This window comes from Colias philodice, chromosome 25, assembly GCF_061535455.1.
Source record: "Colias philodice isolate Cphi_HAF_F1 chromosome 25, ilColPhil1 Martin Lab GWU primary, whole genome shotgun sequence".
In the NCBI taxonomy this organism is placed as follows: domain Eukaryota; kingdom Metazoa; phylum Arthropoda; class Insecta; order Lepidoptera; family Pieridae; genus Colias; species Colias philodice.
Window position 1 is genome coordinate 2,436,932 of NC_143110.1, and position 67,044 is coordinate 2,503,975.

Consider the following 67,044-nt stretch of genomic DNA (forward strand, 5'->3'; position numbering starts at 1 on the left):
ACTGTTAAATCTATAACAATACAATTTTTAACTACAAGACACTATTTAAATATGTACTTATATAATATTTTTTAATAATGATGCTAAAAATCATTCATCATCATCAATATTGATAAGTAATTAATAATCAAAACAATGATAACTTTGGTAATAAATATTATGTAGAGCATAATACATAAGTATATATTACTAGCGGTCCGCCCCGGCTTCGCCCGTGGTACATATTTCGCAATAAAAGGTAGCCTATGTTCTTTCTCAGGGTCTAAAGATTATCTGTGCCAAACTTCATCAAAATCGGTCCAGTAGTTTATGCGTGAAAACCATACATACATACATACATACAAACATTTCCTCTTTATAATATTAGTATAGATTTAGATATCAATAATATTAAGTTCCTAAACGAAAGTTTATTTCCTAAAAATGACAACATATTTCACAAAAAAAAAAACAAATTTTACATTCAAGTCATCTTTTACCTGCGTCGCAATATTTTTTTTATATATTTGTAATTTTGATCATTCCTTTTTTTTATAATTATTATTTTAGACTCTTATCGGCTAAAGCACTGAAGTTACGTTTATTGAACCTTAGAAATGAATCACAGATATTTTTCTATATACTTTTTTCTTGTTATCATGAGATAATCAGATATTTGCTGTATTAAATGTAACTTAATAGACAGTTAATTCAATGAACTTTACTTTAATAATGTGTTTAAAAATAATCAGTCATATTTATTAGTTTAAGTACCTAAGTACATATAAATATTATTTTATACGAAGTATTTTAACGCATGACCGATTTATTTTTTCTTAAAAACTAATTACATTTATAAGCTAATGCTTAACTACTAAAATAAACACTAATTATAATTTAAATTCCATTTTTAAGGCATATAAATATTTAAAAATATATTTATAGAGAGAGTAATTTATACAAATTGCACATTCTATTTTTAATTTATTAATCAAAAGGCAAGTAATAGTAATAGTAAGCTCAGTAAATAATAATGAAACAAACTCTAAACTTGCATTATTAGATAGCAATGATGATAAAGTAATAGGCGTCATGTTACAAAACATTATATAAAATTAATTTTCAAACGTATCAAATATAATTATACCGACTATCATTATGCTTAGCAAAAAGCCTTTTAGAGCACATCGTCAAATCATAAATTAAGGTAACATCATAATTTGTGAACGAAAAATCATTACGCTCGCAAACGCTCTATGAAAATCATGAATCAACCGCACAGTGAGCGCGTCGCTTAAACTTTTACTTGTGAACTTTCAGCTACAGCTTCCTTCCGGGCAACCTTGCTCGCGCGGGCAGTCAGCGCCCGACCGCCGGAGCGACAACACGTATACGTGATAATCGCGAGTGCAACGCCACGCGACCCGCATGTGCTCTAGTGATTCTTAGTGCTCTGAAGTGGATACTCGAAACGGAACCGCTGGGCCGATCGGCCCCGGCGGTATGGAATCTCCGCAAATGTACGACGCAGCCGCGGCGCCGCCGCCGCCGCCGCAACCAGACCTCAAGAAAGCGAATGATGACAAACGCACCCCTTTCCCGCCGCCCGATCTGGACGAGCTTAATGGCCAGGAGATCAGCCTGGACCTGCAGCACCTCATCGAGGACCAATTCCGAGGCGAGGAAACGATGGCTCTGTTCCAGGAAATTTTGCCGGGAGGACGATCCCCGCAACAGAGGCCGTTCGCGCGCACCACCCTAGCGTACATGCCGCAGCCGGTGCACTCTGGCGCATCGTACGCGGCCCCAGTGCAGCCCAATTCACACGAACAAGCTCCACCGATTAAAGAAGAGCCCCCGGAGCCGCATGACTTCAGACGATCGGTGACTTGTGCGCAATATACAGGACAGTATAACCCACAACCACCTGTCGGTGTCAGCGGCCCGTACGGGGGAGGTTTCACCCCATTACCACCCTTGGGTGCACCACTCTTACCACCCCTGTTAAAACACAAGCCAGCGCCACCCAGACGCTCATCATCAGGGAAGGTGATAGACAAAGGCACGGATGAGTACAGAAGGCGAAGGGAACGCAACAACATAGCAGTGCGAAAATCGCGCGAAAAAGCAAAAGTGCGATCCAGGGAGGTGGAGGAAAAAGTGAAAACGTTGTTGCGGGAAAAAGAGGCTTTACTGAAGCGGCTCGAAGCCGTGACCGGCGAGCTGAGCTTGCACAAGCAGATGTACGTCCATCTGATAAACTTGAACCATCCAGAGATCACGGAACTGTGCCGGTCGATGTTGCAGCTAGGAGCGCCGCATGCGCCCGATCACACACTCTGACCATAGGTGAGTGTGTGCGTTGTTGTGTATGTGTGCGTGTGGACACATGTGTGAAAGTCGTAAATGTTAGAAAAGGATTAGATTTTATGGGACGTTATGCAACGTTATAGCGCGACATATTTATTTGTATGTAATTCGTGAGATTTGTGGTAAATTGAATTTGGTGCATGATTGTTATTGTGTGTTTGGTGAATGTTTGAATTATATTTACATGTTTGGAGTTATAAAAATCGTATATTTATTATTTGTGTTGTCTACGTTAACTTTCCTATTTTTATAGGTTTTTAAACAAATTAGTTAATCTTGCTGTATTTAACAGAATTCTATTTATATCAGTACTATTTTGATATATTAATTAAATTAGATAAATATATAATATAATTAATAATTATATTCGGAAAAGAAAACAGTGTAATGCATGTACCATTAACTCTAGTCATTAACTTTCAACAATTTGGATAATAAATGACAAATCCTAATACTAAATGACACGTAATAATTAATTAATGCCCATTAATTATCATTAATAAATAATTTATTTAAATCGCTATCGGAAGTAGTTTCTATCTAAATTAGGACACATTTAAATTTTTAATTAGATGTATAGCTTTTTTTTTAAATATTTAAAATTGATAGGCACAATGATACGATTTTGGAAAAAAATGATTGGTTGCGTTTGCGCATCAAGATTTTATTTCATTATAAAATATGAATGATCATACCTACCTATTATTCTTGTGTGATTCAAACTGAAACACACCTATACTATCTTATAATACAACGAAGTAGGTACATATTGAAATGAAACTAATAAAAAAGCGAACCACAACATATAGGTACTAGGTAGGTATACTAGAATAAATTTTATACTTAATACAAAATTTTCAAAACCATATCCTACAATATTAAATCAATTTGTATACTCTTAAAATTGACAAACAAACAGACTCCATTGATTTTTACCCTAGACATAACGTATGTATTAAAATTTAACTCAATCGGTTGTAATTCGCAATTTATATTTTATAGCGCCCGTAAGAGTAAAATAACAATAAACATGAATCTTTCAAGATAAATTCAACAAATCTAAATATTCCTCTATAATAAAGACTAACATGTAACCGGTAACTAGTAACTACAGAAGTACAGACTAGTGTAACGTAGCTTACTGCTACAGACATTAACTTTTAAACCGTGTAAGTCCGCATGCTATGGTGATAAGTAATAATAAAATAATAAAATAATAAAAATAAACAAGAAAATGTATTAATATTATATCTTTCTATTTTATTTTTATAATAACAACAGATGTACACAAAACACATGCCATACCACATATAAACCTAATTATACATAATTAATATAAGACTATAATACGCAAGAAAAATATACAAAAAACTTTGTACATACTGACATATGTAGTTGGTAACTTAAATTATGAGTAAAATTGTGAATCTGTACAAATTTATTCTGAAATCTCTAATTTTCCTCACATTATGCCTTTACTGATTATCCCGCAAACCGCATGACAAAATTCAACCAAATTCGTTGAGTATTTTTTTCATAAAAGTGCGACAAAGTTGAAATCTATCAAAATATTTCGATTTAATCTAAATTAATATTGTAAAGAAGAGATTTACTTTGTTGATTACAAAACTATTTGCATACAATTTATTTCCCTTTACAGGTTGATTACAACTAATACTTGCCCAATTAATTTTTAATTTATTTAATTCACTATACATCATATTTGAACATCCAACTCTCCACAAATTAGGTGCTATGGTTAAGTAATATATAATATGTACATATAATAATATACAGACAGACTTTTTAATTAATATATTAGTATTTTTAATTCTACTTTTTTCTATTTTCTTCTGACTCATTTGTCACGTTTCAATGTTTTTATCACGTGCTCCTATCGGATGTTTAAAATATGATTGTATTATTGCGTAATAGAAAGGTAACGCTATTGTTTTAAGTAGAGCCGTTCTTGATATAACGATGGATAGATGAAATAAAATGTAAAGAATGGTTCTCGGTAGAAGCGATTCTTTACTAAAAGGTTTAAAAAAATTGTAATCAAAAACGTAAAAAAATAGATAACATGATAAAAAAAGATAAAAAAACTCTGAGTTTAAGTTTCAAAATATGTACTTCTTAATTGAAACAAAATAAATGTATGTACTGGTATAAATGATTAATGCTTTTTAATTTTTATTTAATACATATTTCCAAAAAAAATATATATCGCTCTATATTCATTGAAAAATAGTAAAGTTGAAGCTTCTTTACATCTAGGTTTTCTTCGTTTATTAGTTATTACATAAATCTAGTGTTTAAATTAATTTTATTAGTAGCAAATATCTTTAAGTGTCCTAACTTGTAAATCCGCATGCCAATGATCGTATTATTAGGTTCTATTATTTACATATAGTAAACTAGCGGTCCGCGCCGGCTTCGCCCGTGGTACCTACATGTTTAAACTATCCTATCTCCCAAGTTGGATCGAACTGCACAATTGTGGTGTGCGAATTTTATTATAATCGGTTAAGTGGTTCAGGAGTCCATTGAGGACAAACATTGTGACACGAGATTTATATATATTAAGATGGGTACATACAATAAATATATAGTTTCACGAAAAGTTACTTATTTACTAATTATTTACTTTACAATATGGAGGTCTTCAAGAAAAGAGTAAACAGGTACCTTCTAGGGAAGCGCGATCCATCTTAGGCCACATCTCAGCTTACCATCAGGCGAGATTGTGGTCAAGCACTTCCCTATCATACAATAAAAAAAAAATCGTATCTTTTAAAATGAAAATTCTTGTATTTTCAAGGTAAGAAAATTCACTATTATTCCATATATCTTGAACTGAAAATTCCTGTATTTTCAAGTTATTTTGAAAATATTGTTTAAAATAACAACGTGACTACACTCACGTGGTGAACATCAGTCGTAGTTCCTTATTGCTATTACTATAAGGTTCAATTTCGCACTTAAAAATTATCTGTTTATGTTTGGGTCACTGTTTTGTCTGCTTAGTTCCTAGCATTTCAATAAATTTAAATAATCGGGTAAACACCTAAATAACTGAGGAAAATATTGAATTGATTAGAATCCCTATAAAATTGTGCGCAGTATTTTTGCAAAAACAATTTTTCTTTAATTTTTTAGTTGAAAAATCTGTCAAAAACGAGTGAAATTTTTCCGTTAGTCCTTTGCCTGATTACTCAAAGGTTTTATTTTAATTGTTCTTTCAAATTGTTTTACATTTCACACGTGATATGTGAAAATTGTACAAAAATCTTGTTCAAAATTTTCAGTCATGGCGGCAGTGCCATTACTATCTACTATTACCTTATTGAAAAGTGAAGTTTCCCAATTAGGACAATTAAAAATACCTATATACTATTTGTACCAATTAGGACAATAATTAAAAATATATGTACTAAGTACTTCTTTATTACTATAATTTTTCATGAATGAGTGACAAAAGCGGAATCATAAATTATTTTTATCACATCGTTAAGGTCAGCCCGTATCCTAAATGATAATATTTTGTCCCATAATAATTATATGTTACGTATATTTTATAACAGTCGAATTTTATATTCATTCATACTTATTTAAACCATACTAATAAGTTTAATAACTAACTCTACCTCTTAATGCTTAATAATAAAGAGTTTTTTTTTGTATGTTACAAACATACAAAAAACACTGGGGTAATCTTCGGAAGTACTGAAGCGATTTTGAAAATTCTTTGACTAACATAAAGCTACAATATACAGGAGGGACTTAAGGCCTTAATAGGGGCTAGCGACCTTGCTAGGTGATTTACAAGGCGGGATCGGGACCCGGCGCGAATCTACGTAGTAAAAGTACGTATAAAAATTATTAAAAAGATATTTGGATATGGAATCAAAATTTAAAATAACCATGCCCTGTGTTTCAATTTCATAAACACACTGTAAAAACACTACACTAATTGACGTTATATTGACTTAGCGTTTTGGTTTAAAGTCCAAAAATCGACCTCAGTTCATGATTTTTTTCCAAAAAAACCTGATTTTAAAATAAACAAATTAAAACAACCATGCCCTTTATCATATTCGAAATTTTAATATACATTTTTTTTTAGATATGTATATTAGGAATCTAAGAAGAAAAACGGTTATAACTAGAGTTAATTTTCGGTATTAAAAGGGAATTCTACCCGATTCAGGCCTTAAGCTTCACTAAAAAGATATAATTTTTTTAAGGGTCGGGAAGGATAAGGATATAGCACCACATTGCACGATAAATATATAAAAAATTGTTTATTTGTTTATTACCTATTCATATTTTTTCCTAAAAACATTAAAGATACTTTGGAAAATCACCAAACATTCATAGCGTAGGTACGAACCAGAACTAGTCAGACAATAAAAACATGATTTTATTCTTCTGGTAAAATAAAAATCTAGAGCACGTAGCACGTTAATAATGTAGAAAATGTATATTGAAGATGTATCGACCAAATTATAAGTGAAAGTTAGTCGCATCCCACGGTTTAAAAGTCAAATGTATTTAACTAACAAAACCAATAAAACAACTATTTAACGGTTAAAAAACAAAAATATAGAATCTAAAATGAAAAATATCCTCTAATTCGTAATAAATAAATTAAGAATTACGATTTTTTACGTAAACACAGAGAACAAATTTTTTGTCAAAGATGAACGTTACAAAAGAAAAAAGAATCGAAAAACCAAAAATAGAATTTTCAAAAAATATTTTTTAATAAGATTATAATGTATTTCATATGAAACTGGTTCACAGTTAGTAACCGACCTACCGCACAAAGCTTGAAGAATCGTGAATTTTGTATTCAAAATTGTGTTCGCAAATCGGCATATAACTTTCATTTTCGTTTCTTTACACTGAGCGAGAATGGACTCTAATGAATCGTAATAAGAGTTATAATAGTGTGCTAAGTGTGGAGATTTTCGCTGTGTGTCCTAGTTTCTGTGTCGATAGTTCGCTCACAATACTTTACGAATATCCTGGGTTTTATTCATTTTAAAGCGAAAATACTTTTTTGGCTTTTTCGTGATATATAATCGCAAAGAACTGTAAAGTAATTTTTATTTTTTATAATCTTTGCCTTTTAATATCCTAGGTAATGAAAGGGTACTCTTTGTTGTCCTAAAAATCAGAACAATTTATTATGAATATTCAACAAATCATGACTTTACATAGTAAACAGTATTTATTTATTTAACCGGACACATTGCGAGCAAAACCACAGGATTCAATTAGTATAATAAATTGTTAGGTTCACTATAGTAGAGCCATTTTAATAGGCAACATTTGACAGTTCAACAAAATTCAAGAACGTAACCTAGTAACGACGACATAGAATAACATGATATTTCGTTTTGTTAGAACTGCACATTTGCTTAACTTTTTTCAATTACGACTACATATTTATAATAATAATGACCGATACAAGTAATTTTAAGATTTCATTTTACTGATAAACCATTCTAAACATAATGAACAATTTCTGAATTGAAGAACTGACGTCACTACAATTTTGTCAATAACTAAACCTTTTTTCTTTTTAAATACCAGAGACGTTACTCTAAAAATCGAAATCTGACATCTAGAATCTAATGCATTAATTAATTACTTGTGAATAAAAATCATCATAAATTAATTAATTCGATTGACAAATGTTTCAAATCCGTATCGATTAATTCACTTTAATCGATGTTTTTAAGCAGGTTACCTCTCTTCGAAGATAAAATTGATAGACGTCAAATGTTGCCTATTAAATTGACTCGACAATAATTTTGGTTACCAGAGCGACATGAATTGTAAGAGGTGTTCAAAAGAGGTCCTAGTTATTCCAAATTAAGAAAAATAAACACAATAATTTACTAATAAGGTTTTAGGTGAAAGTGTTATTTTACGTTTTCGTTTTAATGGGAAACGAAAACATACATAAAAATCAAACTTAAAAGGTTTTAGTGATATCTTGCTGGTTATATAAATTTAGCCGTGTTAAATTTTATTTATATAGAAAAAGAAACAAAGGCTATTCGAGAAATATGTGTGATACGCGAATTCAATTAGGTACTATGGTATTAATCATATAATTCTCGTATCACAAAATAAAAAATTATATTTATTTAATTTATTAATTTAGAAAAAAAATTACCTAGTCAAAGTAAAAAAAACTTTGGTTATCTAAAGTCTATATATTAAGCCATTCAACGGCTCTATCGAAGCGAATAAAACTTTAAACCAATATTTCATCTATGAATTTAGATTGAGTCATTATTGCGAACTTGTTAAATTATGAATAGTCCGATTGTCACATAAACAATCATATTTGAATAATTAATGAATAATACGACAAATCTATTTACATTTTGATTCAGTGCGTTTTCGTCTAGCTTTTTTTATACTAGCTTTCCGCCAGCGGCTTCGCTCGCCTTTTCAAAGAACCCGCATAGTTCCCGTTCCCGTGGGATTTCCGGGATAAAACCTATCCTATGTGTTAATCCAAGTTACCCTCTATAAGTGTGCTAAATTTCACTGTAATCGGTTCAATAGTATTTGCGTAAAAGAGTTACAAACATGTGTATGTAACACATCCATCCTCACAAACTTTCAGATTTTTTATATTAGTATGATAATACGTAGGATAGGTTAACTTCATTTGTAAAGTAAATTATTGTTTGTTAAAAAATGAACGAGCTTTTTCTTTTTTTTTTGTATCTGTCTGTCAGTACTAGTAGTACACATAATAATATTATTAGGAACTAAGTAGTACAGAAATTAGTATGTGCATTTTTGTGTAGTTTACTCATTTTTTAATAGTATTGCAACTAAAAGGTAGACTTGCTGGTACTGCAGTCTGCAATAGGTATATGGGTGTTATATTATCTCATAATATAGCGAAGATATAACGTGAACGAAGTCGCGTTATACCCTGTATTATATAGGTACAATAATATGTACTAAAATGTTCGAATATGCTTCATATACAATTGTCAATCAATCAAATCATCAACTCGAATTCAAATCAACATTCCGGTAACAACACTAATTTATAACAGCAAAGGATTTTGCTAATTATACAAATAAGTTCCTACGTTATACAAACGATGATTCAGAGTTGTGTATGTGTGCGTTATTTGTGTGGGTGTGCGTGCCGGCTTTCACTTTTTTTCGTTAATATGCCTTTTGTGTTTTGGACGGCGGTATGCGAAAGCGAATTTAATTTATACCATGTGGGTTTTATTATTAAGTTTTAAAAATAATTAAAATGACGAATTTTTCTATATCTTATACGTACGGTCTACTGTTTTTATTTAAAAAATTCTTACGTAAAATCTAAGATAAAGATGAAAAAGCGACATTATGCCTTTTAAAGTTTGAATATTTTAATTTTATCGATTGGATTTTTGATTACACAATTTTATGTGGAAATTGATTTGCAATCGGTAATTGAGTCGACTAAATAATAAATGTGCCGCATCCTACTAATAATAAAGAATATATTTTCTCGTTCTATATCGCGTCTCAACTCGGGCAGAGCCAAAGCGAGCGACTAGTTAAGTTTACCTTCTAGAGCTTTTGCCATACGGTTTTTCTTTTCTTTCCAATACATTGCGACAGTGGATTTGCGTACAATTTATGTATTAATTACTGAAGCAGTTAATTAAAAAACGTTAGGAAATGAACCTTCACAGGGCATTGATCTGTGACTAGTTCAAACGATGAACGTAAAAAGTGCTAGAATATATATTTTCCAACAATTAAACAAACAAACCAAGCAATAATTATAGACAACACATCGCTAGAAGCGCTTTAAAAATTTGCAAAGACTGTTTTGAGGTAATTGTGAATCGATTTTTGCGCTGTTTGATTTAAATTTGCGGATGTGTGATTACTCGTTATGCAGATTCAACAATTTGAATATGGACGTTGAATGATATAATAAATTCAATGAATTCGAAAATTATAATGCAAACAATGTAAATAGTATATTCTGAATAAGATGTAATTGAACTAAAAAGTAACTTAGCAGAATTTAATTAGATCGCACTATTTATACAACGATATGTTTGGTTAAATTTGTAAATTTAACAATTTTTTGTAAATAAAAGTAAAAATAAATTAACCCTAATATTATAATCATTTTCATTACTGTCTTCTTTTATGAATGCGTATTTTATAGAAAAAACATAAAATACGCAGCACTTTTTTTGCTACAACTTCTCATGTCTGACTAATTTGATTGATAATTAAGAAATAGGCTCCTGTTTGGGTAATTTAAATAGCGAGTCAAAGTTTAAATGCAGCTTATTTCTGTACAAATATCGTGCATTAATTTAAAATTGTACGTTATCCGTTCTCTATTTCCTTATTTCCTATTCATACTATTTATAAACAGTGAATAACGAAAAAGCGCATACCTAAAAAGCAAATGCTTAAGTTTAAAGTATATTAAAATTGAGTCTTAAGGAGCCAGTGAAACAAACAGGTGAAGATAAGTGTGTTAAAAAACGCAGCACTTCAATTGCTACAAGCGCTATTAAAAGTGAAACATTAAAAGTGCATACGATATTAAAAAAATAAAAATAAAAAATCTAGCGCTTCACCGCTGCTAGGGTCAATTCATCAAAAGTGCAATACAATATCAAAAAATGCAAAAATCCAGCGCTTCATCGCTGCACGCGGCAACAACTGACCGCGGTGCCAGACTGCGCCCGCGCCGTTTCGCAACCCGCCGCTATGTGTGTCAAACGATCGACTTATATCACGCAAGACAGAACCAGCTAGAAGCTGTCACGTGTTTTGTTTATTTTCGTTTTCACTTTCCTTTGTTGGAAGGATTGTATCGATAGTGTTGATAGTATTGGTAGATAGAATTTTCTACGAAAATGGGTACAAATATTATGTAGATGGTCTGTGCGGTTTATAAATTGACAACATCAAAATATAATAGTCAAAATTAACGGAGGACTAGAAATTTATATAATTTGCAAATTTGATAGAAGTGTCTACATGTATATAATTGGGTAATTAATTAGAACAATGTCCTTAAAAATCACTATTAATTATTATTGATTGTCTTGAAGCAATAATATAAACAGTAAGAATTTTCATTCGAAGCATCAGCCTTCTATTTAGTAATCTTGAAGACACTTAAAGCTATAATTAATTATTTAATTGATCGTTCAAGCGAAATATAAAAATTCTAAACAAAAAAAAAATAAAAGACAAAATTAAATATAAAAAATAGCGCCATATTGCATAAAGCATGCGCAGGAGTACGCCCGTTCGAAAGTTTGGCAGTACCGGGGGAAATCGGACATGTTTCATTTAACTTCAACGAACCTATATTGGTTTTAAATATTTACGGATTTTTAAAGTGACCTTTTTTTGGACAATAAAAGCTGATTTGTGAAAATTAAAAATTAATAGCACATTTTTATGTAATCACCTAATTTTTATAATTACAACAAAATATGAAATATATATATGCATATTCAATGCAATTATGCATATTTCGTACCATACTCAATGAATACGTAATAATAATAATTACTTGAATTTCTATGAAATCGGTGTCTACTGTGTAGTATTAAAATAGAATATTTTGTAAGTAATATTGATCCGGTACATTTATTTTTTTGTATAACACTTTATAATACGAATTACGATATTGAGAAAGTTGGTCGTCTAAAACAATTATTTTAATATAAAAACTGGTTGACATCCGCAAATTTATTTACAAACTAGATTTCCGCCCGCGGCTTCGCCCGCGTTTTCAAAGGAAAACCCGCATAGTTCCCGTTCCCGTGGGATTTCCGGGATAAAACCTATCCTATGTGTTAATCCAAGTTACCCTCTATATGTGTGCTAAATTTCATTGTAATCGGTTCAGTAGTTTTTACGTGAAAGAGTAACAAACATCCATACATCCATACATCCATCCATACATCCATACATCCATACATCCATAAAAACTTTCGCCTTTATAATAGTATTAAGATATCAAAAATTCATTATAAATGTTTCCTTTATTTTTGAATTTTTATATTGTACTAGCTCTGCTTCGCGGTTATATTCGAACCCAAAACAACGAGAAAGACTTTCATCCTGTATTTGAAGCTTTTAATTTCATTAAAACAAATTTCATCCAAATATATGCTAAGGTTATCTATGCCGTAAAAATGTAACAGACAATGAAACTGACGCCACTTAATTACCAAAAAAGTGGTACAATCCTGCTTATATTAAAAATGTGAAAGAATAGTCAGACGTACATCATTTGTGAAAATTTCAGCTTTCTAGCTATCACGGTTTATGAGATACAGTCTGGAGACAGATAGACAGGCAGACACAGACAATGAAGTCACAGTAATAGGGTCCCGTTTTATCGTTTCGGTACGGAACCCTAAAAATGTACAGCTTTAAAGTTTCGATATGAAAATACGTAGAACCTTTAATGTGCTAATAGTAGACAGCACAAAACGTGTTCCAAATTAACGTGACTGAAAAAACTGGAAAATTATGGAAATGGTTGAGGAAAACATTTTCGTCACGCGGTCCGTCACGTTGTTGGACCTTTGTAACGAGAATAGTTGAAGTTTATTTTATTTTTAAGAAAAACTTTTTCGTAGGGAAACTCTTGTTTGGGTTCTCCTCAGTGATTATAGGTAATGTTATGTAATTTTAATTTGAATGGCAAATGTCTCCGTTATATTTTTTTCTCATATAGAGGGCCTGATGTTATTTTTTATTTATACTATCAAACGAATAATTTTTACGGTCATCTCTTTAACTATGAACTACCGTACATCGTTTTTCAACTCTATCAAATCTCGATACATATTTATACAATTGAAATAAACTTTAACACACACACTTATACTGTCGCGGTCGTCGATATTTTTTAGCTCTTCGACATGCTGTTTATATTGATTCGCTCCTTCGCGAATCTTGAAGTCTATGCACAACTGCTTTAATGCACTAACTTTGACATAATCACTACCTTAATATTATAAAGCTGAAGAGTTTGTTTGTTTGAACGCGCTAATCTCAGGAACTACTGATCCGATTTGAAAAAATGTTTCGGTGTCAGATAGCCCATTTATCGAGGAAGGCTATAAGCTATACAATATCATCACGTTAAGACCAAGAGGATCTGAGCACTGCGGGTAAAACCGCAGAGCACAGCTAGTATTTAATATTTGCCATAGGCCCATAGATCTCTAATTAAACATACAAGTTATATTAATATGAAACCAATTAATGACAAGCACGATTTAATTTACTTTCCTATTATAATCTTATATATAAAATTCTCGTGTCACAATGTTAGTCTGCATACTCCTCCGAAACGGGTGGACCGATTCTCATGAAATTTTCTGTGCATATCGGGTAAGTCTGAGAATCGGCCAACATCTATTTTTCATATGTACCACGGGCGAAGCCGGGGCGGGCCGCTAGTAATTTATATAAATTAAAAAATAGTGTTGGTTCTATTTTAAAATATTATGTAATTTTGGTATTATATTTACAACTGCCTTGTAATGTTTTGGATATACATATATATATATATATACTTATGCTGTAAAAAAGAATAAATAATATGGAGATTGGAGAAATTTTAATCTAATTATAAAATTATGAAAATATCCTTTTCCAATATAAATACCTTATCCCAACTAAATAGTTAACTGCGTGTAATTATTAATAATATTATCACTATTTACAAGACTTATATCAGCCCTTCCTGTTAATTTATCAATTCGTTATTCATTTAAATAAAATCATTTATATTCGCAAATGGAATATTTTCTTAAAAACTTTATTAAAGTATGTAAGAACATAATTTCGCAAACTTCAAGAATCAAATTATTCAATCTGTTTTCAGGAATATATCTATGATCAGTTATAAATCATAAAGCAAACTAAATCACTAAAAAAATTAACCCAATATCCAATTATTAATTACTAGCTTTCCTCCCGCGGCTTCGCCTGCTTTGGCTAAATCCTAATAAATTATATACTAAAACCTTCATCTTGAATCACTCGTTCTATTAAAAAAAAACCGCATCGGAATCCGTTGCGTAGTTTTAAAGATTTAAGCATACATAGGGACTTAGGGACAGAGAAAGCGACTTTGTTTTATACTATGTAGTGATATAACATCTTTGCTATATTACTTGCTTTGTATATAAAAGAGAAGTGTACTATGCAGTAAACTTTATATTCGCTGGTCTTTCTTATATGTTTAGGAGTCATATACAGAGAAACTTAAACTTTTATAAAATAACAAAGGTCTTGCCGTCGTGGGCTCTTGCTCTATTATAATAAAATGTTCTATGGACTATGACATCGTCGCTCTAAAATAAATATAATTGAGTGAACCTAAGTATATTCCACAGCCTGGTACATATTATTGAATCCATACTAATATTATAAATGCGAAAGTAACTCTGTCTGTCTGTCTGTTACTCAATCACGCCTTAACTACTGAACCAATTTGCATGAAATTTGGTATAGAGATATTTTGATACCCGAGAAAGGACATAGGCTACTTTTTATCCCGGGAAAATGACGCAATCCCGGAAATCCCACCGGAACGGGAACTATGCGGGTTTTTCTTGGACTGCGCGGGCGATTCCGCGGGCGGAAACCTAGTTGGTTATAAAAGTTAAGTTTAGTAAAAATATGTTACTCGTTTGAATGAAGACTAAGTTGTAGTTGAACTAGAGCCTATATTTATAACTTTTTAATACATCTTCGTTAAAAACTATTATTGTACCCATACAAATTATATCGATACCAAATTATTTCACATTATTTCATACCAATTTGTTTTATTTACACACAAACAATACGCAAGTTAATTTTAAAATAACGCTGGATAACTGGAAACTTATTATGAAATCGAAATTTCGAGTAAAAAGGTTAATTTGTTGGAAATTTCTCGATTTTGTATGGCTTCTTCGAGTTTGTGAGACATCACGTGGCCCCCATCGTGGTTCGGCACGTTTGTTTATTATTTTGTTTTTGTTTTTTTGAAACAAATTTGTTGAAGGAGGCTGTGACTTTGCGCGCGTAACTACGTGAAAAATAGCCTATATTGTGTGTGTGCGTGTAATCTATGTATTTGTAAACATATAGATGCGATCAATCGATAAAAATTTTAATATTTATAATAAACTAGCAATGCCCTGCGGTTTCACCCGCATAGATAGCGATATCGTGACAGTGAAAAGTATACTATAGGTCGGACTATAGGTTTAATTTTTAATCACATGAAAATCACCTTTACCCCGTCCCGCACTACGGCCTGCTCGAACAGTATACCTACTATTTTCTGTAGATTGACACTTTTAAAAATTCGTTATATCTTTTGAATGGAATATCCAATTCTTTTCATTTAAAAAGTATTTTGCTGGTATTGAAACAGTCTATAATAAAACATCATTTAATGGGATAAGGATTAATATATGTGTATGGATAACATGGTTTGATTACTGTCGGCACTTCTATTTACTTTGAAAACGTAAAAAAGTTGTTGTAGTAACATAACTACTGAAGATGGACATATGGTATCGCGGACTTTCTTGTAGATATTGATCCATTCTATAATACCGTAGAACATTTTTTTGTTCTATCTTCCATAGATTCCGCAGCGCACGCGATGACAGAACTTTAATTGAGGAATTTTTTACACCTTGGGTTACATTATTGCATTTTTGGTAAGGATCTCTATTTTTTTTCAAAATGCAATATAGCCTATGTTGCTCAGTGAAGATGCAGCTTTCTAATGGTGAAAGAATTTTTGAAATCGGTCCAGTAGTTTTTGCGTGAAAACCATACATACATACATACATACATAATTACAAACTTTTCCTCTTTATAATATTAGTATAGATTATATACTAAAACTTGCTCTTGAATCACTCTATCTATTAAAAAAACCGCATCAAAATCCGTTGCGTAGTTTTAAAGATTTAAGTATACAAAGGGACATAGGGACAGAGAAAGCGACTTTGTAGTGATGTAAGATTTAATTAGTGGGGTAGGACATGCCGCTCGTCCCAGCTCTACACGGATTAGCCTATAAAAGCATTGCTAATAATATTATGTCATTCAAGAAGTATCAGTGTTGTTCATGTTATTAATAAAATGTATTTCATGAGCTTTTTCTTGATGAAATGATTTTCAAAATCTGTTTAGTAGTTTTTGAGATTATCCGTTACAAGTGAAGAAATCTTTGTAATATTTTCTTTTATCTATTTGAGCGTAGAAGAAATCCAATTTATTGTAATTTTATCTATTGTGTGAACAATAAAAATTTTATTGTTTTACTTCCTATTTCTTATAGATTTCTAGGAAAATCGATCGTCACACTCTGACTTTTTTATTTTACTTATTTCTTAATATTAGTGCCTATGGATTTATGAATAGGCTAGAGTTAAGAAATACTAGTGTTCAAACTTATGGCTGCCACTCACGCTACATCAGTTCATTAGATATTATCACTCTCAACTATATGTACAACATTTTTCATAGGATTCTAGTAAATGACGTCACATTTCAAATAGATCAGAACTCAAGTGGTGTATGTAGGGCGCATAGCAGTGACATAAATACGTTATCATAAACAAACAAACAAACATATCAGATATCGATAGATGGTGAGATTTTATGAATTACTGATTGAAAGGTATGCGGTATAGAGTTGTAACGCGGCTTTACTCGATAAATTCAGAGATGAAACTTTGTACTGTATACAGGGTGTCCCACTGTTGGTATACTAAGCTCAAAGGAGGTTATAGTTTTGCATACGCTGAAAAAATTCTAGACGCATTTTTCTTTCAAATAGATGAATTCTTAAAACTCTATGTGTACACCCATGACAAGCAACCCGCCGAGCTTTGCTACCAGCACGTGACCTATCGTTTAAGATTATGTTTTCATAGATAAAATGCTCACATTAGCGAAGCGGTATATGCCGGCTGCACGAAGCAAGAGAAGAAAACATGGATTTTCAGGAAAAATTTAGCAAAAATTTTTTTGATGTTATTTTGTTGTTTTTAAAGTATTTTTTACGTGATCAGTGTGTACGGACTATGGTTCGGGGATGCTGCTGCTACTAATAAAACTAAGCTTCTAAATAATATGATTTTATTGCTATGCTGTAATGAGTTACATACGTACGCGGCTCGCGACGTTTTAATGTGAACTAATGCTATATGTAAATGAAAATGCTGTGATATACAAAAATGATGATTTTGCACTCTGTGCGGTTGCACCGTACACAGTGTATGCAAAACTACAAGTCCCTTCGCGCTTAGTATAGGTACCAATAGTGGGACACCCTGTATACTGTATGTACTGTAAGAAAGTATTAAAGGAAAATATTAAATAATATATTGAGAACTTTTATTCAGGAAAAATCTCAAAGTAAAGTTTGTTACGACATTGTAATGTGCGTTTGTTTTCTTGTGAATTCAGTCACATTAATGTCTTAAACGACAACATAATATTTAGCCGGCGTTTTCGTATGCTATAAAGACCTTTTTTTATTTTATTGTATCATTCTTTTATTAAAAAAATATTGAATCTTTAAAAAAGTCATAAATAACAATAACAGTACTAAAGTAGAGCAAATATTTGTTTTGTTAGCATTTAACACAAAAAGTATTCAATTGTTTTAAAACTATCTTTTACCAGTAGAAAGCTCGATATATGAAACATAGGTTTTATTTTATCCCGTACGTATCAACCCAACTGAAATCGCGAGAAGAAACCATAATAACATAGTATAGTAAGACCATTGTATAAAGAGAACTCTCTATTCTCATTATCCTATGATAATCCATACTAATATTATAAATGCGAAAGTAACTCTGTCTGTCTGTCTGTTACTCAATCACGCCTTAACTACTGAACAAATTTTCATGAAATTTGGTATGGAGATATTTTGATACCCGAGAAAGAACATAGGTTACTTTTTATCCCGGGAAGATGACGCAATCCCGGAAATCCCACGGGAACGGGAACTATGCGGGTTTTTCTTTGACTGCGCGGGCGAAGCCGCGGGCGGAAACCTAGTACTCAATAAATTTTACTTAATACTCTTAAAAATCTGCTCCTAAAAGTTTAATCCAATGAAATTAAATCATATATGTCACATTGAACTCATTTAATAATTACAGTCACATATATTATGTACCTAGTTATACGAAATGAATCACTATCCGGTACTCAAGATAACCGATAGAGTCTGGGAAAATAGTTGAGTAATAGGGCTGTGCTATGTTTATAAACTCAAACTCAAATCTAAACTCAAACTCAAGACTTTTTATACAGACAAACTTTTTGAAGTGAAACTTCTTTAGGCGTTGGGAGTAACATTTCAAGGTCGCGTTATGGCATTACCGTCATGGATTAAGGCGACGATTTTGATATCTTTGAATCTTGCTAAAGAAGTTTCACTTCTGACACGTATGCTCGGCACACACGTTGAAAAAGTTTTGAAGTGTGTTTTTCTAAAAATATCAGTGATTGGAAATGTCCAGACCCCCTAGTCAAAAATGTATGAGATTGACGTAAGCTGTAGATAAACGTATCTACAGCTTACGTCAATCTCATACATTCGTAGTCTATTCTATTGAACGCTACGCTAACAGAAAGCCACTTGACTAGGGGGGCTGTTACATAACTGGAATATTATTCAATTTATTGAATAATATTGCCAGTTATATTTATTTTTTTATATTTATTTAATAGTGGCTATTTATTTAAATCCTCTTTCATATTTATTAAATATATTCAAAGATCTGTTTAACGATGAAGACCTAAAGACTATATTTTTATTTTTTACTAACCATTCATGCTATGTAGAGAAATAAAAATATTTTTAACTAGCTTCCGCCCGCGGCTTCGCCCGTGTGGTGTTTTGATAAAATGTAGCCTATGTTCTTTCTCAGGGTCTAAAGATTGGCTGTGCCAAATTTCATCAAAATCGGTTGAGAGGTTTAAGCAGGAAAGCGTAACAGACAGACAGACAGAAGTTACTTTCGCATTTATAATATTAGTAGGGATATCAATGAGAGTGATTTTAATATTATTAAACCGTAATTTTAGACTAGTTTATTTACTTGCATACTGCATTCAAATCTTACTATGTACAGTAAGCATCACATATTTTAAGCTACGCCTACATAAATAGACAAGTCTATACCCACACATTGACATTTGACAGTAAAGCTTCATACACACATACACAATACGTTCAATACAACAATAGAGTATAAGCTTACAAAGCATATTTTTATTTAAAACTAGTACTGCATACAAATTCAATAAGACCAAGTAAAAAGGTCTTCAAAATACATTCAAAATCCAGTGCTGATAAAATTCATCAATCTAAATAATATTTTACAAAGGTTTTAAAACAAATATATTTTTATGTGCAAAAATATCAACCTGTATAAACATAAAAAATACAAAGGAAAAAACACAATCTCCTTGTCTTATATCCTTTATCAAATTGTTTAAATACGTTGATTCATCTTGGTTTAAATATGAGTCAAGTATAGTATCTTCTGCGATACAGTAACAGGGCTGCTTCAGTATCCATTTATCTTAATATTATAAAGCTGAAGAGTTTGTTTGAACGCGCTAATCTCGGGAACTACTGGTCCGATTTGAAAAATTCTTTTGGTGTTATATAGCCCATTTATTGAGGAAGGCTATAGGCTATATTTCATCTCGCTAAGACCAACAGGAGCGGAGCACTGCGGGTAAAACCGCGGGGCACAGCTAGTCTAATATACAGCGTGTTTGTATTTCGAAAAAATATATAAAATTTAAATATTTTTTAATTACTTTAAATTGTACTTTACAGCTCACTTTAATAGACTACAAGCCGGCATAGGAAAAAAATATGGGTCAAATGAACCACCAGGGGACATATCTAGAACGATAGAAGAGCATAAAATAATAAGATTCATCACTATGCCGTCACTTGTAAGCTGTCCAACTGAGTGCAGATGAGAATTCAAAAGTACAGATAGACTCGGTAAATTTTGGTCATATATTTTTGTACGGCACTCTTAACCATCGATAGATCCATTAAAAATAATAAGAAACCGCTCAGTGCCGTACAAAAATGGTGGTCCACCAAGTCGGAATTTTTATTTAATTTCCGAGAGTTACCGGGGGTAAATTTGGTCATTTGACCATGTACGGCATCTGTGTCATACTATTGCTATACTGCTTTTAATCTATTATTCCGCAACGCCGTACAAAAATCATGGGGACAAGGGGAAAAAACTGAGAGTTGCAATCCCCTCTCTTTCCCCACTCCAGGGGGTCATTTGACACAACACGAAATAAATTTATTTTTAAAGTATTTTATGCATAGATAATATTTTTTCATGTGCCGTACATTTTCGTTGGTTCAAAGGGGAAAAATCTGAAAAAGAAAAAAATCCATATAACGAAATGTTTGCTTTATATTTTTATAATAAAATATAAAAATACATTAATATTAAGAAGCTCGAGGTGGTTAATTATCACCTTGGAAAGTCGGAGTCAGGTGGAATGGACTCCGTTAAATTGATGAACTAATAAAGAAGCTATGAACGAAAAGATGTGAATTATTTGCAATTAGCCCATGAATACAGGTAAAGTCACAAGCAAATGCTAGTAATATATACATATTCAAAATGTGCAAGTAAAGCGCTTTCAAATGATACCAAACACGGCATATTTATCTTAACTTAATTTTTTTACTCAGTAAGTATGTTTTGTCCGCTAGAAGGCGCCACATTAGATTTTGTGAAACCCCATATAGCCTTTAGCTAGCTGGTCGCTGGTTATCCAGTGAACAATTCAGACGCTTCTAATGATATATCATTTGTCGAATTCTGATAAGTAGTTTAGAAGTTACGAGGGAATATATGAACATACATACATGACCTGTCAAAATCATAACCCTCCTTTTGCTTTGCCGTAGTCGGGTAAAAATATGTTAATGCCGTACTGTATCAGATGGCCATAAAGCACCCTTAAATTGTAGCTTTCGTCGCTTTCATCAGCCTAAAAGATGTGGTCTACACAAAAATGTACGGCATCGTTTTTTCCTAATTTATCTATGTTTATACTATATAAAACAACGAATAAAGTGTAGAAAACTATTATATTTCATTAATCTACGATATTTAAACTTTTACAAAATTTCAGTTTTTGCATTTCTCTATAACTTTTTTTAGAACGGTTTCATTTGAACGGCAATACTATACAACAATTGAATTTTACAATATCATGTTAAAAAAAAAGTTCCCGTACAGGGTCAAATGACCTTACAGCTCTTTATATCAAGAATTCGATGAAATTAAGATGATTATTGGTATACATTTAAAAGAACAATTATTTTTTGACGGCATTGCTTCTAATAGTACTTTTGAGTGCTAGATAATGTTTTGCAACCGAAGCCGTACTTAGTCAAATGACCCCCTGGAGTGGGGAAAGAGAGGGGATTGCAACTCTCGATTTTTTCCCCTTGTCCCCATGATTTTTGTACGGCGTTGCGGAATAATGGATAAAGCAGTATAGCAATAGTATGACACAGATGCCGTACATGGTCAAATGACCAAATTTACCCCCAGTAACTCTCGGAAATTAAATAAAAATTACGACTTGGTGGACCACCATTTTTGTACGGCACTGAGCGGTTTCTTATTATTTTTAATGGATCTATCGATGGTTAAGAGTGCCGTACAAAAATATATGACCAAAATTTACCGAGTCTACCTGTACTTTTGAATTCTCATCTGCACTCAGTTGGACAGCTTACAAGTGACGGCATAGTGATGAATCTTATTATTTTATGCTCTTCTATCGTTCTAGATATTATGTCTCCTGGTGGTTCATTTGACCCATATTTTTTTCCTATGCCGGCTTGTAGTCTATAATGAATAATCCAATCGTGTAATATTTTATATCATCAATTGTAATTTGCGTGGTATGAACTTATTTTGAATATTCATTCGAATGTAATTTATAATAATACTAGCTTTCCGCCTGCGGCTTCGCCCGCGTTTTCAAAAAAAAACCCGCATAGTTCCCGTTCCCGTGGGATTTCCGGGATAAAACCTAGCCTATGTCACTCAGAAATGATGTAGCTTTCCAACAGTCAAAGAATTTTTCAAATCTGCCAAGTAGTTTCGGAGCCTATTCAATTCATACAAACAAACAAACAAACAAAAAATCAAACCTTTCCTCTTTATAATATTTGTATAGACAATAAATTAAATACAATAATGGCTTCATTCAACCCAAAAACTCAAAATGTATACATTACAAAGCATCTAAACAACGCCACAAAGAGACAAACGAGAAATTTATGTAAATCCTCTTTGAAATACTTAGTAGTAAAAATTCATTGTATGTCATTACAATTTCGTGACAAAAATAATTTAAAATTTTCATCCACATCCTCATAAATAATTTGTCAAAACAAAGCATGTTTATTTTTTTTTTAATATTCCTAGCTTAATTTGTCATAATAAAGCATGTTTTACGTTTACACGCACGTCCGCACGGCTTGACGGTCGCGCGTCGAATGATTAAATCGGAACGGCCGGCGATGCGCGCACGCACTTTCACTATGTGCGTGTGTGCGTGTGTAGGTGTGGCTGTGTTTTTAATTTGCCCCACATTTGGTACTTACGTCACAACTTGCATTGATCTCCGCTCATTGCAATGTCACTTATGTAATTCGTTATTTTAATTTATCGGTAATTCTATTGTGATCTTTTTTGATATTTTGACTGCATTTTTGTTAATGTTATTTTCACAAGTTAATCTTGTATGAATGATCTCAATGATATAGCTGAAGTTTTTAATATAAGTAATTAGGAAGGTAAATAATAGAACTCCTATTCGTAAACAAATGAAATTATAAATTATTCGTAAATTATGAAAGCGTAAATCGTAGGAAGTACTTATTAGTGTCTATTTTTAGTTACACACTTCAAAACACAGGATTATTTGAATTAAAAACTCCTTTGCCTGTTTCAACTTTCATTTAATTTACAGACTTTACTATTTGTATAAAAGTAACATTGTTTAATATCAACAGAGCTCTACATTTAGAAAAAATAACTCTATTCTTAATGTTAGTAAGCGTAAAAATCTATTTTAGTTTCAAAATATAATAGGTATAAAAATAAATGTAGGTACATAATAACATAACACACTACAGGTTCATTTCAAAATCGTAAATAACAACTCAAACCCAAAGCAAGAAAATTGACATTTTCTTTTTCCCTTTTTTATCTAAATACGTAATAACACAAAAAACAACAACAAGACACTCCATTCATCTCATTCGCCATAAACTAAGGGAACCATAAAAAATCAGTGAATTAAGGTCATCGCCCTCTCCACAAGGCAATGCACTCTACACTCTGTGAGTGCAACTAAAATTTTTGATAAGTGACACTAAAATGGGTGTTCGGCTGTTAATTAATAAGGGAAACTCACACAGTGATAAAGTATTTGGTACTGTTATGTACGGGAAGTGTAAGTTTGAGATTATAGTGATTTAATGAGACAATAATTACGAAAAATAAGCATTTTGTCCTTATTTGTACTTTTCTCTGTGGTGCACAATAAAGTATTTTTGTTTGTTTGTTTGTATCTAAGTATAGTAATTATTTGAGTGTTGATAGATGATAATATGGAATATGTCGTATTAGTAATAGGTAATTGTAAGATTAGTTGGATATTATACAGTACTAGAATTCCGTTCGCGGCTTCGCCCGCGTTTTGAAAGAAAAATCCGCATAGTTCCCGTTCCCCTAGGATTTCCGGGATGAAACCTATCCTATGTGTTAATCCAAGTTACCCTCTATATGTGTGCTAAATTTCATTATAATCGGTTCAGTAGTATTTGCGTGAAAGAGTAACAAACAAACACACACACACACATCCTCACAAACATTCGCATTTATAATATTAGTAGGATACTGGAATAGGAATTGTTTAATCACATTAAAAACTTGTAAATAGTGTTTTATTCACATATGAGAAGTGAAATTATTGTACATACTTAGAACTTATAATACATACATTATTATTGTACTAAGTTTAAAGGTGATATGACTGACTTATTAGTCAAAGTTAATCTTGTATCTAAATGACCACTTACTGAAGAATTAATCAGCTCGATAAATGAATATACAGCTAATTTTTAATACAGAACGAAAAACTAAAACCAAAAGTGGCATAGTCACGGTAGAAAATGCATTTGAATATTTAATACAAAAAAACCGTTGAAATGTGAAGCTCCTCCTTTTTTGAAGTCGGTTATAAGGTAAATAAATATTACAAAATGCTTCCATAATACGAACAATAAAGTTAAATGTAAGTAATGTTAATTTTACGCAACATTCGCAATGTTACATACTTTATTCTTATTACGAAATACTATAAATCATTTATTGATAGTCATTATTCTAGTTTTCTATTGTATTTTATTATTTATAGCACTGATTTAACTTACTGTTTTATTATACAGGGTGTCCCACTATTGGTATACTAAGCGCAAAGGGACTTGTACTTTTGCATACACTGATCACGTAAAAATACTTGAACAACAAAATTGCCCCAAAATTTTTTTGCTAAATAATGTAATGTCAATGAGTAGGTATAAAATAATATCCACGGAAGTAGTTAATAATATGTATAGTAACACTAGTTATTACTTCCCCGGTAAAATCCATACACATTAATTCAAGAAATACATCTGCTCTTGCCCATTTTAACTTTCCAATATATCCAATATTAATTCAAATGTTAACTTCAACACCATTTCGCAACCTCATTATAAGCTGTTATTTAATAAGCAAATCTCCATACACCCTATTATCCACAATTTCTGTTGATAAAATAACCACCTGTATCTTTAAATCAATTTAGAGACCATATTAATTATTAATATTATAAAGCTGAAGAGTTTGTTTATTTAAACGCGCTAATCTCAGAAACCACGAATCCGATTGAAAAATTCTTTCACTGTTAGATAGCCCATTTATAGATGAAGGCTATATAATATCATCACGCTAAGACCAATAGGACTGAAGCAATGCGGGTAAAACCGAGGTACATAATGCTTTTGGTTATGTCTATAATGACAATTGACCATGTCACTAATACACTAAATAGGTACCATCTGCATACAAGTACCTGTAGTAACCTTTCAAGATTCTAAATCAATCGTCACAACTTCCTCAACATCCTTTCCTTGAGCCCCAAAAACCCATTTCGAAACGGTTACGTCAACTTGAACTAGTACCGATACCGACTTCGCACGTTCTACTTTCTATAACATTTAACTAAACCGCCAAAAAATAAAGGCTTACATAACACCGTGAGTGGGTCTCTGGGTTCGTTATGCAATGTTCTTGCGTAAATGTGAAAGTCAGTCGGCTAGCTTCCGCGCGTTATGCAATATTTCTTGTCTTACTGACACACTTTTCTAAATCTTATTGGCCGTTTCGGATTAACGAGGAAATACTGTAGTATATTGTAGTATTATTTCATAATGTAATATGCCGGATATTGTCAAAATTGTGGTCAAAAAATATGAGTGAGTCAGCAAGTTCCGTAGCGTACGAGTGAAAAACTACTTTCAACCCATTGTACTAAGTAGAAATTACGTCAATTTTGCCAATACAAAGACCATGAATGGTATTAGAATAATGTAAAGTACAAATTTTTCTAGTAAATAGAAATACAGCATTGTAAAAAACGTATCTTCAATTCGTTATAGTTTTGTAAAAAATATTGTGAAAAACTGATTGACGCGGGGGGACTTCTAAATAATTCTAAGAAAATTCTTAGAATTATTTAAAAGTCCTCTGGAAGGTTTCTCGATTTAATTCGGACCCTTTACTCTAAATGCTTTTTAAACAATTTTTAGCTCATGGTGGTAATGGCCCTGATACTCTTGCTACCAATCATACTTAATTAGTGATGTCCTGTTCTACTTTTATGAAAGAGATAGGACAGCATTGTTTTAACTCCAACATCTATAGAAAAGAATATCTTCTAACTATATGTATAACAACAGATATAACATAATAGAGACACGTTATGCAAAGTTCTGAAACTTGATTAATTATTGTTTTGTTATAAAAAAATGCTTACAGACATTTCTTCTGCTTAGATTTGTTGGTAGTCATTTGTCTATTATCACTAGATAGTTTAGATACCTTTTCATTTAGATACATTTTCTTTCAGCCCGGGGCTCGCTTTGTCTAAAACCTAATAAGTTATATACTAAAACCTTCCTCTTGAATCACTCTATCTAGTAAAAGAAACCACATCAAAATCCGTTGCGTAGTTTTAAAGATTTAAGCATACAAAGGGACATAGGGATAGAGAAGGCGACTTTGTTTTATACTATGTAGTGAAGAATGTAGGATTGTATGAATGTATTATCTAAATGTGTGGAATAAGAATGTTTCTTTTGTTTATCGCTGAAAAACACAGTATTAAATGTCTGTTTGTTTGTTTGTTACAGATCGAGCATCGGCTGGACATCGAGTGATATCGTGCATTATGTATAAACCTGTAGTTAGGTTATAGTTAGCAAATTCATTTTGTGATTTTAACTTTATGTTTGACTGCATTTTGTGGAAACGACCGTTTTATTTTTGTAGCTATATTTCAGGAGTTATTAGCATGTAAATTTTCTGTCCAATCTGTTAAGTTTTTCTTTCATATTTTAGAAGTAAAAACTACAATATAATGTACGGGAACTTCGCTATTCATTGGTTTCTTACCTTTCTCAAACAATTTTCATATTAAACTTTTAGAAAATAGTTAACTTTTTAAAATTTTCTAGGGTATATATATTTGGGTCGTTTTCATAAAATACAGATAATTATTGTAGTCTGGTTACAAGGATGTGATCTCAAATGTGAACCAGTACTGCCAACGTAAGGGTGTTGCCACACGAGCGGGAAACGCGGCGTTTTTATTCTAAATGGAGTTTGTAAACTGACGTTCGCTAGTGTGTCACCGCCCTTTTCTTTTTGTATATTTGAGTACTATTTAGTGCTAGTACTATTTTGGTTGTCCTAATTAATATCGATTTACAGTACCGTGAAACTTATTTTTAATATAATTTATTCTTTACTCCTTAATACTTTTACACAGTTATTTCTTTTAAAACTTAGTTCGTTAATTAGGACAACTTATGCTAGTTTTTACATTATTACATAGAAATATGACTCGAACGGAATTTAGAGTTTTACAAAATCTATACACTTTTTTACTTACATGTTTTACAATTTTATTTAAGAGATGAGAGCTCAACGAACACTGCCATTGAAGTCTCGAAAATATTTATTTTTATTTTTAAAAGAATCCCCAAAAATGCGATGTGTTTAATCATCAACATGTCATGTGTCAAAATAATGGACTAGATGTCGCTAGCTTCGCTCAACATTTAAATTTTTATACAATAAAGACGTATATTCGTTTTGAAATTGTAACATAGTTTATTTTAGTATTGTAATTATTATGTAAATTGATTGTATATAATCTTGGATCGTTGCTGTTGTAAGTTCATTTCACTTTTCTGTTTCTTGTTTAGGAAGAAAGCAGATGCATTAGCGATGGCACAAAATTAAGGCGTAAATTACTGAATAAAAGTATCTGCTTTCAATAAGGCTAATTTAATCTTTCGTTACGTGAAAATGTCTGTAATCGACTGATACAGCAATTTTTAATATGCCCACTTGCGGGTATTTTAAAAGTTTACTTGCGACATTTTCACGAACACAAGCGCACTAAATACATAATTATGTGTAAATATTCACGCTAAGCGCATAGGGTTAGATTGGGATAAGTGATTTTGTTGAATACTAAAATGTTTATTCCTATAAAGTACCTTTAAATTTTATTTTCATTGATGTTAAATTAGGATTAAGATAATAAAAACACGGTCTGGGCACTGCCGGATGAGAAGTACAATAAAATCATAATAAATCTACTTAAAATCACGGGTTTGAGGCTGCTATTATCAAATATCAGAATTTGATGCTAATCCTGTACTGCGATATATTTTATAAGGGTTGGTGATTGAAACGGGTCTTGAAACATATAGTTACCATGTTGATCCTACGATCATAAATATTTAAGACATTCGTACACTAACGATTAAAAAGTCCCAATGAAATTGAAGTAAAGATGACGCAGTCTGAATGTAGATGGCGCTGTTATAACACATTTATTCAAAGGTGTTTATGAATTCAAATATAGATGTTATATTATTTAGGTGCTATATTTGGAATTGTAATACGAAAGTGAACTTTAGTGTATGAGTGTTATATACCTACTTATTAATATATAGTTGTTAATATAAACGAAACTCCGTCCCGTTTACATATTCTTATAAATGTTTGTAAAAATATACTTAAGAGGATTTTAAGAATATATTTTCAATACCTAAGTATACACACAATTTTTATAAACGATCGTGTTTTTATTTTTAATGTATATTTGGCTAAGAAACGCGGCGGTCTGCCGTAGGGTATGAAAGGCCTTTAGAAACAAAGTTTCTCCCTCTGCATTTTCTTGGCGCTTATGAGGTTATCTGTGGTAAAATCATATAATTATAGACGAGAAACATAATATTATTTAAAAATCACGCTATAAGGCAGTATGGTAACTGCCAATTTCATTTATAGTCTGTGTCAGAAAATGTGCACATTTTATAATAGTTTTAGATCGTTATTAAAAAAAAAATTAACATACATAAACAATTTTAATATTTTTTAACTTTTTCTACGTGTTATAAGCAAACTATGAATATCAGTGCTGCCACAGATAATGAAACAAACTTATGAGTTTTTATTTATTTTTGCGACAGATAACCTCATACGGCACTATAATATTGTTATGTTTTAAATATTCTATCTTTTATTAAAATGGTGCTACGTTTGAAATTTTTTTCTATTTAACTTCAGAGCCAAAGACTTATTTGTTTTCCATCTTGTTTTATTTTATTTTATTTGTTGCTTCAATCCTTTCTAAGAAAATTTTGGTGGCCTTGACAATGTCTGACAATAAACAGTTTAATTGCGTTAATGTTATAGGTGCAATTAAATATAATAAATTTATTTAATATAACAATTGTTTTCTTTATCCCTTAATACCTATAAAATAGAGAATGAAATAATGATAATCTATATATATAAAACTCAAAGGTAACTGTCGATATAGTGATCTATCAACGCACAGCCCAAACCACTGGACGTATCGGGCTGTGGCATGCAGGTAGATGTCATAACGTAGGCGTCCCCTAAGAAAGGATTTTAGAAAATTCATCCCCCAAGGGGATCAAATAGGGGATGAAAGTTTGTACCATGAAAATTTATCTTTTTCACGCAGGCGAAGCTGCGGGCAACAGCTAGTCTTTTTATATTTGCGTATGAATGATTCCCTTTATGCCTAAAATCTGAAAATACAGGTGATATACAGCTTTCAAAATATTAAGCTAGATTTGTAATTAATAGTCTTAATCAGTCTGAAATATTATTGTAGTTACCTGAAAAAAGAGAAAAATAAATAAACTGCTACTATTATATACGCATTATCACAATATGTATTAACAAAGGTGAAACGATTCCATAAAATCATTTAACTTAACAATTTAAAATATTTTCTGCTCTCTCGGCTCTATCTTTGCTCAGGAGCACATTTGGGAAGTATGGGTACGTCGTGGAGCTGTAATCAAACTTAGTAAGTATTGTATAAACGTATATAAAAAGTGAAGTCCCGTGTCCCCGTAGTGGGGTAGGGGGCAGATGCATTATTCATACATCTGTTTCACTGATCGATTTTTCTTTAGGGACAAGTAGGTGATCAGCCTTCTGTGTCCTGCCAGACCGAGACATTTTTTTTTCGTCTCCTCCGGGAATCGAACCCAGGACCCCTCGGTTCTACGCTCACGCGTCAACCACTGTACCGAGGAGGCGGTCATAAATAAACGTATATACTATATACTCGAAGTCAATTTATTTGTCAAATCTTCACTGATTGTTTCTGAAAAATTAAAAAAAATCCCAATCAAATTTTTAAGAAATGTTTTGCATAAAAACACAATAACATGTAGAATAGTAGATATAATATTTGTAATCTGAAAATTATATACACAGATAGTTCGTGATATAAATTATTAGTAACACTTAATATCCTGGAAAATACATATAGTATTAAGTCTATTATTAATAATAGAGGCAAGCTTCAATAGTAACTACGATACAATGTAAGACTTAAATGTATCAAAGAAAACAAAGTAAACAGAACATGCAACGAGATCCAATAGTTAATTAAATGAATTTAAATCATTCCATGAGTCACAGTAGACGCGGACAGATGCCAAGTGACCAGTCAGCGGTCAAGGGTTGGCTGAAAATATAAATCGGCACACTGCTCTATATTTACTATGTAATTAATATTTAGGATTTTTTTTTGCATATCTTTATAGTAATCCTTATCACAGTGACTGTCTGTCTATCTCTTCTTCGCGTCCTAACTACTGAACCGATTTGAATGTAATTTGGTACACAGATAGCTTGAAAGGATACATACATAGGATAGAGTTATCCCGAAAATCCCACTGGAACGGTACTCATGCGGGGTTTTCTTCGCAGACAAAGTCACTGGCGGAAAGCTCGTGAAATATAAATTAATTATGCAGCATTATCGCATTTTAATCTGAGGATTAAAAGTCCTTTGACATTTTTTTTTCTTGGGCAAACTAGCTTGGTGTCCTAATGGTAAGCAATCGCCGCCCATGAACATTTGCGTAGGTAAAGCCATTTATTCCAATGATAAACAATAATGAAATAATGAAGGAGGGGAATATTGGATTCTGGGAAGAGTCTAATATAACAGTTCTACTATTTGATGCCGATTATCTGAAGGGTGCAAAACCGAACGGAACTAGGTAACTAGCTAGTAGCTAATGGCGATCTTCTGTAGGGGTGTGGTACCTTTCCTGGTGCGAGCTGGCCAATTTGGAAAGCAGCACGCCTTACTCCCACGTGAAATCTGTAAAACTGTTGTTATACAATTTATAAGATTACTAGATTTCCGCCCGCGGCTTCGCCCGCGTATTCAAAGAAAAAACCCGCATAGTTCCCGTTCCCGTGGGATTTACGGGATAAAACCTATCCTATGTGTTAATCCAAGTTACCCTCTATATGTGTGCTAAATTTCATTGTAATCGGTTCAGTAGTTTTTACGTGAAAGAGTAACAAACATCCATACATCCATACATCCATACAAACTTTCGCCTTTATAATAGTATTAAGATTAAGATGTATTACTAGATTTCCGCCCGCGGTTTCGCCCGCGTTTTCAAGGAAAAACCCGCATAGTTCCCGTTCCCGTGGGATTTCCGGGATTGCGTCATTTTCCCGGGATAAAAAGTAGCCTTAATATCCCGGGTAGGGTAGTCCTTTCTCGGGTATCAAAATATCTCCATACCAAATTTCATGAAAATTGGTTCAGTAGTTTAGGCGTGATTGAGTAACAGACAGACAGACAGAGTTACTTTCGCATTTATAATATTAGTATGGATGTATTATTGATAAGAGTTTTAATATAATTATTGATTGTTTATTTAATATAAATATTGAATGATTATTGCTGGATCGACCAAATCGGCAAAGTTTTTATGTTTTTGTTAAGTCACAAGGAAGGTTCTTACGGAGACAAAACACGAAAAGGGGCAATAGGTCAGAACAACGTCTGCCGAGGCAGCTAGTATTAATTAAAATGAATATGTTATTACATCAAAATTTACATTCGACCAATTTAGTTATCTGTAAAATCAATTTAGAACTTTATAATTCCTTAGACAAGCAAATTTCCATTTTTCTAACCTATCGAATATTTAAGAGAAAAAAAAGCACATGAAAGTCACAGCAAATTTCCATTTTTCTAACCTATCGATTCTTTAAGAGAAAGAATGTCACATTTTAATAATCAACTTATTATCAAACTAATCAAATGCAGAACCACGTTAACCATTGTCCTAGTTAACTGAGGCAGTTAAAAATAACTGGCATTCCCGTCATCTTGCCAAGCATTTAACCCTGGTCTGCACGGGGCTAGTGACCTGATGAAAATAATATTACAAAGTACTACATCATAAGTTTTTTGAAGTGAAACTTCTTTAGGCGCGTTGAAGGTAAAATTTCAAGGTCGCGATATGGCAATACCGTCACGTCATGGAGTAAGGCAACGATTTTGGTACCTTTGAATCTTACCAAAGAAGTTTCACTTCTGACACGTGTGCTCGGCACACACGCTCTTTTTTTATACAACGGAATCGGCAGTATTTTCCATTGAGTAAAGAAGCGGACTAACAAAGCTGTAAGCAAATAAGTCTGGCAGGATATTAGAACAAGAGCATTAGGCAGATATCCAGACTATTGCCAACAAAGAAAAATACATCTATGAAATGTATTAGTCCTTAGCTTATTAGATTTTGTGCTATGTACATAAAAAATTGATAGGTATTTGTAGAATCTGAATGCTATTTTGTGCTGCTGCTTCAGAGCAAAAAAACAATATGCTTACTTTAAACTGAGGTCAAACACTTCTGATTGATAACTGACTTAGAAGTTAGAACCATCGTTTAAAAATCTGTTTGTTGTAAGTTTTACCAATACATTTAATAAATCTTATTTTAAACTTTAAATAATAAAAACTATTGGTTTAGAAAAGCTTCCGCAGTGACAGCATAAAACGAATAATATTGGTGTTATAAAAACATTTTGATATAAAATTTAATGTATTTTTAATAAAATAAATCGATCGTAACTCTGCTTTACGTTTCCTTGCGGTTATAGACCGTAATGTCCGCTGTTTTAGGGCTGTCGTTTTGTGAAATTTACATATTAATTAATTCTTTTTTTTTAATAATTATTATCTAAGCGTAATTCTCAGTTTTGTAGTTTATTATAAAATATAGTTTTTTATCCATTGTTATTACTTAATAATTGTGGTTTATAAAAATTATTTATTTATATTAGCATTTAGCCGCTGAAGTCAGAACAGCGTAAGTATTGCGTATGTAATTTAATTTTACCTTTCTTCATAGATCTATAAAAATCTAACAATAATTCCAATTATTTCCTCAGTCTCTTATTCCTACTTCTATTATAAAAGCGAACATTTGTAACATTTTTTGGGAGTTCTCTCTTTCAGGTTAACACAAATTTTGATGAAACTTGGCAGTATATGTACTAATCTTAATAATCTTAATAATTCTGTAATACATTTATTTATTTAGGTTTGTAAATGCTAAGCTAATATAGTCGAACTAGCTGTGCTCCGCGGTTTTAAACGCAGTTCTCCGCTCATGTTTGTCTTAGCGAGATGATAATAATTATGTATATAGCCGATAGCTTTCTTCTATAAATTGGCTATCTAACACCGAAAGAATTTATCAAATCGGTCCAGTAGTTCCCGAGATTAGCGCGTTCAAACAAACAAACTCTTCAGCTTTATAATATTAAGTATAGATAAATCATAATATACACACCGGCACAATTAGCGGAACAGAAAAAAAAGTGAGACTATGAGATAATAACGCATATATTTGACGAAAATGTAATTAGATACAAAATAACAAGTTGATTAACATCTTTTAACAACGACTTTGAAAAGTCTTCGTTATTTTTTATTGAAAAATAAAGAAATTTGAAATAAGTGAAATTTTTAGATGATTATGAACCATCACAAAAAAATAAAAAAAGTAAGCATTAAATTATTTGACAATAAAATTAAAGCAAAATTAATAACGAGTGTTTCCCCCTCTTGCTCTGATTACGGTTTCCATTCGTCTGGGCTTGCTACAGATTATGTTATCGATGATTTCTTGAGGCAACCGCTCCCACTTCTCAAGTAATGCGTTTCCAAGTTCATTCAGATTGTTGGGGGGTGGCATTCTGGATTTAACCCTTCTTTTTAGCAAGTCCCAGACATGCTTTATCGGATTCATATCGGGGGAATTTGCTGGCCACTGCATCACCGGTATACCTACGTGGCTCAGATATGCCTGTAACGATTGTGCACTATGAGCACGAGCATTATCTTCCATTAGAATAAAGTCGTCACCAATAAATGGGGCAAATGGTACAAAATGTTCTTCTTAAATGTCTCTGATGTATCTATCTGCTGTCATGGTCCCTCCTGTGGCTATCGCTAACTCCGTGCGAGCTCTCAAACATATCCCTCCCCAAACCATAATCGAGCCGCCACCATAAGCCACTGTGTGTTCAAAATTAGACTATATTTGGCGTTCTCCTCTGTGTCTCCATATTCGCTGTCTCCCATTGATCTGTTTTAAAAGAACTCTGCACTCATCAGTAAAGAGAACCTGCTGCCATTCGTTCAAATCCCAGACGATGTTCTCGCGTATCGGTTTCTGTTCCGGTAATTGTGCCGGTGTGTGTATGTAGTAGTTTGCTTATTCTTTGGCTAAATCCATACAGAGTATTTCAATAAATTCTATATTAATCGGTAAATAACTGCACACCGCGTCCCTAACTAATGCATGTGCAGTGTATTTATACTGACCTATTTTCTAAAGTGGGATGCGTTAGTGGGGCAGCCCTGGGCCCTCTAGTTGGGATTTCGTTTTATGTTTTTATATACTTACTAGCGGTCCGCCCCGGCTTCGCCCGTGGTACATGTTTACGTTTTCTCTACATAAGAACCATCCTCGTACTTCAAGGAATATAATAAAAAAAGAATTATCGAAATCGGTTCAGCCGTTCTCGAGTTATGCGCTTACCAACACATTTTGGGATTCATTTTTATATTATAGGTTAGTATTTATAGTGATATATCTAAATGTACATAGCGTGATAGATAATGTAGAGATTATGAATTATGAGGCCATCCTCATAGTATTTTTTTTTTGGCCTGGATAAAAGTGTAATGATTAATCGGTTTTGGAAATTGTTTTGTTTTAGTACTTATATAATGTTAAATCAAAATAATATTAATGTTTTATAATAAGCGTCGGATACGTTTAAATTTTTATAATAAACGTCTTACAGTTAATTTACTTTGTAACATAGTCTGAAATATCTTGTATATTTTGTAAGTAGGTATTTGTACTGTCTTACAATGTAGAGATCCCATTTTGTATTGTAATTATAAGAAATGGACAGTCTTTCCTCTCAACAAATAAGATTAAATTATAATTAAGGATATTTAAAGAATGAATTATTATTTCTTGTATTTATCAATTCCTTATTAATAAACAATATTGTAATAATTTTGTATTGTGTTTTCTTTTATTCCGACAAAATTCCCCCATATATGGAAACCTCAACTACACTTCTACCTTCTACGTTATAAAATTAAAGATTATTAAATAATTTTCTAGAACTCCACTTTCGGCTCATAGAATAAAGCATCTTTGATCTTCTCCTATCTTAAAAATTAAATAATTATTAAAGAATTATTAAAACAATTACTTAACCGGGAAACAAACACCCGGAAATCATAAAGCCTTGTGAATAACTAATTAATGGGGGATAAACAATGGTTGTTATTTTCCGATGTCACATCACGCGATGTTTTTTTATTAATTCCTTTGCAAATAATGTAGGACTATCGTTAGAATGTTTGAATCGATAGACTTATAAATACTGCTCTGGCCCAGTAGACAAAGTAACAATTACAAAACGATAACGAAGTTAGAAATCGCAAAAATGTATGGGATTGACATACGCCGCGTTAGATCACGTGGTCTATCTAATGTCAATCCCATACATTTTTGCGATTTCTAACTTCGTTATCGTTTTGTAATTGTTACTTTGTCTAAGGCCCCTGGTGTGTTATACGAGAGATCCCGGAGTCCCCGCTACCATGCTTTGGGTTTGGCCGTCGAGGAGGTACTTTACTTAGTGGGTAAAAATCCCACTTGCTCTCTTTTTCCCCCAAAAGAGAGTATCTTTTGAAGATTTCCTCCCCGTTGACAAAAAACTTATAAATACAGGAATTGTACATACATTATTTTAATTCCCAATCATATTATTATAATGCGAAAGAAACTCTGGCTCTGTATGACTGTAATTCCTCGAGCTAAGTTAATTACATATTTTAATCATTGTTCACCAAATAAAGTTTAAAGATATCTCGTCACAACATAAATAAATAATAAAGATGTACCTACTACCTAGGTACATTTGTAAAAAATGTGGTAATATTTACCGAAAGAAAATTGTTTTTTTTTTCTGTCTGATATTATATTCCGTGTTTGTTCCAGAGAATCTCCGATTATGATGAATCGTGCATTGTCTTATTAATATTAATAGTGTTTATTATAATCTGTGATTCGTTATCGTCATCGTTAAAAATAAGGTAAAATAATATTCAAAAGCCTCCTTACCAGTCCAACCAAATACGGATATGCTTATCTTGGCTTTAAAGTGAAAGTTATAAACGAAACAAAACATCACATAACAAAGACATCAACATTGGTGTGTTACCGACCTTTAAAAATACAATCCTATTAGACCGGGAGATATTGACACAAAATTTCGAGTTATTTGTAACAGGATGGCGGTTCTACAGGGGTCTTAGTACGCAATGACAAAAAGAAAAATGCTGGTGTGGTTGCTGGTATCGGTGGCTTAGTCGCGTGGGCGTTAGCCGAACTCGTCGGAAAAATAGCGAAAGTCAAACGATCCTATTTATTTTGTAAGCTATAACTACGACATAATTATATAAACGTGTTAACAATAAATAATTACCAAAAATATAAATACATTATTAATTGATCTATGTAGACTCACAATAATAAGGTCTAAGTTGTTAGAAAATATAATAATAGCTTAGCCTAATAAAATTCGTATACATTTCCTTGAAGTATTTTCGCTTACTTGACTCTCGATTATTACACCTACATGAAGAAGTAAACCTACTAACATCAAAATAATCACAAATATAAATCTACATCCACACAGGCGTGTTTATAAAAATCAAAACTATGCAAATACTACACACACGTAACAGCTACATAATAATAGAAAAATAGTTCAACGCACACATACAAATACGAGGAAATCTCCAAAAATTCCACGCACACAATTACATAATGAACGCATGAACATGAAACTATCATCGAACTCTATCCTACGCACACAGCTACGAATCCTTCCAAAGCAAAAGCGTCACCCACACATGGAAACTTCAAAATGTATACTAATGTTAACACACACAAACAAACATTATAGATACAACAAACTTCGTACACACACAACAATTGGTTCCAAAATTCCACGCACACAGACGTAACGTCATCAACTCCAAAATGCACGCACACATGGACAGTTTGTATTGGTTGAATGCATGTAGATGCATATCTGCCCACGCGCACACATGCAAAATGCGTTTGTGTGTAAGTAGGTCACAGAGATAGGCGGGACACGTGGAGAGCTAGCCCTTTTTTAGTGAGCCCTTTACTATTATATAATATTAAGTTGTTTTAGTATCAATTTTAGTAAAAATAATGAACATATTTAAAAAAATCTGGCTGATGACAACATTTATGAACCTCCTTAAAAAAGGATATAAAATCCATTTTTTCAATAAATGGAAATGAAACTGAGAATGTTTTCCACTCCTTGAATAAGTATAACTTATCAATTGTTGGTCGAATGTTTCGGACTTCGATAATAATTAGTTAGTCTTTTGGTACCACTTATAAGTTACTACAAACAAGGAACCTATACTTTTTCGCTCTTGGCCACAATCTATTAAAATCCATTCATTACTTTTTTATGAATAAGCAAGATACTAATGCTACATTTATGAAAAACAAATTTACGAATAATTAAACCATTTCCTGTTTGTCTATGATCCGGAAATCAGATCTCAAAAGGTAGACAGTTATAATAATTATTATTGTTTTGGTCATTAAAGTCAATAAAGCAAAAAATAATACGAGAAAATATATTTATAAAAAGCGACGAGGAAAAGACGTTTTCGGTTTTCCTCAAAAATCGCTTAAATGAATCTTTATTCTATTGTATTTATTATAAACATTATGGATGACCATTTAAAAATTTAAATTATAACTGCGTAGAATTTAAAATATACTATAATAAACGTAATAAATAAAAATACTTAATTTCTAATTCAAAATAGCAGTTGTCACTTATTTCTGTTACATAAATAAAAAATAATATAAATTTGCTCACAAACTAAAACTACCCATACCATATAAAAAGCATAACAACAGACTTAAAACTATGAGAAAAATAAATAAATATATATCAAGCCCTTAGCACACTAATAAATGCTCTGCGCGGGCGCACGGGATGGCACGAGATCGTTCACCCGGCCCTTTGGCGGGAAATTTACTTTTCATGCGGTTGAAAAATTATCTGTTTTTTTATTGATAGTTAATTATAAGGTTATTTTAGATTTTTGCATTGTATCTTAATGTGATTTGTTTTCTAAACTTTATGATCTAGGTACACTTAATAAATAATATTAACAGATCGTACTTTTGAAATGGTGCTATGCACACATGCTAAAAATTGTGACCATCCCTAGTTCGTTGTATTGTCAAGTAAATAACAAACACATTCACATTTATAATATTAGAGTCCTCTGATAATTTTAACAGTATTTAAATGATTAGTATCAACAATGAACGCTAGAAAGAAAACGGAATTTTTGAAACAATCAAATTTCTATAAACTTTATGAAATAAAATTCAAGATTGTTGGAGCCGTCTAGAGGTAATTCTGTAAAACAGACTTTTCGTAAGATAACCTAACTAGATACATACAATATACATATACAATCATAATTATTATGATAGTTTTAATATTATGTTTTACTGATACGTCATGTTTTTGCTGAATGTAAGAGAATTAATATCACGCTACATTGATCACTATACTTAAAATGTTGGCATGTATGTGGGAGTTCCTAGGTTCTGTCACGGTAATAAAGAGTAAAGACACTTTTTATTCATAAAGAGAAAGATAATCTGTAGAGACCTGGAACTCAAATCCTCAACGTGACTTACCCTCTACAAAGAGAGCGGAACAGACAATTTTAATTTATTAATAAACATTTTTTAACAAATTCTTGGAATTAGCGATTTTTTTTCCTGCATACTTCCTAAGTCCTCACCTGATTAAAAAAAATATCCTATTTCCTAGAATAGCAGTTATGTAGTCTTGTCATAATGCTACGAAGTGTACTGGGAGTGTATAAATATAGAAGAGCTAGAATTACGTACAGCTGTGAAATTTGTCAAAGCGTCCTTGGTACGCTTTTCATAGAACTCTTCGATGTTATGAACGCCTGGTAGTTCACGGAGAGTTAGCATATTACAAAAAAAAAATATTTTTATTTTAACTTTTATATTTTTCAGTTTTTGTTAATTTTATATTTACACCTAAGATTTTCTACTTGACTTTTATAAAGTTACAAAAATAACTTACTTCGCTTGCTTTTAATAAACATTAAAATATGCATCATGTATGCATGCTTACCAAGAATTATTAATGGCAAATTATATACGTACTAGCTTTCCGCCCGCGGCTTCGCCCGCGTTTTCAAAGAAAAACCCGTTCCCGTGGGATTTCCGGAATAAAACCTATCCTATGTGTTAATCCAAGTTACCCTCTATATGTGTGCTTAATTTCATTGTAATCGGTTCAGTAGTATTTGCGTGAAAGAGTAACAAACATCCATACATACAAACTTTCGCCTTTATAATAGTATTAGGAAGGATATTTGGCTTCCTTAATTTTCTTGAGTGTCTATTTAGTAACTTCATATGAAATTCACTGAAATAAAAGTAGCTAAACAGCGGTTTAGTTAAACAGCGCTTAAGTAGCGACTTATCAACGTCATTTTATATTTGATTGTCAAATATTAGTTTTGTCGTTCCAGACATTTCAGACAAAGGGTTGTTATTATTAAAAAAACTATTCTTCTTACAAAACAAGGAGACGATGATCCAGGTGACAACAAAATTACGATTCATTGTTGCATTTTTTCTAAAATGTTCTTGTAGATTCTACAATACATAAAGATTGGTTGAAGCTTAAAATTTTATAAGTAAGTATACATTATACTATGATTAGCCGTATTATCCTATTCCCAAAATTAAAACAACCTACAACAAAACCAAATTAAATTATAATACATACAGAAATTCCAGAAATATCTAAAACTTTCGCAATATTCTTAATTATCTCGGTTGATATTATAAAATCGGAATCTAGCCCGCGTAGTGGGATTAAGAGTGGGGACTAACGCCAACCTACATTCCTCCCCCCATTTTAGCGCAAAGATATTAAACTTTACAGACACTGCAAATTGACTACATAAAATTCGTGGTATAAAAAACCATTCTCTAACTCCTTTTAAATGGATTTCACTTAGAATTTCCAACTCTACTAATTCAAAATAAATATTAACTATTGTAAACCAATGAAAAGACGCGATATTTTTATGTATTTCTTTAATATTCTATATTATGGCCAAAGAAAGAAAATATAGTAGACACCGATATACAGTATCTATAAAACCTGCATTCTAAATATCTGCATTATAATATTATGAAAATAACGAAAAATTTACTATCGCAAAATGTGGAGGAAAATCTCAAAATTGAACGAAAAGACGACTCAAATGTTAAATAAGGGACGGTAAAAAAAAACAAATTTCCAAATACTGTCTAATTTAAAAATGGAAAAGAAAGTACATACCATTAAAATGCAATAGCTCAAAACCACGTACATTTATTGATAAGGAATAAAACGTGTGCTATCATAGTTGTTACAATCTTAGGAAAATGTGAATAGAGACGTCGTAATATTGGGTAAAATTATTGTGTAATACTAAATAATGTAATAATGTAAAATATAACTGGAAACTTCTAGATGACATTCAAGATGATTTAAATAAAGATTTCTTGCGAGTTATTCATTTCACATTAAAACGTTATTGACCAACATAAGTTTTCTTTTCATTAGAAAAAAAGTTATAGCAGCTGCATAAGACAATAATAAATCTAAGAGTTTATTTTGTGTTTGTATGTTCTAAAAATTTCTGTACTTACATCGATCTAAAATATCATACGATATTTTTTTGCATATGAGCATATTTTTTGGACATTTTGTCGCGATGTAGTAGGTACAAATTTTCATCAAAGAGCATATTTTTTGGACATTTTGTCGCGATGTAGTACAAATTTTCATCAAACGATTCATCAATTAAATTGCAAATTTAATTATCCATAAGCATTAATTATTGTTACACTTATAAAAAATTCCGTTTGTTATTTTCAAGGATCATATTTAAAGGCGTTTCAAATAAGATCTTGCCTCCACACCGCATCTGCATAATTAATCTATGCTATGTCGCAAGTCGCATCTCGTATACTTATGCAACCTTTCTCTATTACAAAACTGCTTGACCGACATTCGTTTTGCAATATTATGTAATACTGCCAAAGTAAGTCAAGTTAAAATACTTAATTTATACTTCCAAAGTTATTTTTGACCCCATCATAGCGAGATTAATATGACGAGTGGCAAAGATTAAGATTTTTTGTAGTTTTTTTTAATACTGGCATGATTTAAAAGAGCAATTATTACGGAGTTTCTGTCCGGTTTTTCTACTTAAATACTGCTTTCCGAATCGGTGGTAAATTAAAAATATGTAATGACGATTCAAAAGTGCTTCTAGAAGAAGTCTAATTGAATAAATAAATGTTTGAGTTTGAGTTTCAGTGAAAGTTTCGACGTCTTCTTTTTAGATGCTTGTAAATGCCTGAGGGGACGTATTAAATTAAGTTTCGTTGTCTGTCTGTCCGTTGTAATAGATACCTACAAGAATAACATATCATTTCATTGTTTTTAGTTTATGTATTGTAACTTTAGGCTAGTATTTTAAATGCAAAAGTTTGTCTCTATTTTTAAATGAGTCCACGATTGAGTTACTATAGAGATTTAAATTATTTGTATAGGTACTACATAATATTATAATAGATTATAGCTGAGAGAAGGACATATTATACGAGTAGGCTTTGCTTTGGAAATAAAAATTATAGTTAAAAAGTATATGGAAATTTATCAAAGTGGTCGTATGAGGAAAATTGACAAGTTGTGCAAATTGGAATAAGTTTCTATACCTATATATCCCAGGTTTGCTGCAAAAACTACTAAGCTGATTTTGGTGAAAATTTACATACTGATACGTTTTGAATCATGCATTAATTATTACAAGGGCTACATTTTACAGTTGTAACATACACACAAATTAGGTACAAATTTAAACATGTGTCGGCAGGTAAGGCTAGTACTAAATAAGCTAGTAAGCTTGTAAATAAACTAGTAAGCTAGTGCCTAGTAAATATGCTTATATTGGACCACCTCGGAAGTATATTATAATCTTTCTAAATTATAAACATAATTTTGATAATCGTTAAACATACATAAGTAAAAAAATATGCAGTGTCACTGTAAAATACAGTGAAAATAGTTCTTCCTTTTATTGAAGTTAATTAAACACAAGAAAATTAATTTACAGTTGTACATAGATAGATAGTACATACATAGATAGATAGATTTTCTTTAAAATTACTTTCAACATAGTAAGTACGGCATCAAATTTCCCCATTACACCACTATATGAAATATCTAAATGACTAAATTACGTCAACGGTGTCACGGTCATCCAGGATATTATTAATAATAATTCCTTAATAACTTCGAAGAAAGTGAAACGAAAGCAAAAGGTATCCTGAATCCGGCTTACATCCGCGAATAAATGTGGCCAGGTATCACACCGAAGTGTAATTCTGTGGAACAGTTATATGGGAGATACGAAACGTATTTTTAGTTGATTGAACGTGGTTTTCGGAGGGAATTATTCTCTTCAGACTTAGATTGACGTTTTTGTATTAAAATGATTTTTTGTATGCATCATAATATAAGTTTTTGTTTTCTCCACATTTTTCCCATCTATCTCATAGGTATTTTGAATTTGATTTATTGTACTTTTAAATTGAAGTACCTACAATTTATTATTTAAATATCTGTAGCTTCATACTCTGTCTTTATAAAAATTGCAAAAAAAATCCTCACCAAACTCCCTTAAATGAAACCCCAGTAATTCCCGTATGAAGTATCTCTACATTTCACACCGAACACATTATAATATTCGATATAACAATATCGACAACGGTGTGACAGTCAGCCAAACAGCATAACGGCATTTTTCTGAATCATCCTTGCAAAAGTAGGCCGTTCTCAGTTTTTGTGTCGACCTCAAAATTTCACGTGATTTTAGACATGGCTTCATCTTTTACGCTTTTTCGTATCCTTGTTGCTTTGGTAACTGATAAAATAAAATTGAAATAAACATTTATAATCACACACTTCTTTTTGGCAAAAAATTGTTAAAAATTAGGTAGTTAAAAATACAGCATGTGGTAATTTGATACTCTGAGATGACATTTTTAATTCTTAACAAGTGTCTATAACTATACTAGAACCTATAGGCAGACGGTAGTAATATACCTATAGAGATAATTAATAATATCAACCACCACCATTGCACCACCACTTGCACACTTGGATTCAATAATCTTCTTATATATAAAAATGAATCGCAAAATGTGTTGGTAAGCGCATAACTGAAGAACGGCTAATTCTTTTTTTATAATATTCCTTGAAGTATGAGGATGGTTCTTATGGAGAGAAAATGTTAACACGTACCACGGGCGAAGCCGGGGCGGACCGCTAGTTTCAAATAAAAATTATGATATAAATTAGCAGAACGCACGTTTTATAAATAATGATTAAACATTTTATTTAAACAGCCTTCTAATGAGAGGATAAAATAACACTAAAAATAATTATTATAATTAAATAAAATAACAATTCAACTACCTACCTACGTAACAATTCAACTACGTAAGAACAAGCTACTAGTTATTATTCAGTGGTAAGAAGAAGATTGAATGTTCAAAAAACTAAAAAGTAACTAAAAGTAGTTAACAAGTTTTGCAAAATTTTAGAGAAATATTTTATACTAGCGGTCCGCCCCGGCTTCGCCCGTGGTACATATTTCGCAATAAAAAGTAGCCTATGTCCTTTCTCGGGTATCAAAATATCTCTATACCAAATTTCATGCAAATTGGTTTAGTAGTTTAGGCGTGATTGAGTAACAGACAGACAGACAGAGTTACTTTCGCATTTATAATATTAGTATGGATATTAGTATGGATTATTTACATGACAAAATCAAGTTATTCAGATTGATTTTGCGTCTGAAATACATCCGCCCCATACTTCACAAGGAAATGTGGGATCCTTTATTTTATTTATAGATAAAAAGTGAAAAGTGAACAATAAAAAAAAATTTACATGATAAAATAATTGCTGTGAAACATTAAATTTAAATCATAAGCTCCTGACTTTGTTAAAACAGTTACTATATAGCCAAAAAGATTTAATTTTCAATTTATTGAAACATTGAATAATTACAGTGGTTACGTTATTAGATTCATGAAGGAAATAAAATGTAATCAATTATGTGCTGAAAATTTCGATCCACTTTTTGTGCGCGATTTCTAACCGCAAAAACAATCCACATAGTCGTGTCAAAGATTTCATAACAACCGTCATAAGGTTCCGAATCTCTTTTAGCGGAACAACCTAAGAACTTTCATTAAATCACGTAACGATGTAACTCCAAAACATGCGTATATGAACTTTATCCTTAAATCAATGTAATAAGATCGGAAATCGTGTATCAAATGCACTTCACTCGAAACCTTTTTAAACTTAAAAGCTTACTTCGACACAGTTCCATCTATTGTAAAGTCACAAGCTTTTCAGAACTTTACAGTGTACGATATACAGTTCAATTTAAAATGCGCGGTTTACAGTGAATACATTTGTATGCGAATAATTCGCTTGCCCTACAATGAAAAGTGAAAGTACAAGCCGCGTCGCGAGCGAAGTACGGGGGGAAGGGTATGCGCCTGAGCAGAATAGAATGTAAATACGGATTTTGGCGTTTGATGACCCGCACATCGTAGGGATTATGAAAACGAAAGCCCCTTGATGTTATGCGTGCCTAGTACTTTGTATTCATTAATCGTAGTTTTTTTTATGAAATTCAATAGGGATCCGCAATTATTAATTTTTTTAAATGTAATCTGTGAAAATCGATTCGTTAATTAGCTTAATTTTAAATGTCGTGAATATCCTTTTTGGTAAAAAAATATATGTAATAGAAAATAAATCGTGTCGAATAATCGACCTTTACAAATCGGCATTGTTTGTATAGGTAAAACAACTAGGTACTACTTATCGCGTTTTAAGCGTTTATCTCATAAAAATCCTGTAGAAAAAATACACTACGAATTGAGAACCTTCTGTCTGAACGTCGGCTATAACTTATAAAGACAATAATATAATACAGGATTTATGATATTGTCGAATTATGCTCGTTTTTAATACATAATGATGAATTAACAAAAGCTCGTTTTATAATTGTCATTAATTTTAACGAATCACGATGGATTTTTTTTATCCTGGGCCAACCTGAACAGAGCCGGGGCGAACAGCTAGTTACTTTAAATAAATAAGCTATCTGTAATTAAATAATCATACTCAAACATACTGGAAAAGTAAGTCAATCTGTATCACTTTATTTAAGAGTTAACCCATGTAATGGAGAAACCAATCTCTTGATTATTCAACCGTAGGGAATTTCTGAGAATTCATTTAAATAGGTACCTATTATTTTTCAATTCTATGGGTCTATCTTTTTTCTCGTTTTCCATTCAACTACTTATGTAATAAATAAAATTATTAACTAGGTTATGAGGTAAAAGTTCACATTAACATCACAAATTATTATTAGCAAGCAGGTGATCATACTCATTATTAGTCATCACAACGTCATCATTCGTGTATTCATTTCATCATGCTTTCAACATTCTTGATCATTTTATTGAAATTTCCAATAACAGGAATATCCGCATCCTATTAGAATTAAGGCCATATCTGATACGATAAAGGTTTAAAACCCTTCTAAATAATACGCAAAATAAAAAAGCCTTAAAATTCAATGGGATATTGGAATTTCTCAAATGGGAAATTATACCTAAGGGCGAGGCCACAACACTGCGTTGCGGCGTCGCGTCGTAAAAATCTACGACGCCGCAGAATGCATCGTGGAAATTTCCGATGCGACGGCGCATCGTAATGCGGCGACGCGCTGCCGTTTAGTCGGTGTCCATACTTTGAACGACCTGCACGCGTTTTTTAAGCGATATGGCGGAGTACGATGTCGACTACCTGATATCCTTAATTCACGAACGTCCCGTCCTTTGGGATAAAACTATATCAGAATTCAAAGACAAATTTTTAAAAACAGAAGCATGGAGGGAAGTGTGTACAAGTTTATATTCAAATTTTGAGGAGTTAAATAGTAATGGGTGCACCCAGTACTTTCTTTTCTGTTTCTTTTTCTTAATACGTCTTAACGCAAGCAGCAGTAGAACACGCGCAGTGCGGTCCATGTCTCACTAGAAACTGAAACGTTGGTTAGCGTCTTTTCGTTCGATGTCGTATCCGATGAAATTTTTGCGTTGCGACATCGCATCGCATTGCTGTGCGATGTTATTTTTGCGACGCGACGCCGCAACGGTAGTGTTGTGGCCTCGCCTTATATATAAAATTCTCGTGTCACAATGTTAGTCTGCATACTCCTCCGAAACGGGTGGACCGATTCTCATGAAATTTTCTGTGCATATCGGGTAAGTCTGAGAATCGGCCAACATCTATTTTTCATATGTACCACGGGCGAAGCCGGGGCGGACCGCTAGTTATTATATAAAAGTAATGTAAAAGAATAAAAATATAGCAGACTTTTCATAAAAAAACTAGATACTAGGTCAACATAATCAATTTTTGCAAAGTACTAGGCTATCAGAACAAACAAGGAGTTCTTGCTTCAATTGCTTTGGGAACAATCCCACGAGACCCGACCGTATTGTGCGAGGATTCGTTGCGATGGACCTTATTACAGTGGAATAAGATCTATTTTAAATAGAGTGAATTCAGATAGTTAATTTGTTACGTAACATGAAATACTTAGATGGTGTAGCGCTGATTTAATACTGTCAAAATATTACCTAACTATACAAGCTAGAAAAGGCAGAGCTAAAAACTAATTAAAGTTTTAAAATAATTATGGCAGTTCTTTAAACTTTATTTATCTATAAAGAAATATAAAACAATAATGAAACTTTTTGCTGATGAAAATATTAAAAAAATAGGGCCATTGGTTTTGAGTTTATCAAGCGAAACAGACTTTAATTTTTATTTTGAAAGGCTTGTTCATTTAGGGCCAATTTTTCAATCCCTGGTTAAAACTTATCCAACCAATAAAGTATTAAGTACACGATAATATTAAAATTTCACCTTTAAACTGTCAATTGCGGGCAATAAGAATACATTTTGAAATGGTAGTTTTATACGTTATTCGACGAATAAGTTTTAACCAAGGATTGAAAAATTAGCCCTTAGAGGCACAAATTTTCAAAATTTAGATAATTGTTTTAATTATATATTAACTGTTTAATCAGATTGTATTGTTAACTTGAGCAACTATGAAAAAATTTAAAAACTTAATTAGTCAAAACAAAAAAATTCATAGAGCCGCCATGAAAATCATGTCTCCAATAATCGAGCGTTTCTTTTTTTATTACAGGCACTATTTTTCTATGCATAAGTGCAACGTCCGAGGGTAAAGCCCTTAGGGCCTTCACCTCGGTGAAAGTACCAGATCGGTGCATCTCGCATTTGGTTCATTCACTTTGTTTGGAACAGGGATGCGTGGAGCCGCTTTGTGTTATTTTTTTGGGAAGTGATATTTTTTATGTACGGGAAAATATATGTTGGAATTGTTTGCATGAATGCAGATTAGATATCGCTTAATTAAATTGATGCAGTTTTATAATAAGTCCAAAAAAAATATGATTTAAATCTTGCAGCAATGAAAAATAACGTAAAGGCACTAACAAATTTTAATTTTATATCCATTTTTAAATTTACAATAATACACAAAAGGAATAACTAACATTATGAAAACGTTCTTAGCTAAATTCTATTGTAACTCATACAACTTATTTTACTAAGTACCTAACTTTTATTAGGTACTTTTTTTGGTTGGTAAAATATTAAAAAAATAGATATAACTATATTTTACCAAACTCTAACATAAACATCGAGATAGTATGTACATATCTCGATGAACATAAATAATTATTTTTAATGACTAACATTTCCCTTCGACTCCACAGATCCCCTGTGCCGAATTTCCAAGGCTGTCAGGCGAAGAAAGCTCGGAAAGCGACAGTGGAATCCACAGGCGCCTGCGCAGCCTCGGGGCATTTCTCTATGATTGTTGTGAACTTGAATACAGTCACATTTGTAGGGAAATATTTTTTTTTTAATGCAATGAATCGATCTTAAAAACCATGAGTTTTTTTATACTAATTGGAAGGATAGGAATTATATTTATTACGAATCAAAATAATATCAAATTATACTTACCTACAGTACTTAAGTAGGTACATTTTTTTGTGATATTTATGTTTTTTCAAAGTATACCAAACAAATGAAATAACAATAATATTTATACCTTTTTACGTTTCTTTAGGCATGGCTATGTAAATTTTTTTTTAATCTTCAAGTTTTAAAAAAAATGTGGTAAGTTCTATTAGCTACCTTCAAATTTTACTTTTAACACATTCGAAACCAGAGTTTTAAGCTTGTCAGTCTATAATAAGATCCTTAATGATCACTTTCACTGACATTTTATAAATGACTATCATTAGAGAAGCCTTATTAGAAACCTGTTTATCCTTTGATCTTTATCTCATCAAAAACAGCACCACTGTTTGAGGCCTTTGTACGAAAATCATTAAAAAAAAACATATATTATTGTTTTTTTTTCATTTTCTTTAGGTCATCAATGTTATCATGATTCACTAATATTTTAATAAGGAAATATATGTTGTATTGTTTCTCTATTTGTAACAGAACCTTGCAAAATACTAAGCTACTTTTGATTATTCTTTTACTTATAAAAATGCATTTTTAATTAAAGAGACAATAATTTTTATTCATGCGAAGCCAGTTCGAACTAGTCTATCTTTATTTATTAAACCTTTATCAGTACCTAGTGACTAGATTATAAAAATATTCCAGCTTCAATAGTTTACATTGACTTTTAATTGTAATTGTTACATTATATCCACAATACCTATATTTATAATAAAACTAGCGGTCCGCCCCGGCTTCGCCCGTGGTACATGTTTACGTTTTCTCTGCATAAGAACCATCCTCGTACTTCAAGGAATATAATAAAAAAAGAATTATCGAAATTGGTCCACCCGTTCTCGAGTTATGCGCTTACCAACACATTTTGCGATTCATTTTTATATATAAAGATTTGTTATGAAAACTAAATTATTACGAATCCTGTGCTTATAAAATTTTAAATTTTCGTAAAAGTTTACCGAATAAATCGCGTTTTAAACCCGTCAAATTGTAAACAGTGCAAGGGTGAAAGCTACTAATCCAGTTTGAGCCTGTTTCCCAAAACTGCATGGACAATGTCAATGCAGGTCAGCGACGGGTACAATCGACTGATGAAATGCAAATGTTAGAATATTATCTACATAGTTCTATGAAATAAAATATTTTTTTAATAGATCTAGTGTAGTTAAATCAGTTATGAAACGCTAAATGTGTTGCTAAGCGCAAATCTCGAGAACAGCTGAACCGATTACGTTAATTCTTTTTTTATAATGTTCCTTGAAGTACGAGGATGGTTCTTATTGAGAGAAAACGTAAACATGTACCACGGCCACGGGTGAAGCCGGGGCGGATTGCTAGTAAATAATAAAAATACATGTTCCGTTTTACATAATATTATATTTTTATACATGAGTTTTGTGTCACTTAGTTCGTTTTTATGATGTAATTTTTCTGTATATTTTCTTCTTCTTCTTTCCTATCTGTATTACACTTTAATCACGATATATTTTATGAATTCGAATGTACATTTATCAAGTTAATCGATATTATTTCGTATCCTATTTATTTATCTATTCTTATAAACATTACCGCTGACTGTACGTACCACGTGCAAGGCCGGGTCACTGACCGTAGCGCCTCCACTGAACTATCCTAAAAGCCTTATCTAGAGCTTTTGAGCTTTCAAGTCTTTAACACCCTAAAGATTAAACTTAATTTAATGTGATATTTATTTATACGTAATCTTCATATATACATTTTTAAAGAATAAAATCAATCATGAGGCGGGATTCGAACCCGCGTCTTCCAAATTTATATTTATAAAGCATTTGAATGTCATAGTACACTAAATATCGAATTCAAGTAATCTACATGTTTATTATTCAATCCTTATTTTATTTTGAAAATGGGAAAATATTTGTGTGTTTGTTTCAATTATTGCGGCAAAACAGATGAATCTATTATGATGAGATTTTACTTTGAGAGATATATATAGACATTCTATCCTACTATATAGTTAACCTATAATACAAACTCGATTTTATTTTTTTATTTTTCGTCACATTGCTCAATTAGATTTTTATTTTGATGCAATTTTTTTCGTATATCATAAAGGAAATACAGGAAGTTGTCTGAATTCCTTATTAACAGTTTTCAATAACATAATAGTTATTCTGGAAACTAATAATTACATATAAAAGTCCCATTCATAAAATAATCAGGTGCAAATGACGAATTTACAAAGAAACATTGCAATTTGCTGACTCTACTTCTGCGAAAGGTCATTGTTGGTGGTCTGCTGACGGTACTAATTCGGTACCCATTGAATTTTAATTATACGGACCTTTTTCATACAATATTCCTTTCCTATTTAGATAGTATTTAAGGAATTTAATTACAATACATTTACATAAAAATATTTTGAGTATCGGAAAATCTCTCTCTTTCTTTTATTCCTATACTAGCTTACCGCCCGCGGCTTCGCCCGCTTTGTCTAAAACCTAATAAATTATATACTAAAACCTTCCTCTTGAATCACTCTTTCTATTAACAAAAAAACCGCATCAAAGTCTATTGCGTAGTTTTAAAGATTTAAGCATACAAAGGGACATAGGGACAGAGAAAGCGACTTTGTTTTATACTATGTAGTGATAAATTCTCTCTCTTGTTTATACACAAAAACTGCTGTTCAAAAATAAATGAAATCTGGCACGGAAATAGATTATTGTACCTAGCGAATATGAACCCTCTATTTATTTTAAAAAAAAGTTTTCGAAGTCTTTGACAAACACAAAAAATATATTGACCAATGTAACAATTAAGTTGCAAGTGAACTGGGATCTTAACAAGCAATGACCTCTCATTACATTGTTAAAATTATGCTACAGTTTCTAATAAATCGATCACTTGTTAAAAAGTGGTGTTACAAATAAGTACCTACTTTCAAATATAAGTTAAAAAAAACTACTACTTAAGTATTTTCCTATAGACCTCTTCTTCTTACAAGAAAAGGTATAAAAACATCAGCTTTTTGCAAGAGCATACCTTATAATATCTGTCACGTTCACGTAAGTAGAAAGCATTGAACCGAGATGGATGAAACTTTACAGGTAATAGTCGAATACCCATATATCTACTGTAGAGACCATTATTGTGCCATTATTAAGGCTACTAGAAATCCACACGAGGCTTCGCCCGCGTTTTCAAAGAAAACCCAGCATAGTTCCGGTTCCTGTGGGATTTCCGGGAAAAAAAATGTAGTATGTCTTATTCTGGATCTTCAGCTACCTACCTACCAAATTTAATTGTAATCGGTTTAGTAATATTTGCGTGAAAGAGTTACAAACATTCATCTTTCCATCCTGACAAACTTTCGCATTTATAATATTAGTAGGACTTAATTTTTCCGTGGTTTAAAACGCGTGGCTCTGCAAAGTTTACATTTTAATTTCGAGAACATAACTAAAACTAATTAAAATTTATTTTACAAAAATGCAGTCAAGTTCTTTACATAATAGATGATTATTTATAAAATTATATTAACACGAAAAAGAAAACTAGAATGACATAATAATTAATGTATTTCGTAATTATTGACCGTGACAAAGAGATTCAGTTGTTTCGCCGAGAAATGGATACACGTCATTGTCACGTAATAAATAGGCTAAGAGCTGAATAACATTTATTGAAAGTCTTCTATTAATAGCTAAACTTACTTCTTTGAAATGAATCTCTTAACTCACTAAATATTAACTCTACAGTAGACGCGTACCTAAAAGTGACGTGTGAGGTCGCGCGCAAGGGTATACCATTTGCATGGCATTTGCATAGCATTTGCATGGCATCTGCATGTCGTCTGCATGGCATCTGCATGGCATCTGCTCGGCATCTGCATGGTAACTGCATGGCATCTGCATGGCCATTAGATTTTTAGAAATTTGTAATTTTGTATCACTGTACTCGTGTAGACCACGCGACTACTGTAGAGTTAAAGATACTTATAATGAAAAAAATCTAAAAAAGTAAATAAATTATTTTAAATTATTGAATACTGAAAGTGAATGGCGTTATGGAAATAAATTGAAAAGGATACTTCTAGTAAAATAAAAATCCTAAGCTTTAGAAGTTTCTTACTTTACATGGAATCTTTTGTTGAATATTTTTATCGTTTATAATGTACTGCAGTAGCGTTTTGGCGACAAAATAAAAAAAAATCTAGTTAGTGGTATTAGTACTTATTTTTTTGCCTCAATATAGTGAATAAACGGCTATCCACTTGTGGATCACAATAAAAATGATGCGCAATTAATCAAGCTCTATCAATTAACGAAAACACATCAAAATTTGATCAGCATCTCTTACGCTACCAGCAGCAATCAGATAGCCATAAAAAGGCATTGCTACAGGGTGTTATATAAGTCGCGATTGTCGAGCAACTTCATAACTAGACCGGAACGTAGCTTAATATACAGGGTGTTAGAGAAATTTTCATTTATTATTGTGTGCAATTGCGCGTGCAGTGCTGATTTTAAAATACACTAGCTGCTCCGCGCGGTTTCACCCCCGTGGCTCCACGCCTGTTGGCCGTAGCGTGATGTTATATAGCCTTTAACCTTCCTTGATAAATGGGCTATGGCTACACCGAAAGAATTTTTCGAATCGGACCAGTAGTTCCCGAGATTAGCGCGTTCAAACAAACAAACAAACTCTTCAGCTTTATAATATTATAGTATAGATTAAATGTGCTATTGAAAATTATAAACAAAAAAGAAATTAAATAACAGCACTCGTAAATTATTATTGGGTATTTAACGTTCTCTGTTTATGAGAATTTTGAACAATTGTTTTTTAAATTTTCTTTTATGTGTATAGTTAAAGTTACGTACTATAAAAGTGTAAGTAATGCATTTCATGCAGTAGAAATATGCCGTGATCTTTAAAACACTTTCATATAATATAGACCACAAATTCTAATTCAGAAAAGTATTCGTCAACGTACAAACAGATGTAATTATTTCAATAAAACATACTTATCTATATATAACTTTTCTTTATTTTTAATATTTAAGAACACCCTGTACACAAGCTATCTCAGATCGCAACCAGTTTTACGCAAGAGCGTGCAAAATGGCCCCGCGATCACTTCCTCCAGTTCGCTTTATGTCACTGCCCCACTTGCCCTCAATTTTGCCAATAAGATAATTTATTGCTCCGCTAGGTTTGCTGATTTTTTGCCGTGTTAGTGGAGTGAGTAAAGTCACTTGGTTCTTATACAGGGTGTAGCAATTTGCTTTTTATTTAATAAATGATTTGATAAATGCCGTTGTCCTGACCAAGGATCGATGACACTAATACCATCTAATACTAATGAAATAATTGTTTTTTTTTCTTTTATAATAACTAAGCTTATCATTAATAATCAAGAAAATTATTATATTCTTTATTGCACGCCTCATAAGCGAAGCGTTGAGGTGGGTACTACTGTCACTTCGCGCAAAACATCTGATTTTTCAAACTTAAAATGTCTTTATGTATCATAACATTGCACTTGTAAGATAATACATACACACACATATTAAGAAAAAACACTACTTTTAACGTTCATGATATTTTTGATGTCATTTTTGTTATTTAAACTAGTTAAAAAACAGTTTAAAAAAGTTCTGTCTTGGACGTCCGTGTGTCTGTATGTGCGGATCCTTTTTCTTGTTAACACGATAGCGACCGAAATACTTTACTAATCGAGTCTTTTTTTTTCTCTTACGCTTGAGTATGCTCAGGAATAGAACCCTTTCATTTTTCAGGGTCTGATTCGATGTGGTTTAATTGTTATTAAATAAACAAAAATAATAATTAATAAATATTTATTAAAAAAAAAATATGAGGCGTGCACTTTTGGATTTTCCAAATTATTTTAATATTTAACCATCACAGTAAGAAATTATTATTTTCTCACTACCATGTACTTATACTTATACTTGTACAACTTATTAGGTATTTCTATTTTATAATATTAAATCAATCGTGCGGTCTAAAGACTTATGTAATGTATTTCTTTATGTTTGTCCACCATTATTTATGTAAGTTTATATCATTGTAACTTCCCCTTAATATTTGTTTAGCTAAAACTGGCATTTTTATCACCACAACAAATTAAAATCATAATTAATTTGAACCTACTCCTTTCAAAACACACTAATTATTTCATTTTCAGTTTTAATGTGTATTAATTGATAAACTATTAACTTACATAATAACTTTGGTTTCTGTCATCAGGATCGGCCATATTTTTGACACGTGAGATGTTTCCTAAGAAAATAATATAATACCGTAAAAATTTTCTACTTCTAAATAAGGATGTCCTAGCAAAAGGTTTACCGGGTCAGCTAGTTAACAATAATTACTATTTCTATACTTTTTACGAAGTTCCCACTTCAATAAAAATCATATACGCATGCAGTTTATTGACCTTATCATATTATAATCAGTCAATGCATTTTTTATCGTGCACTGATCTTGCAGTTTTTCCTGAAGCGCAATGATACAGTTTGCATTGCAAATATTCTGATAACACGTGCAAATATCCCGTTACGTATAATGTAGGAACTCTATAGGCAGAAAATAAAATGTCTAGATATTTTTTTAGGTGAAACTTCTATAAGCGCATTGAGAGTAAAATTTTAAGGTCGCGTCCTGGCAATACCATCACGTCATGGAGTAAGGTGACTATTTCGGTATCTTTGAATGTTGCCAATTGATACTTAGAGATATCTTTGATACTCAGAGGTTTTATAACCAATTTGTAAAATTGTTTAAAATCTTAACAGATTTATGAACTATCAAATAGATCATAATATAACTAGACTAAAAAAGGCTATAATATGTAAGAATGATTAAATTTAAATTGATGCCTATAGTTGTTACATAAGTTAACAAAATATGTATGTTCTGTGGAAAAGATCTCCTTAAATGTATGGTGATAAATAAATTTTAAAGTAATTTTTTAATATAATAATAATAATTTAATTTTATATGTTAATAATTTTTATATATTATCATTCGCATGTAGAACTACTTATACCTACCTAGTTCAAAATATTTTCAGTATATTGAAAGTAGTTTCTTTTGAACAAGACCTTTTAAAATGTCAAATCTATAACTTTATCCGCTACATAAAACTGCATAGGCGTATTTGCAAAACATACACAGAAATTATGTTATCTTTTTATAACTCCTTATATTTTTATATGATAAGGTTTGTATGCAATCTGACATGCACATAGCCTATATAATATGTATATTATTTTAATAGGTATAGGTACAAGGTAAAGATCCAAATTTAATATTCTACAGATAACAATGAATTATATTTTGATTAATTGTTGTATTTTTATAAATAAGGAGTTCTTGAGTTTTCATTCAAGTCGATTTTTTAAATTCTTTTCCAAGAAATATCTTTACCGGGAACGGAGTAACATACCTACGGTTTTTTTTTATTTTCATTCAATCCGAGCAAGTGTAGTAACTAGTAAGTATAATTTATAAATGCATTTTACGTTTTTTTAGGACTAAATTAAAAGCTTATCACTCGTTGCTTATCACTAATGTCAATTAGATAATAATATTATTAGCTCCTACACTAAGAAAACCAAGGAAAACCTGTGACGTGACGGTCCTTGACGAAAAATATTAATAAAATAACATTTAATTTTGTTTATTTTTGAGGTTTATGCAATGAAAAAGTCTATGATTTTCTAAAAGATGATAGTTGGGAATCAGCCTTGTTAAGTTTCATAGAATTAAAGAAGGATAGAAAGAGAAATGATGCAGCATTATTACTTCCTAGTACAGAATCTCAGCTGTTATCTTATCTTATATATAAAAATGAATCGCAAAATGTGTTGGTAAGCGCATAACTCGAGAACGGCTGAACCGATTTCGATAATTCTTTTTTTATTATATTCCTTGAAGTAAGAGGATGGTTTTTATGTAGAGAAAACGTAAATACGGGCCCACGGGCGAAGCCGGGGCGGACCGCTAGTAGGTATATAAAAATGAATCGCAAAATGTGTTGGTAAGCGCATGACTCGAGAACGGCTGAACCGATTTCGATAATTCTTTTTTTATTATATTCCTTGAAGTACGAGGATGGTTCATATGTAGAGAAAACGTAAACATGTACCACGGGCGAAGCCGGGGCGGACCGCTAGTACTGTATAATTGCTATCCTTCGTTCCCAGGCATTAGCGAAATAACCTTTATTTTGTGCATTATGTATGGAAAAAATCCTGCTATTACATATTAAGTGATGAAGTATTTATACCGAACAACGACAGAATAATTAATGTTTTTCTTTGATGTCAAGTGAAATCATCCATGTGGTGTCCAGAATATTATAAAATTACAAAAATAAACATTAATTAAGAAATGCGCCATCTCTTATCATTTAGTGAAAACTGTTAAAACAATGACATTTGTTTCGTTTTCGAATCAACAATCATAGATGGCGCTGTATTAAATAAAAAATATAGGGCCGGATAAAAATATCTGATTCTTAACATTAGTTTATCGGCATTATTTTACGAAAATGAATAATTATCATTTGGTTATTCTATTCAATTAAGGGCTGATTTTTCAAATCGTGGTTAAAATTTATTCGTCGAATAACGTATTAAACTACCATTTTAAAAATGTATACTTATTGCCCGTATTTGACAGTTTACAGGTGACATTTTAATATTATCGTGTAATACTTTATTGGACGAGTAAGTTTTATCCAAGGATTGTAAAATTGGCCCTAAAATATGCATTTTATTTAACGCATAGAAGCTATAATATATAGAAATTATAACAAAATTACTAATTCTTAAAAGTGACATCTAACGGCGAATAGAGAAAAGAAGTAAACGTTTATAAACTTTTCATTTTATCTAGATATCCTTATAATTTCATAGATGGCATTATTTCAAAAAACAATTTATTGAAACTGGTGCCCTCTGTTTCTCGCATTTTAAAAATTAATATCTAGGTTTTAATAAAAGTTAAATAAATGAAACCATGGTTGTTTTCCAAATAATTTTTATTTATTGTTTTCAATCAATAATCAAAGAATCTGTTGGCTTATACATTTAACAAAAATAAAATAATTAAATTCTTATTTTACAATATGCAACTACCAATTACACCTTTAGGCACAGACTAATAATAATATACTACGTACTATACAACTTTAGGGCGTATTCAGAAAGAAAGCTTGAAACTTATAAGCGCTTATCGGCGCTTGTCATGTTCATATATTTTCATTGTCACATTGTCAGCGCTGGTAACCCGCGCAGGAAAATATATGAACATGACAAGCGCCGATAAGCGCTTATAAGTTTCAAGCTTTCTTTCTGAATACGCCCTTAGGTAATAATATCTTAGAGCATTAAAATGGATGCAGTTATTAAATAACTATGAACGTGGTCTCATGTTTTATACTTTTTTTGTACTTTTTTAGATAGGTAAGTAAATACCTACTAAATAGTTGTAACTATAGATACATAAACTTATACGCTTTACGCTGCAGCTGGTTAAAATAAATTGTATAAAATATGCTTATGACGAAGTTCCTTTATTTACTAATATAAGCAATCAGAGCTTCTATCGCTTCATCGCTATCCATACTCAAACTCTTTTCTCTATTTTCATACACACTACCTTCATCAAACATAACCTCTTTCATAGCTAATGTACGTAACAAAACCTCTGCTTCATTCTGTTCATCCGTCTCTAGAATTCTATCATTAATTAAATTGGATAAATTAACTTCATCCATAGTTTTATCATCCATAATGGAATCTGGTTCTATGTCCGCCCTGCGGTAGTTCTTTCGTATGTTGAAGCCGGCCTCTCGAAGCTTCTTCTTGGCTAGATCTAAAAAAGTGGGAGACTGTAGCGTTTCTCGTAGCCAACTCTTTATTTTGTTTTTCTTGTCTTCTACGCGGGCTTTGAATCTGAAATATATACCTATAGTTTTCATGTTATGATAGAATTTATGACAAAAAAACTTTTTTGAGACGTATATTTTTACAAGAGCTTATGATTAGTAAGTATTTTGTAAAATTAAACCCAGTAAATACACTGTGGATGTTAAGGCAATATTGTAACATAAGCCAAATGTGTGTTAAACGTGCAACTCTATAATGCTAAATGGATGAACATCTTTTATCAAACTAAACTTAAACTTAAATGACGAAAGAACTTGCTCTTGCTATATTATATAGCTCTATGTTCGTTTGATCTAAAATCTAAATGGACCGAAACACGTATTTTCGTGTCACAGAATTTAGTTTTCATAGCCTCTCCCTATACATCAGAAATAACAAGTTTCCCTCAAAATATACATTATAGGTACCATGCCTATTAAGGTATAGGAACAGTTGGCACGCAAATAAACAATTTAATTTCGATCATTGCATCGCTCCTGCGGTTTGCAATGCATCACGACTTACCCACAAATGGAAGCGATTTGCTATTATGTAAGCCCAATAGACTGGAATCTTTGGAACAATGTTCGATAATAATAGCAAGGCTATGGTGAGGGGTTGAGGGCTTATAATAAGTTAGAAATACTAAATAGGTTATTATTTGAAAATACTTAATCATAAATGACATTATAAATTCACCTACCTACTTGAAAACCAAAGCATAGGTATGTATTTTTTTTCCATTTTTGTGACCAAAGTTAAAAAATATTTATATTGCCTACATATTTTAGTATTTTTTTATTATCAGTCCTTGCTAAAATACGTGCCAAACTGAATTTGATATTTTTGGTTTTATGGCATTCAAATCAATATTGCCGTTAAGCCAATACATATATTATTAATGGCCAATAATATCTAGCAGGTATCAAAATTTTTACACAGATATTATTTCAGCCATTTCTCTTCTTCATTCCGTATAATAATTAATGTAACCATGCTATTTTTGAATACCTATTTAGTTTAACCTAGACACATCACATATTATTATATTGATTAAACTTCTAGAACAATGCAGAACTTACTTCTGCAACTCCCGTTCCCTTTGCCGCGCTTTTTCAATCTTCGCCTTCAGTTCTGGCACGGTGTGAGCCTCATTGGCTGTCACTGTTTCTTCCACCCACTCTGTTATTTCTGTTACACGGCTGTAGACACCTGTATTGCGATCATAGTTATTTTCTTTTCATAATATTGTTAATTCATAATTTTAACAAAATGTTTATTTATTAATAATTAGAGGTGAGTATAATTTTAAACACTGTATGATTTAACTTATTAATTTTATCGTACATCATTTTCATATGGTGCATTTACGTGCACCATATGGTGCATTTAGCGAATGCTCATTCGAACACCACTGAATACGAGTTTTCATGTATAATACGATCACGAAATAATGCTCTTGCTCTAGCTCTATGTTTGATGTAAATGTAACATAAAATTGTGTCTAAATAATATGAAGAGTATGTTTGTGTACAGTGTATCTAATAATGTAATGTAAAATTAATGTTTATCTGTGTGTTAGGTCTAATTTTTGGTTGTGAGATTTGAGTCATAATTGCTGGATTTAAAGGTTGCTTATTGTCTTTTAATTCTTCAGCATTCGTATGAGAACAAAGTTAAAAAAAATCGTGTTTTACATACCTATTATAATAATACTATGGTGTAAGGACAGAATTTTATAGGTAAGTATTTAATCTTATACAATAGGGAAATTATTGTGAATTTATTTATTTGATTAAAATATCCATCAAAAACTCTATGTATGGAAATCATTCTTTCCCTACTGAATATTGTTCACTTTAATATTATGCATTCAAATGAATTATTCATAGTAAATATTCGAATTTGATTGGAACGAATCTGTAAATATGACGGTTTCATTGTATGAAAACTACAAAATGTTCAATTTAGATATCAATACGCTCTTATTTAAATGCAATTTATGAATATATATAATAATGGTCATATTAATTGTTATAATATTATGTAATTATGATGGTTATATTCATACTAGCGGTCCGCCCCGGCTCCGCCCGTGGTACATATGAAAAATAGATGTTGGCCGATTCTCAGACTTACCCGATATGCACAGAAAATTTCATGAGAATCGGTCCACCCGTTTCGGAGGAGTATGCAGACCACATGCAGACTAACATTGTGACACGAGAATTTTATATACATATAAGATGTTGCCGTCATCTGGTTTCATCTACTATTTGACTAGCGTGTTCATTGAATGACGATATTCAATTGAATGACTAAAGGACATCTCGTCATGTTGTTGAACATCTTGACTGAACGTTATACGTATTTAGCATATCGCAGGTGTTCTTCGCCCGAGGACGTCATTTTTAATGTATTATCCTCCTCATATTATTTTGAATAAACAAACAAACAGTTATACAATTGTATTTACCTGGCGACCGTGGGTCACCGCACTGTTTGCCGCCAAACGAAACGATTCCCAAGAGAACCCCATCACGCACAGCTGGCCCGCCGGAGTCGTGCTGAAAATGTCATTTTATTAGCTGTTGATTTTAATTATTATTTCATTTAATATACTATTATATTATTATCTTACAAGAGTTTATTTGGATCAGTTAAACGCGCAAATCTCAGATTCACAACTGGTTAGATACGTAAAAATTGTGTTGGTTAGTCCACGAAGGCCAGCCCCCCTAGACAAGTGGCTTTCTATTAGCGTAAAGTTCAATAGAATAGATTATGAATGTATGAGATTGACGTTTGATTACGACGACAACGACGATTGATTACGTCAATTTCATACATTCATAATCTATTCTATTGAACTTTACGCTAATAGAAAGCCACTTGTCTAGGGGGGCTGAGGATATTTAGGTATGATAACATCACGGTAAAAACAATAGTATAGGAGCGGAGTACCAATGAAAAATATTGTAAAAGCAGCAAGAGCCTGTGCTTAGTCTGAGTTACTTGTTTAAAAAGTAATGTTAACTTTAAGTTCTTGTTTACTTTAAGTCTATGTGTGAAGGATTTATTTCTGCTTTTCAGCCTATGATTCAATCATGAAAAAATTCCTTAGGGCTTAGGCAGTCCAGTATTGAGTTATAATATTGCCGTGATTTTGCCCGTATATGTCAAGTAGGTAAGGGATAATAGATTTTCCAATGAAAAAATATTTTTCTCTATTCTTTTATTTTTATTTTTTCATAATATGTACACTGCCACTGTCAGGATGTCAGTGTTGTGTCCACTGAAAATCAGTGGAGAATCTAAGTGTCTTATAATATGTCCTTAGATTCTCAAACCACTGAGTGGATATTATCCATTTTGTGCCGTTGTAACTAGTTATAAGTTAATTTTATTTATTTTTTATGTATTAATGTGCATCGGTACAAATAAATGTATTTTCTTTCAAATAGTCCAAAACTCACATTACAAGCATCTTTTCCGCCAGTCGCATACCCGGCGCAGAGCATTCTCTTAGTAATATAGAATCTGTAGGCCTTCTGACATTGGTCGAGTTGCATCACCGGGACGGGCACGAAGCGGATACGATCCGGGATGTGGCCGAAACCGGATTCCTGGATGTAATGAATGAAGGAATAATTATTGTACAAGTTTAGAAATTGTAGATCGCAGAGTGTGGCCTTATCCTTCGAAGTGATATTTGCAACCTAGATAAAAATTGGAATGTTGATGAATTTCAAATAAAAAATATATTTTGAATTAGCTATCACGATTTTAACATACATACATTCTAAAGTTTAAAATAGTTTAGGGCGGTTCTTTATCGAGCTGTTTCTACGACCATGCATGATGTTTCATGTTAGATTTTAATTCAAACTTCAAATGCACTTTTTTGTTACCTAAAAATATGCTCTCCTTTTGTTTTTTATTTCCAGAAGATTCTAATAATAAATATAAAAAGCTATAGAAATATGCGAAAAAAACTCTAGGTACCAACACAAATATGTAAGTAACTTATTTCAAAGCAATACTAGTACAGTATTATATTATCTGTTGCAATACTAACATCAGTACTTCCCCAGCCAGTGACTATAAGCAGATCATTGGATTTAACAACATAGTCTCTTGAGGGTAGATTCAGAACTGCTATATTTCTGCCAATCGGCATAGGTCGGTCCAAGCGAAGCAGGGTGAAATCGTAATCTGCATTGCCTGGTGAATAGTCCTTTGGGAAAAATGCCTGGAAATTTTAATCAAGTAAGTATAGTATTAATAAGCCGGGTACTTTTGATAAGATCCTTCTTTACAAGACCGACTCGGCTGGAAAGCTAGTAGTTCTAACGAAAACTTTTAACTTCTGTGTGCATTTGCTATTATTTTAATAATTAAATTAAGTAAAAATTAGCATCTTTTTTCGTTTTGCACAAATGATCACCCAAACTTGTATAAATAATTGGAATCTATTGGAATATAATATTTCAAAGAATTTTTCGCAGTTCCTGAGATCAGCGTTTTCAACCAAGGAACTCATCATCTTTAACATAACTATAAATTAGATTGATAATCTTCATAAAATTCATAATTTAAGGAATGAAAATCGCCCCAATTTTTAATTTTATCATCATTGTGATCAATTTTTCAGCCATAGAACAAGCGCTGTCAAAACTTCTTGACAGCCACTCATTCAAAATTCAATGGATCCGGTAATTAGCGAAGAAATCAAGAATCTTTATCTTCTATCTAACCTTCAAAGGTACAACAAAGGAAGCCTTATTAATTATATCGTAAAAATGTAGTCTTTTTATCGTATAATGCAGATTTTTTTATAAGCATCACAAGTTTTAGTAATTAAATTTTATCTATTGGAGGTTTCTAGAATTATGTAGGTTATTTTGTTTTAAATTTGGTATTAGTACCTACTAACCTTCTACTAACAGGTAATAACCCTTGAATTTTGGAATTAGCTTTCATTTTCAAGTTACATCATGAAAAACAACAATATATTTGTTGCATGTATGGATAGTTTTCTTATTGCAGTTGCTATTGTTAATTTCTCTAAACTAATAAATATGCACATTTCCGAAATAAAAAACATTATGTATCCGCTCTCCTAAAATTTCAGAAAAATACAAAATGGCGACTACGTTTTTCAGTCGTACTAAATTACCATACCTTATTGACTCTGGCCTGGTAACCACCTCTATTATGAAAGGAACTGCCTGCCCTGATGATGAACGGTTGCAGCTTCTTCTTATCACTATCACTATCAAATGCTCTGAAACAGTTTTATTATGATTATTTCATTTATATAATGTAAAACGAATATCTATCATGTTATATCAACAAAATATGAATAGAATCTCGAGGTTAAGCAACGGTTGGCACAGTCATAAATTGGATGGGTGACCCATTCTATTTCGGCTTCTTACTAAATCCCTTTCGTAGTACATAACTGTTATTTTTCTTGTGTATTTTTTAAACTTATATTCGATTTTTACTGTGAATAAATTCTAATTCTATACTATTCTAAAATAATGCAGAAATTGTTTTTTGTGTGTCTTTCTTACACATTGCAACGGGGCGATTTTATGGTATGTTTTTTATGTCTGGTCATACAGGCTACTTTTTATTACCAAGAAAATCCATACTAATATTATAAATGCGAAAGTAACTCTGTCTGTCTGTCTGTTACTCAATCACGCCTTAACTACTGAACCAATTTGAATGAAATTTTGTATAGAGATATTTTGATACCCGAGAAAGGACATAGGATAGGTTTTATCCCGGAAATCCTACGGGAACGGGTTTTTCTTTGACAACGCGGGCGAAGCCGCGGGCGGAAAGCTAGTGTATTATATATATTGAACACGCGAGCGAAGCCGAAGGTAATTGCTAGTTCTTTAAAATGTAAAGGATACTTCATTTGTATTCAATTAAATTCACAATGAAAATTGTGGAATGTGTATTTTAGCTCGAATGAAGTTTTCAACAAACTTGAACATAAATAGCCGCTCAATTACATATTCATAATGTTCTACAACGATATTGTTTCTTTGTGAAATAGCCTTTATTTTCTAAGGTCGGTTAAGTAATATATGTGGTCCCCTTATTCGAGGTATAAAATAAAGTATAAATAGTCTCCTCGATTGAATTATAAATATTATGAAAATAAAGAGGAATCTATTTTTGTAGATTTAATTTGTGATTTAGTAACACCACTAATAAACTATACTCTTAATAAGTGATACTAGGCTTCTTTCATAATTATTTTTCACAGGCAAAGAATCATCAATATCGTTTCACCCAGAAAATGTTGAGATGACCTACAAAAAATTGAATTGAGAGACTACTTTTGACGTCACTCTATTCAGGAATAAAAAATTTAACGGATTTAAGCGCGATTTATTCCTTGTTAAAATTTTCCAGTCCGTAGATACTATTTTATATATTAAAAAAACGTGTTTAAAATCCGTTGTAATCTTTAATTGTCTAAATGTTTAATACTGGCGTAAAATCAAAGACTAGAAAATACTATAACTTACGATTCCATACAATGTCCAGCTGTTAACACCCACTGCTCATCGATGATCGATCCTCCGCACCAATGCTTGCCATTCCTGGATATAGCCACATTGTAGGGGTACATGCATATGCTCGTCTCCATGCCGCCCACGATGCGCCGCACGGCATATGCTCGGAATGCCCATGCTAGATGCTCGTTGTTTGATTCTGGGAATACTGGAATGTGGTGTAAGGGGCATGATATGCCATAGCATATGATTTAAGGGCATGAATTGTGCTCGTTATTGCTCATTAGCCATTGCTAGTACGAATTTTCATTGAAAAATCTTAAGGTAAATTAACAAAAAAAAAGAGCGTGTATGCCGAGCACACGAGTCAGAAATGAAACTTCTTTGGCCAGATTCAAGGATACTCTACGCACCTAAAGAAGTTTCACTTCAATATATTGCGTAAATATTAGTAAGTATATTCTGCAAATCAAGTAAAAAGAAAGTATCCTTTGTAGTACAAGTATAGTTTGGTTATCATCGACTTTCCAGATGCATGAATATATGAAATATTAGTAGGTACAGCTCTACCTGAAGTGAAGTCCCATGTCCCCTAGTAAGGGGGTAAGGGGCATGCATTCATCTGTTTCACTGATCGATTTTTTTTACGGACTAGTAGGTGATCAGCCTTCTATGTCCGGCCAGACCGAGACATTTTTTTTCTTCGTCTCCACCGGGAATCGAACCCAGTACCCCTCGGTTCTACGCTCACGCGTCAACCACTGTACCAAGGAGGCGGACAGCTCTACCTGGCATTCTTTTAATTCATTGTAAAATTAAATATTTTCACAGAAGTTTGGTTATAAAATCGTTATGTATCATTACCCGGATCCATTCTTTCATCAAACGTTATTCTAAATCTAGTAGACGTGTTATCATTCTTGAATCTATACTTTTCTTCCAAATAAACTTTAATCTCATCATCTTCATTCTTTTCTTTTTCATAATCAACATCACTATTATATTTTTCATCAACCTCTCTATCCAACGAATCATCCACTTCAACAACATGAAGACTTGTAACCAAATCTAAAGCAAATATAAATAAAATTATTTTAGAAGATTCAATTTCGAATTTCATTTTTATCTTTGGATTAAAAACATTTTGCGTCCTTCCTCTAGAACGTGTCGGGTACAATAAAAACTTTTATGTTTATTTGACGAGCGCATTTTATTGTTAGTGTAGATGGGTTTTTCGAGTACTGTTTTATTTTATATTGAATGGAAATGTGATTTGGGATGCGATGTTAATGCGAAATGTTTATCGGTTTCTATTGTTTAACGGCAAGCACGGGTTGTGTTTGAGTTTCGAGTTTAGTGTTGGAAATTATCCGAACGTTTATCGAGATTTATGCCGCCTTTCCATCTGCAAGAAAACTTGCACAAGAAATGTCCGACAGTCTGTCTGACAGCAGCTTGCAA

At 32.0% G+C, this 67,044-nt stretch overlaps 2 protein-coding genes across 2 annotated transcripts; one reads left to right on the plus strand and one right to left on the minus strand.

The window, feature by feature from the left end:
• Positions 1–1,321: 1,321 nt before the first annotated feature.
• Positions 1,322–29,577, plus strand: slbo (CCAAT enhancer binding protein alpha slow border cells). The gene is made up of 2 exons (XM_089710627.1): positions 1,322–2,328; positions 26,960–29,577. Exon 1 carries the CDS (start codon positions 1,483–1,485, stop codon positions 2,320–2,322), a length of 840 nt encoding a protein of 279 aa, XP_089566753.1. The 5' UTR covers positions 1,322–1,482; the 3' UTR covers positions 2,323–2,328; positions 26,960–29,577.
• Positions 29,578–58,686: 29,109 nt separating this feature from the next.
• On the minus strand, positions 58,687–66,703 carry LOC149477230 (uncharacterized). Its single transcript, XM_089710606.1, has 8 exons — positions 66,443–66,703; positions 65,596–65,792; positions 64,226–64,328; positions 63,120–63,293; positions 62,518–62,667; positions 61,518–61,608; positions 60,124–60,253; positions 58,687–59,068 (listed from the first exon to the last, which is right to left on the minus strand). The coding sequence occupies exons 1-8, from the start codon at positions 66,701–66,703 to the stop codon at positions 58,687–58,689; spliced, it is 1,488 nt and encodes a 495-aa protein (XP_089566732.1).
• Between the last annotated feature and the right edge of the window lie 341 nt (positions 66,704–67,044).

Bases quoted from the DNA above. Each gene is read 5' to 3' on its own strand.
- LOC149477230 (XM_089710606.1), bottom strand. From the start codon at position 66,703: ATGAAATTCGAAATTGAATCTTCTAAAATAATTTTATTTATATTTGCT. The intron at 65,793-66,442 runs GATACATAACGA...CACCACATTCCA, and splicing joins AAAGAATGGATCCGGGTAAT to GTATTCCCAGAATCAAACAA. The intron at 60,254-61,517 runs GTAAATACAATT...ATCGCAATACAG, and splicing joins CGGTGACCCACGGTCGCCAG to GTGTCTACAGCCGTGTAACA.
- slbo (XM_089710627.1), top strand. From the start codon at position 1,483: ATGGAATCTCCGCAAATGTACGACGCAGCCGCGGCGCCGCCGCCGCCG.